This window comes from Arachis hypogaea, chromosome 10 (assembly GCF_003086295.3).
Source record: "Arachis hypogaea cultivar Tifrunner chromosome 10, arahy.Tifrunner.gnm2.J5K5, whole genome shotgun sequence".
NCBI lineage: Eukaryota > Viridiplantae > Streptophyta > Magnoliopsida > Fabales > Fabaceae > Arachis > Arachis hypogaea.
Genome location: NC_092045.1, coordinates 109,714,217 through 109,786,305, shown reverse-complemented (window position 1 = coordinate 109,786,305; position 72,089 = coordinate 109,714,217). Strand labels below are relative to the sequence as shown.

At 31.4% G+C, this 72,089-nt stretch overlaps 3 protein-coding genes across 3 annotated transcripts; 1 reads left to right on the top strand and 2 right to left on the bottom strand.

Annotated features, from left to right (window-relative positions):
• The first annotated feature begins 18,897 nt into the window (after positions 1 to 18,897).
• Positions 18,898 to 34,094, top strand: LOC112716479 (sister chromatid cohesion protein SCC2). The gene is made up of 28 exons (XM_025768400.3): positions 18,898 to 19,562; positions 20,196 to 20,305; positions 20,813 to 20,949; positions 21,021 to 21,111; positions 21,229 to 21,485; positions 23,616 to 23,723; positions 24,418 to 24,529; positions 24,807 to 24,906; positions 25,053 to 25,239; positions 25,344 to 25,775; positions 25,879 to 26,393; positions 26,472 to 26,682; positions 26,770 to 26,820; positions 26,932 to 27,090; positions 27,254 to 27,421; positions 28,202 to 28,501; positions 28,584 to 28,736; positions 29,532 to 29,701; positions 29,974 to 30,067; positions 30,443 to 30,604; positions 30,680 to 30,784; positions 30,849 to 31,082; positions 31,391 to 31,524; positions 31,691 to 31,981; positions 32,057 to 32,483; positions 33,004 to 33,096; positions 33,229 to 33,354; positions 33,467 to 34,094. Exons 1-28 carry the CDS (start codon positions 19,303 to 19,305, stop codon positions 33,692 to 33,694), a joined length of 5,415 nt encoding a protein of 1,804 aa, XP_025624185.1. The 5' UTR covers positions 18,898 to 19,302; the 3' UTR covers positions 33,695 to 34,094.
• Positions 34,095 to 34,976: 882 nt separating this feature from the next.
• LOC112716481 (biotin carboxyl carrier protein of acetyl-CoA carboxylase 2, chloroplastic) lies at positions 34,977 to 38,480 on the bottom strand. The gene is made up of 7 exons (XM_025768402.3): positions 38,078 to 38,480; positions 37,047 to 37,100; positions 36,776 to 36,933; positions 36,132 to 36,459; positions 35,789 to 35,860; positions 35,468 to 35,533; positions 34,977 to 35,317 (listed from the first exon to the last, which is right to left on the bottom strand). The coding sequence occupies exons 1-7, from the start codon at positions 38,204 to 38,206 to the stop codon at positions 35,294 to 35,296; spliced, it is 831 nt and encodes a 276-aa protein (XP_025624187.1). The 5' UTR covers positions 38,207 to 38,480; the 3' UTR covers positions 34,977 to 35,293.
• A 9,035-nt stretch (positions 38,481 to 47,515) lies between these two features.
• LOC112716478 (methylsterol monooxygenase 1-1) lies at positions 47,516 to 52,017 on the bottom strand. Its single transcript, XM_025768399.3, has 6 exons — positions 51,710 to 52,017; positions 50,481 to 50,879; positions 49,877 to 50,202; positions 48,424 to 48,571; positions 48,289 to 48,321; positions 47,516 to 48,084 (listed from the first exon to the last, which is right to left on the bottom strand). Exons 2-6 carry the CDS (start codon positions 50,808 to 50,810, stop codon positions 48,022 to 48,024), a joined length of 900 nt encoding a protein of 299 aa, XP_025624184.1. The 5' UTR covers positions 50,811 to 50,879; positions 51,710 to 52,017; the 3' UTR covers positions 47,516 to 48,021.
• Positions 52,018 to 72,089: the final 20,072 nt, after the last annotated feature.

Sequence of the window (72,089 nt, the reverse complement as noted above, 5' to 3'; positions counted from 1 at the left end):
GAGAACCAGCCGAAGCGCTGTGGGCTATGCCGTCAGGCTAGGCATACGCGGAGAAACTATGACCAGCGAAGACATACTACCGGGGGGAATGCGTAGATCTCATTACCTTGTTGTTTTAGTTGTTTTATTAACTGTTCAGTTGAGTTATGTATGGTTGGTTAAGTCTATGAATGTCACCATGTTGATTTTCTGCATTAATTTCATATGAATAAAATTCGTTTATTTTAGATGTTTGATTGCATCAATGTGGTATCATTTAGACTGCGCATGATAACTGTGACGGAAATAATGTATATCATAGAATCTCAAACCGCTTAAACTATCAAATACATAGTAGATAACATATCATTTAAACTATCAAATTTTCTCCTTCATAAACCGTGGGAGCTTGCCATGGTTTATGCTTCGCATTCTCCCTTCATAAACCGTGGGAGCTTGCCACGGTTTACACACAAACCACACAATTCATAATTCGTGGTAGGTTGCCACGGTTTATGTTAAAATTATAAACCGTGGTAGCTTCCCACGGTTTACATAGAAGTGTCAAATTGCACAATCAGGTAAGGAATATCTGTTTTGTGTATTTGAGTAAAGCTTTCACCTATTTTATTTATTTAGGTAAATTACCCTAAAATAAATTTACTATTTTTTTAGTATTACTATTTATAGATATAATTGTTAAGAAATTATTAATTTTTAAACTATTTATAGGCAATACATATATTAATTATAATCACAAATTAATTATTTCACATTATATGACTTATATAACAGTAATTTTAATTATTGTAATAAAATAAGTTATTATTATTTTTATTTGAAATTAAATAAAAATAAAACTAGAGATATTATGGAAACCAAAAATTAAAAATTAAAAATACTATTTTATTTGGATTTTAGAATTTAATAAATATCACACTCAAATATAAATAATAATTTTAGAATTTTAGTTTCTAACATATCAAAATCACCTCCGTAATTTTTTTCTCTTCAGAAGAGTTGTGATTCAACTCTACTAAGAATACAAAAAAAATTAAATTTAAAAAAAATCAAAAAATCAAACTCTTTTAATCATACTCATAAATTTAAGTGTATTTTTATATTTAAGTATTTTTTTAATGATTTAATATAAATAATTTTAGGATTAATAAATTCTAAGAATTTTTAACGATAATATCACCGTACCAAGTCGTTTGTAGATAGTATATATAATTTTGTCGGCATGTTATGTTTTATATTATACATATTACTTTATAAGTTTTTTAATAAAATAAAATATTAAAAAATCAAACTTTTTATTAAAGAATAATTTTATGTTTCATAGCATAATAAATAAAATATTTTTTAAAAAATAAAAATTAACTATCAAATCGATTATTATGTATCAAAATATATATTATTTAACTTATTTTTAATATGTTATATTTTAACATATATTTTATATAAATTATTAATTTAATAATTAATTTTTTATATATACCTAATATGATTGAATATTTTCATGTCATATTCAAACTTTATAGGAACACAAATAATTATCGCTATATTTTTATACTTTTTATTCATATTTTTATTATAAATTTAAATATCAATTATATACTGTGTACATAAAAAATTCGATTACTAAACTAGTTATTTGTATAGAATATATATTAAAAAATAAAATATATATTAAAAATATGTAAAATAACATAATATTTATACATAAATATATAATGATTGATTTTTTGTGTATATAATATTTTTGTTTAAATATAATTCGACTTCATACGTATAAAGTTTGATTATAAATATAAATATATGTGATTTTGTATTTTTTTCTTGGTCATGTGTTATTTTATATTTTAAAACATATTTTATAAGAATGAATAATTGGAGACTAGTTTTTTTTTGTGTCGTTTATTATACCTGAAAACAAGGCAAAAAGCGCTAGCATTCTTGGTATATATATATTTTTTTTATTTGAAATATCAAAACAAAGTTTAGACAAAAGCAAGAAGCTAAGAGAATAGAGAGGAATTATAGTGTCAAAAAACGATTTGGAAGATTCCAAATAACGACCAAACAAGGTATTGATTAGATTCTTTGTTAGACCAGGAGTCATCTTGGAGTGTCCATTATTCACTTACACAAAAATAAGAATAAAAATAAAAATAAAAGTAAAAGATCAGGTCAACATTCACTGCTTATGCATCTCAAATGCATGCAAGTAGTGCACTAGTGGGAACTTATTAACAATTTATGTAAACATGGATTGTGTTGTGCATCAAGCATGCATAAGCACTTTTGCACTAATTCGGAGCATAAGTCATTTTCTAAGCAGTACAAAGAACAGAGTGGGTTTTGTATGAATGTGAGTGATTTATTTTGAAATTTTTACTAACTCGAATCATGTCATAGATTTCACTCAAGTCTGGTTTGGTAAATTTTTTTTTTAAATTATAATATTTATGTTTAATATATTAAATAAAAAATAATTTTTAATAAATATAAATAATAATAAATACGTTTAGTGAATAAATTTTAAATTTAAAAATATTATAATAAATATTAATACAAAAATTAAATTTAAATATTAATTAATAAATATTTTAGTTTGATAAGTATAAGTTATTTTTAAAAAAAGTTATCTTAAGTGCTTTTAAAAATATTTGTATCTTTTAAAAATTATAAGTATAAAATAATCTTTTTTATTTACCAAATATAAAATAAAAAGTTTGTGTTTTTAAAAAGTACAAATACTTTTTTAAAAAATTTCACCAAATTCAGTTTAAACGAAAAATTTAATATGGATTAAAGGAGCAAGAACTAGAAGAACAACAACACCATTCACAAATAAATGACAAGAGCAATAGCACACTAATAACAGCAAAAAAAATGCACAAAAAAGTATCAAAAACAGAGATAAGAACACACAAAAATTTTTAACATAGAAAATCTCCTCAATACGAGAAATAAAAAATACGGGTCACTAATACCAGAAAAATAGCTTCATTATGATAAAAATAGGGTATAAAAGATTCACAAATTACTGCACAAAATATACATACAACAAGTCAAACAAGTCAAACATCAAAACTTACAAAACAAGAACAAAAAAGATGAAAATATCACAAAACAGAGTTGCTGCTACGTGGTCAATATCATCAACCACAAATCTTATATTAAAGATTCGAATGGTAAAAAATAAGAACCAAATGTTCAGAACACATTGTCAAAATTTCAGCTCGATCCAATGATTAACAAAATCTATAGTGACCAATTTACAATGATAACTTTGTGTATGTGCAAAAATGGTTGTCTCTCTTCTCTTCTCTTCTCTAGTATTTTCTGTTCTCTCTCAAAATGTGACATCTCTATCAACCCTAACTCAACCTCAGCCACTTCACACTCTGCCAAGAAAAATTATGGGATTGGATTCTAACATTTGATCTTTTTCTCCACATAGGAAGGGAGCCCCAAAATCCAACAAATCCCTCTCTCTCATGACTATGTGGATGTAATCGACAATCTGACGATTAAACAACAAGTTTTAAATTTGTAGCTCAGTAATGCCTTGATCATCATACTATAATCATTCTCATCACCATACTATAATCATTCTCATCACTGTGAACATTTTCAAATTCCAACAACTCAGCATCCAAAACATCATGTATCCATTGATATCTCACATCAATATGTTTGGATTGAGAATAACAAGTTGAATTTTTATCAAAATGTATAACACTTTAACTATCACAAAAAAAAGTAATAAAGTAATAGCTCTATTAAAAGACTGTATCTTCAAAGAACAAAAAATATCAAAGTGCACGAATTTTAAAAAGTCTAATTTTTTTAAAGGTTGATGCCTCTTGAAAAATAATATTCTTTGTTTGCCAGCCATGCAACGAGAACATTTTTCAAACTCTGCATTCTTCAAACAGGAAAGAACAATCTTTCCAACTAAACAATTAAGCCGTTTTTTTTTACTAATATGACCAAGTATTTTATTCTATAAGTTAATTTTTTTTACTTTCAACCGTATTCACACTACCTTTTGTAATCATGGTATACGCTACATATAAACTTAAAGTATCTTTTTCTCGAGCCACCACCAGTTGTCTTTATTGAGCTTATATTATCCAAAATTATTTACAAAGCTTTCATTATCAAGTCTTTTAAGTGAAACCAAATTTAAGCGAACATTTGGAGCATATCTAACATCTTTGAGTAGTAACTTCATTCCCATATTTGTCTTAAGACAAACATCTTCTACACCAATTATCTTAGTCAAGCATCATTATTCATCTTAAGAATTCTAAAATTGCCTAGATTATAAGAAGTGAAGAGCTCCTTCTTCGGTGTTACATATATTGAGGCACCACTATCAACTGTCTAACTAAATTCATCATAAAAAATAAGATTGAACTTGTACTTATAGTCAATAATATCAACAATGAAAAGATCATCTGAAATAGAATATACAAGATCATTACCATCATCTTCCTTATTTTCTTGCTTATCTTTGTTCTTCAATTTTCAATATATATATATACATGATCCATTTTATGACAATAATGATATTCAATATTTTTGTATCTTGACTTGGATTTACTCTTGTTTTTATTTCTATCCTTTTGATCTTTTCTCTTATTTCTCTCATATTTTCAGTGACTAACATTTCAGATTGTAATGAAAAACGTTGCATCTTTCTTCTATCCCTTCGTTTAAAATGCCACATTTGACAAATTGCATGGCCACTTTACCATTCGGAGTAGAATTAGTAGAAGATATATGAAATATTTCTCAAAAATCTGGTAGAGTATTTACTAACCACAATCCTTAGACTACATCTTCAAACTTGATTCTCATGCTTGACAATTGATCAAGAATCTCTTAAAATTCATTTAAGTAATATACTACTAGTGACCTTTTCTTGTATCCTAAATTCGTCAATATATTCAACAAGTACAATTTGATTTTACAAATTCCTAACATGAGTCTCATTAGTAATGTGATTGTAAATATTATCATCCACCTATTATCTAACAAAGCCACAAAATGGTTGAAATTCAAATTCTCATTCTTCATCTATTTTAGATTATGATTTATGTGTAGTAAATACGAATAAATGTAAATTTTTTACAAATAACAAATCTTTCATTTTTTCTTTCATGGATGGTAACTAATGTCATTTAATATTTTTATTTTAGTAGAACTATTTGTCTTTATCTTCTAAGTAAGTTATAACTAAATGCACAAAACTAAGCTTTGGTGTCAAACGATAGGAGTAAAATACACAATTTTTTACTTATAAGAATTAGAGGAATAATAACACCCACTCACAAATAAGGGACAGCAGCAATGACACCTCAATAGGAGCATAAAAATGTATTAAAAAAAATTAGAAATAGAGAGAAGAATATACAAAAAAATTTAACATAAAAAATCTCCTCAATGTGAGAAATAAAAACCACGAATCACCATAATCAGAAAAATAATTTCACTATGATCAAAATATAGTATAAAAGAGTCACAGATTATTACAGAAAATGTGCATAAACAACTCAGGAATCAAAACTTACAAAATAAAAATCAAGAAGATGAAAATACGACAAATTAGAACTGCTGCTACGATGACCAATATCTCCAACCATAAAATTCGTATTGAAGGTTAGAATAATAATAAAAAAAAAGAACCAAGTTTTTAGAACACGTTGTCCAAATTTTAGCTCAATCCAATGATTAACAAATCTGTAGTGACTAATTTATAGTAATAATTTTGTATATGTGCAAAAGTGATTTTTTCTCTTTTTGTTTCGTAGTTTTTTTGTTCTCTCTTAAAATGTGACTCTTCTCTATCAATCATAATTCAATTTCAGCTATTTTATTCTCAAACAAAAAAGTAATAATAAACTTAAATACGATTTTTTTTTCTTTATATAAGAAGGGAGTCCAAAATGAAAACCTAATAAAAAGATGATTAGATAAATGAGATGTGATTTTTATTTTTACACCTAATATACGCTTCGGATTAGTTTAAAAGAAAGTAATTAAAAACAATTCATTTTTTTTGTCAAAGTAAAAATAATTCATCTTTATTAAATTAAAAAATTATAATGATATACGATAAAATAAGAAAACGGTTCAATAGAATGTGGTTATTGAGACGTTAACAACTTAACATTACATTATTTGTTACTTTATCCAAAGTTAATCAATATGAGTTAGTCATTTACAACTCATTCGAAATACTGTGAATGCATGATGGTTGATGAAGGGAGCATTGCCCTGAAATGCTAAAGGGATGTGATGTATGATGTAACATTTTTTTTTTTTGGGGCCTTCCGCAGCATCTTTAACGGTAGTCATGTGCATGGTTTCCTCTAGCCTTTTGCTTTATTTTGTTTTTGCATAAGGCATATTATGAGCTGAAGGATTGGTACCTTCCATGGTATTTGGTTCCATTTTTGGAAGGCCTATGTGACCCATACACGCCAACATGTTTTGTCCATAGCAAATACATTTTTGCTTTTTCGGCTTCCCTTTGCTCCATTAGGATTATCCCATTATGATTCCGAGGTTCACAAATTAATTTTGTTACAAAAAGCAAAAGTGGTGTAATGCAAAGATATTGAATAATGAAATTATTATATTATTAAATTAAAATTAATTTTTAATTATTATATTATCTCTATTTTTATTTGAAATTACTAATCTATTCTTATTCCTTTTTTTTTTTCAAATTAAAACTCTAACTCTAATCCTAATACAACTCACACTCACACTCACTGCACCTCCTAAATCTAGCTGCCACCATGTTCCCAAAAGAATGAAAGAAAGAAAGGGAAGAGGGAAGAGAGAGCACCGAGAACAGAGGAAAGAGAGAGAGAGGGAGGAGCCACGCTGCTACTGCCGTCCAACCCACCTCGCCACAGTTGTCGTCGTGGGAGGAAGCCCGTCTCACTATCGTCTCCAAACTACACGCAACCGTCGCTGACAAAGGGAGAGAGGGATGAGAGAGAGTTCCCAAGGTAGGAGGAGAAGGAGAAGCCATCGTTACGCGTTGTTGACGCCGTTTTCATCGCGCCATCTCACCGTTCGGGACTACTACCCCATCGCTTTGGTTGTCGAAGTCAACCGTTAGAGTTGCGGCTATTCAGTTCTTAGTTCTTTATTGGTACATTAAGTTGTTTTCCTCCGAAAATTCCTTTTTGTCACTATTTTGTTATATATTACTAAGGATTTTACGAGGTTAATGTCTTAGAGTTGAGTTACCGTGGTTGTATGCTACTTTCGTTGCTGTTGCAGCATTACAGCGGAGTTTCTGTGGATGTTATGGTTGCTGTAGTTGAGTCATGATTGAGGTAAGGGTATTTTTTTAAATACATTTTACTTTAAAAAATTGTTACAAGTCGATATTAATATGAATTTATTTTTTTATGATTACGTGAGTCTTATGGATTGAACTGAACTGTTTTGGATGGATGTAAATATTTATCTAATTGATTTATTGAATTATTGAAAAGACTGATTATTCTGATTTGTTGATTTAGTTTGTGGAGTTGGTCGTTGTTGGACTGATTTCTTGAAATTTGTTTCTGAATTATGATAGAATGATTTGAGATATTGGAATTGGTTTTGTTTGATTTATCGGATATGATTTTGAGAGTTGGAAATGACTTGAGATATTGGGATTGGTTTGATTTTGAAAATGATTTGAAAAGAGTTTAAGAAGTGATTTAGTTGGGACCCGATAAGGGTGGTAAAGTTCAGGTTTTAGGAAAAGTGTTGCCGAAATTTTTATAAAAATTTTGGAAGTTTTATTTTGGTTGATTTGGTTGAAAAATTATTTTATTTGATTTTGATTTAACTAAAGAAAAAAGTTATGATTTAAAAATTTTAATGAATTTAAAGGAAAATGAGTTTGATTTGATTAATTTTAATAAAAAAGATATGTCTTGAGTACTTATAAAAATTTTAGAGCAATTAAAATAATGAATTTGAAGATAAATTCTTTTGGAGTTTTTAATTAGGATTTTCAATTTTAACTGGTATGGCTAAGCTTGAAGTAGTTTGAAGTTAGTTTATAATTTAACTCATTTAATTTTGAGACGACGGTTAGAGACTTGAAGATACTTTAAATTGAGATTTTGATTCTTGAAAAAGTTTTATAAATTGGTTTAAAAAGATGAGATTGGTTGTCGCTCCCCTAAAGTCTAGAGGCCTTGTTAAGGGATTTAACTAATAAGTTTTTTTTGTCTTTTTGAAAAAGATTTGAAATTGAAGTGGTTTAAAGTAGTTTGGGAAGTTTCAATTAAAGCTTAATTTGGTAAAGCTTTTACTTTTCAAAAGTAGCTTATAAAAGATGACTTTTTTAAAAAAGTTGTAGTATTTATGTTTGGTAAATCAAATCAAAATAGCTTTTAATAAACATAAGTAACATCAATTGTATTTGGTAAAATATCTTTTAAAATTTAAAAATACTATAATAAACATAAATGCAAGCATTAAATTTGAAAATTAGTTAACATATGAGGTTATATTAGACTTTTAAATTTTAAAAAGCACAAGCCAACTTTGAAAAGTTCTATCCTAGATGTTTTCAAAAGTACCCCGATCTTTTAAAAGCTGCAAGCACAAGCACATGATTTTTTTGATTTACCAAACACAAAATAAAGAGCTTGAGCTTTTAAAAAGTACAAGCACCTCTTCAAAAAGCTTTACCAAACCAAGCCTAAGTGAGAATTGAGTTTTGAAAGAAGAATTGATTATTGAAGTTGATTTGAGATTTTTGGATTTTGGTGAAACTGAGTTTTATGAAAAAGGAAATGGATATAACTTATTTTTAAAAGAGATGTTGATATTTGAGCTTTTGGGGTAAATGCAAGGATTGTGGTTTTATTCCACTTGCTCCATGTTGGTATTTGTTGACCCTCCGTCGTAAGATGTGGCTGGACACTTAGACTTTTCCGAATGAATCCCCTAATGTTATTGATAAATGAATATGTGTATGAGATTTGGGGATGCATGCACGGAAGGATTGTCCAAGATTTGCTACCAGTCAAGTCGGATTTGGCTGTATAACCGACGGATGAGCTTATTGGCCATAGGGCAGACATGCATTGTGACATTGTTTAGATGTGTATATTGTATTTGGTTTGTCTATATGAATATTTCTCTTTAGCTACTAATTGTTATACTTGTTGTAATTATTCTTGATTGTGTTTGAACTTTATTACTTGTGATTGTGACTGGTTGGTTCAGAACGGGGTGGTTTGAGTGGTGATTTGATTTTGTGTTGGGTTGGAGGTCGTAATTTGATTATGTTTGGACTGAAGGCTGTAATTGGATAAATTGATGGTAAATTTGGTCCTTTGGTCTGTATTAAAACCCTTTGGATATTATGTTTGATTAGTTTTTATAAATTTAAAATATAAATTTGAAGTTTTTCGGATAATTAACCGTTGGTTTTTAAAAGGAATTCTAAGACGAGCGATGATCGATAACTGCGTTTGAAAAACAGTTTTCTTTTAAATATTTTCTTATGACAATTCTTAAATCTTATACTGAGAACCTACGATGACGATGTTCTTATCTCTTACAGATTTTTCTTTTCAGGACTGACGAAGAGTTTAAGAAGTTCCTTCTTCTCATTTGGTTGTGTTGTATATTCTATATTGTATACATACTATATAATTTTTTCGCCTTTATTCTAATTTTTTTTAAGAGAGATACGAGTCATGATATGTAATATTTGTAAGTTATTTGTAATTTTGTATAAAAGACTCTTATTATTATGTATATAAATATATGTATGAAGTGTTGTGATTGATTTGTATGTATTTATGTACGTTATTAAGAAAAAATATTTCAGTTTTTTGAAGAAAAATTTATACAGTTTCGAGTTAAAGACGCCTATCTTATTATTAAATTTATGAGAATCGTCATAATATTCATGCTATTAGAATGACATAGCCAAAAGCGTGACATTCTAGTAGTAAGGGTGTTATAGCATTCTCTTCTTTTTTTTATTCTTTTTTTTTGTTAATTGTTTTGTTGTTAGATCTGTTAGACGATTTGATTTAAATTTAAAATTTCTAAATTTTATCAGACTCTAACAACAAAACAAACTAAACATAAATCTAATAAATTTGAAAATAAATATTAAATATGTGTCTGAACTTGAAAAATACTGTTGGGTTTTTTACTGTTCTGACTTAGCATCCAATGGACTTTTAAGAGTGTCGTCATTTCAACACCACTGTTTTTGAGACGAACTCTTAGTGTCTATGATCTCCATGACCGATATAGTATAATTCTTTTAATATTCAGATATTTAAATGTCATAAGATTATCATTCTATTTTTTAACTCTAAAATACTAAAAATATTCTCTTGGATACATATCATTTAAGATCGATTCTGAATTTAATTAAACTTGATCCATTAATACTCTTAATATGTAATAATATAATCTCAACATTATAATATACTCACAAATTTATAATATCTTCCATTGTTTCTAAAAACCTCAATTTCACTCTCGAATGTTTTTCCACTGCTAATGCTTAATAAAAACTCACAATGGTGCAAAATGAATAGAGAATAATATTTATAGATAATCGTCTTGGACTTTAAAATTTCGAATAATCAAAATGCAACCTGTGTTTTTCATAAACCAACCAATTAGAGATAAATTTGGTTAAAATCACAACTTGAGTTTTGTCCACAAAACCCCCCTCCCCTCAAATTTCAACTTGTTGCTTTAAAAAAATAAAAGTAAAACTTAATCTACAATTTTTAGGAGTCAAAAAAATAAAAAATAGAAAAAAAGAAAACAAAACTTAACCTGCGATTTGCAGGAATAAAAAAGATAAAAAATAAACAAAAGCAAAACTCAACATGTCCTGACATCTATATACATATTAATACTCAAAATCGTCCCTGAAAGATACCTCGATCTCCATATTAGTCCCCTAAAGACAAAGTTAATCAAAAGAGTCCCCGAAATTTACACGAGTGAATCAGGTTCGTCCTTCCGTCAGTTTGCTTGATGACATGGCTAACGTATGCTCACGTGGGACGTTAACTGCCATGCTGGCAAAGAAGAAAAACGACGCCGTTTTAAGTGAATGTCCAGATAGACATGATTCGGCATCGTTTTGTGGGCAGCATGGATTCAAAACTTTTCAGAGTGGATTCACCCTCTTCCATAACAATTATCTCCATGTTTGGCTCCAATATGAGTTGTCTCCCTCAAGCCATGCCCTAACCCCTTCACCTTGCATTCGAACGTCGCCATCCACGTTTCTTGTTGTTGGTTGAGGATCAAAGCCGAGTAGGTGTTGTTACTGAGAACAGAGGTCGTCGGCTCTGTTAGCAACATTGATTATGGAAGAAGCAATCGTGACGGTTGGAGGTAAGCATTAAAGCATTAAAATTTTTTCCTTTTTTTGAAGTTAGTTTGTAGCGTGATGACTTAGGGGTGGCGTTGTGTATGTCTCTGTCTAATTACGGATAGGGGTATGAGGAGGCTAAGGGTTTGTGTGACTATTGTTGAAATGTCAGAATGCATTGCTTTGACTGCCGTTGTGATGATATTGAGTTATGGGTCTTTCATTTCAATGAGGGTTTGTTTTCATTGTTGCATGTTTGTGTTGGGGTTAGGGTTTGTTATGTTATGATTGAGAATAGGCAGTTGCAATCTGTGTGGGCTAAGGAAGTTTTCTTTTTTCTGATTGTAGATGGAAGGTCCTCCGATGACCTTTGTGTTTCACCGTGGTGGATTGTTTAAGAAGAATACGGAAGGAGATATGGTATATGAACCCGATAATACGAAGGTGTTGATGGGGGTTGAAGGAGACACGCTTGACGTCTTCTACGTAAAGGGTTATTATAGGGAGTTGGGTTATATTGAAGCTGGCAACTGTTGGTGGAAAGATCCTGGAGTTTTTCTCTCATCAGGGTTGAGAAGGTTAGTCACAGACACAGACTTGGTTGCCATGTGCAAGGATTGCAGGAGAAACCACAATCTAATCAACATATACCTGAGAATTGTATTTCTTAACCTTGTATAGTAGAGGACATTGCGGAGGAAGTAGTGAATGTGGAAGCAGAAAGGCTGAAACAGGGGAAGTATTTCGAAGCTAAGAAGTGCAGTTCCCAACCTGTGAAGAAACTCACAATAATGGATGTTGATTCCAACAAGCAAATCTCTCACCCCAACAGAGCAACCTCACAGCCCAAGTCACAACCTAATCCAACAATGAAGCCCATATCTGAGCCCAACCAACCAAAGGTGAAGCCCATGTCTCAGTCCAATAAACCAACCCACCAGCCCACGAAGACAATATCTCAGTCCAAAAAGACAACAGTTCAGCCCATGAAGCTTGTTCCTCAGGCCAAGAAGACCAGTTATCAGGCCAAATCAGTCCCACCTCAATCAAATTCATTATCAGAGGCAGCCAATAACTCACAAGGGGCAAAGGAGAAACAAAGTAGCAGTGGTTGCAGAGTCACAAGATCTGGAAGACAAGTGAAGGAAGCTCCCCTCCAGGAAGATGACACTGATTCTCATGACTCTTATGAGAGTACTGAAGATGAACTGTATTAGGGTTACTTGTTTTTTGAACTATTTTGCAAATGTTAAGGTAGCTTATGTTTTCAACTTTTTGCTACCAGATTTAGATGATAGTGATGGTGCCTCAGATGCTGACTCTTGGCATTCAGAGGATTCTGATAAGGTGTTGGAGTCTGATGAAGAATCACCAGCTGTATACCCTCAGTTCAATGAGAAAACAAAGTTTGGGCAGTTAAATTTGAGGTCAGTATGGTATTTAAATCCAAGTCTGAATTTATGCAAGCAACTAGGGATTATACAATCCAGTGGGGTAGAAATATTTTGTTTTCAAAAAATGATAAGGTTAGAGTTAGGGCTGTCTGTAAGTCTGAAGATTGTCCATGGGTAGTTTACTGTGCATGTAATAAACAAGATGGATCTTGGCAAATTAAGACACTAGTAGATAGTCACACTTGTCCAAGAAGGAGGAAAAACAGAGCTCCAACCCAAACCTGGACCCTGAGTAAACTAGTACCTAAGCTTAGAAAACACCCCACCATGAAGCATCGAGAGGTTTACGACTGGTTTGTTAGAAAGTGCAACGTCTATCTGAATAGCACATGTATTACAAGAGCTTTGAAAGCCGCTAGGAAAATAGTGGAAGGTGATGAGATAGCTCAATATGGGATGGTGTGGGACTATGCCAATGAGTTGCTGACTAGTAACCCAGGCTCGACAATTCAAGTATCTGTTATCCCCATGCCTGACAGTCCTCCCTTGATTGATCGCTTCTATGTTTGTCTTGATGCCTGCAAGAGGGGGTTTAAGGCAAGTTGCAGACCCTTTATTGGTCTTGATGGAGCGTTTCTGAAGACACTGCATGGGGGACAAATTTTAACAGCTTGTGGACAGGATGCTAACAATCACATGTTTGTGATTGCTTATGCCATAGTTAGTGTTGAAAATAAAGACAATTGGAAGTGGTTCCTTGAGTTATTGCATAATGACCTGGGAGACTACAGAGAGAACAAATGGTGCTTCATTTCAGACATGCAGAAGGTGAGCATTTTATTGACTTACGACTAGGAATTCGTAGGACTATTTTGATTTAATGAAGTTACATTGAGGGATGAATTTGATTTAATGAAGTTATTGTAGGGACGAATTTGATTTGACATCTTGTCGTGTCTGTTTTAACTTGCAGGGTTTAATACCAGCTATTCAGGAAGTGTTTCCCAGGGTACACCATCGATTCTGCATCTAGCATTTATGGCGCAATTTCTCGAAACAATGGTCAAGCACTGAACTGAAAGATACGGTTTGGGAATGTGCTCGGTCTAGGACAACAGTTGAATTCAATCGAAACATGAACATAGTGAAGGTAATTAACCAAAAGGCCTGGGAATATCTCGACAAATGGCCTAAAGATGCATGGACAAAGGCCCACTTTAGTGAACTGCCAAAGGTGGATAACATCTGCAACAATGCTTGAGAGTCTTTCAACGCAAAAATCAAGCATGACAGGGGCAAGCCAATTCTGACATTAGCTGAGGAAGTTAGAAGAATCATCATGAAAAGTTTTGTTGACAATCGAAAGAAGCTAGAGAACTATCAAGGGATTCTCCCCCCTGTTCAGCAGAGTAGACTTGAAGCAATGACAACGTTGTCTAGCCATTGGGCTCCTCAGTGGTCTGGTGATGAAAAAGAAGAACTGTATGAAGTTCATGGCTGGCCAACGAATATGGTGGTTGACCTGGGAAAGCACACATGCAGCTGTCGCTTTTGGAAACTCACAGGTAACAAATTCAACATTTACTTATTGTCATCTAATTTTATGCACGATCTTCAATTAATGATTGATTTGTCTTTGTAAGGGATGTCGTGTATGCACGCAATCTCGGCTATACAGGATAAGAATGACAAACGTGCTGAAGACTATTGTCACGACTGGTTGAAGATGGAAGCATACAGGAAGATTTATTGCTTCAATGTGAATCCAGTGAAAGGTCAGGATCTGTGGGAAAAAACTCCACACCCAGCTCCCGTCCCACCACCATTTAAGGCAAAGCCTGGAAGGCCAACGAAGAAAAGGAGAAGGGACAAAGAGGAACAACCTATTGGGTCAAAAACAAAGATGAAGAGGAAGTATAACCCTATCAGATGCATGTATTGCAGTGAGATAGGACACAACAAGCGAAGCTGTGCAAAGAAGAAAGCCACTGAAGCTGAGGAGCATGCTAGGCAGCTGCAGCTGCAACTAGCTGTGGTTGCCCCTGCTGTAGAAGGGGCTGACCCTGAAGCAAGCACTCTCCCAGCTGAACCTAATCCAGCTCTAGCAGATATAGCTCTATCACCAACACAGACTCCAACAGTAATTGATATTAGCCAGTCTGAAAGCATACCACCAACCCAAGAAACACAACAGGTAATCTGCCATATATGATTTATTTTAAACATTTGTTATTTCTTTTAAACCTATCTCATTTCTTTTATAAGCTAAATCTAAATCTAGATCTACCATTAAATTATGTAGGAACAAGTCACAGCTAGGCCATCCAAGTTAAAGGTCATTAAAAGGAAAGCCAGACTTCAGTCCTCTCCTAAACCTACTGTAGCCGCACAAGTCGCTATCTCTGCTGACACAATCAAGGGGACTAGTTCAGCCACTGCTAAAAAACTGGCCGAATTTATGACCTTCATTCCTACTCCAGGCTTCAAGCCCCCAAGAAAGACTGATAAATGACTTTGATTGGTGTTGAAATGTATTCTGGTTGAATTTATTTTTGTGTCAGGATAATTTATGTTATTTTGCACAGGGCAATTGAAGTTTCATTATCTACATTTTGGTCTTCTATGTAACTGAAAGTTCTACTATGCCCTTTTATTTTGGTCTAGGATACTCATGTAAAAGCTTATGACTTTGATGTGGTTTGTATCCTCATGTTAAACCTTTTTATTTTGGTCCTTAAGACAATGTGACATGTAGCCTTCTATGGCAACTCAATGTTTAAGAGTACTTTGACTACTCAATGTTTAAGAGTTCCTTGACTACTGATTATGTCCATTCCTTACTACATCTTACTTTAATAGTGATCAGAATTGGTTTGGAACCTTTGAATTGGATTGTGTTGTCTTCATCTAAAAAAACCAAATGCAACATCTATTCTCATTCAATAGATTCATCTCATTATACCATTACATATCAACAGAATTTGCTTTACTTGGAACGAGATAACAAACTACAAACGATCACATTAGTACAACTACCACAAATAGAAAAACTATTAACATTTTCAATGCTTTTACTTCAGCTTCCAAGCTGCCTAGTCTCCATGCCACCTTCAACCTCCATTCATCACAGTCACTATCAACCTGCAGCTCAGCCCCATAATCTTTCTTTCTTCCACCTTCGCCCACCCCTTCATACTCATCATCCTTAACCCACTTAAAGTAGTTGTAGTGACTGCCCTTCTGCAAATTCAAAAATCAAAATAAAAAATTAAACAAAACCCCAAAACACAAAACAACATGGAAAACCCTTAACTTCTTACACAACACTCACCCGGTACCTTAGACATGCAAGGAATAGTCTATCTGGGTTTTCTGCTGTCCCAGATTTTCTTATCGCAGCCTTCAACCCACAGAAACATGATTCCTCATGGGTTTTCCTCCTGGTTCGGATTGAGGCCCTCGAACCATTACTGCCGTTCGACAAAAACGACACACCACCACCATGGCCTCCATTTTCTGCCTCCATCGTCGCCCCAAACCAGCAATTTCAACACGATCCCACGCATATGGTCCTCTGATTGCTGAAGGCGACCTATTTATCGTGGAAATTAGGATTAGGTTTCAAACACTTAGGGACTTATTTGAACTGTTTTGCCAAACTTACCTTGTCAGCAATAGGTTATGACAGCTTGGCCTCTTCCACGTGGGAAGCTAACGACACACGTCAGCAGACGTTATCCAGATCACCAAGGGAGTTAATGGAAGGACAAACGTGATTCACTCGTGTAACTTTCGAAGACTCTTTTGATTAACTTTATCTTTCAGGGACTAATATGGAGATCGATGTATCTTTCAGGGACAAATTTGATATTTAACTCATACTATTATCTTATATCTTATACAGATCATTTTAACATGTATAACTAATTTATTTTCCATATGTAAAAGAAAAAGCTTCAGAGGTGCAATTAATTCAATCGAGTTTAATTAGAATAGCATATTTTTAATAAAATAGTATATTTAATTTTTATATTTATACAAAATTTATGATATTATATGTAGTAAGTTATAAAACAATAAAAAATAATTATAAAAAATTAAATAATAACTATATAAAACCAATGCCATGAAGACATGTTCCTAAGATTATGTTTAATCTGAAAATAGAACAAGACAATATATTGAAAAAAAAATAAAACATATAGAAACACAAATTATAAAAGTTTAATTTATTTTTATTTTTGGTTAACAAATTTAAAATAAAAATATAATTATAAAAAATAACAAAATAAAAAAATAAAATAAAAAATAAGTTGTGCTTCACTGTATTTTTTTTGTCAAGATGAACGCAAAATATATTAATTCATTATTTTTGGATATAATATCTCTATCCACATCGTATCTATCAAATACAGTTTTATATCTCTGTGTCTTACTCTTAGTGTTCCGTAAACAAACACAGCCTAAGTAAGTTGTTCGGTCTTCTAATTTGAAAATAATGTTGAAAGAAAATTTTATTGTGATCATTTTAGAAACTCAATTAGAAATAATTTAGTTATTAAAGAATAATATCTTAAAGTTTATATAGTTGAGAAAAATAATTTTTAAAGATATAATGGACAAATAAATCTTTCAAAGATTTTAAAACATAGCAAAAATAACAACAAATTATTTTTTATAAATAATAAATAATTTTTGTATTTGACAAATGACTTGTTAATTTGATCATAATTTTTAAAAAATATTTAAATAACTATTTAAAAAAATACATACAATAAATAAAAGTAAAATATGATCTTTAAATACCTTTTTCAGTTTTTAAAAGTTCTCGGTCATTTACCAAAAAAAAATTCCAAAGTTTTCACCTAGGTTTAAAAAGCAACAAATTCTATAGATAAAAATGTCCTAAACCCTAACTTTCTAATAGTATTTGTAAAAAATTGGATCAAAATTTTATCTCTTTTTTTTTTTTCGATGAATTGGGTAATCTTTAATGTTAGGTTACACACTCACACACACTAACCTAGTCACCAACCAATGTTAGGATTCAAACTTGTGTGGCTTTGGTTTGAGACTTTGAGGCAAATACTTTTGCCACTGAATCACATGCCTCAGCCAAAATTTTATCTCTTAACTTCTTATAGTTTTGTTTTTCGGACTTGTGATTTGTTTTGTTAATAATATGAAGCTTTTTTGGGTCGAGGAATATAAAATTTTATACCGTATTTTACGAAGAAAACTTAAAAGTACAAAGCCCACACTATTAGGCGCAAGCAATAATAAACACTATCTTATTGACAAAAACAAAACGGGAATCTCACACCCGAAGGATATTGCAAAGACAATAACACTTATTAAAAAGCCCAATTTGTTTTGAACATCAATTAATTGAAATTATCTATGACCTTTTGAAAAAAAAAAATTATCTATGACCAAAAAAAAATATTGAAATTATCTATGTTACATATGCAGTAACAATTAACCATAAAATTAGTATCTTATAATATATAATATATAATATATATTAAAAATATAAAATACATATTAAAAATAAATTAAAAATATATATTAATATATAAATAAATAATAACTGATTTAGTAACTAATGTTTTGTGTACATATATTATTTTTCTAAAATTTGAAAATAAAAGAAATTATAAGGTGACACAAGCAAAATAAATTGTCAAAATTAAAATGAGAAGAAAAGAAGATTAAGAATAAATAGTAAATAATTTGAATTTAAAATTCAAAAGCTATGACACAAGTGTTTGAATTTAAAAAAATTACTTAAGATTCTCAAATTCAATTTTTTTTAGTATGATTGAGAAAAAAGTTACATAATTAACTGTTCTAATGATCATTTATTCTTTTTAAAAAGAAAAAAACTTACATAAAAATCATAAAAAATTTTCCACAAAAATGAAAATTTAAAAAGCGATGCATATCATTTTATAGTTCAACAAAATTAATCAATTTTTATTTTACAAAATAAAATATATTTTTTATCCTTTAAATTTAATAAAAATTTTAAAAATATTTTTAAATTTTTTTATTTGCATCATATTTATTATTGGCAACTAAATTTTAAAAAAATTTAAATATTCACCCCTTGAAAGAAAAAGCAAACAATTTTGTAGCTACAGTTAACCCACCGGCGTGTGTTCCCGTCGCTTCGTCAGGTTAGCTTGCACCGCAATCTTGACAAAACCACCCACAACAAGGAGAATTCCGTAACTTCACCGTTAGCTCTGTTCTCACCCGCATATAAACCAAATCCACTTAGCTAGATACTCCAAAATCATTTTCCCAAACCGGCTCAATTTCCCCGCCAATCGCTTCCCGAATTCTCTTCCCAATCTAACCCTCTCAAGTCTCAAGGCTCACCACTTAGGGTTCACACACTCTTAAGCTTCTACTTCTCTTCACTCTTCACTCAAACCCTAATTCCTTTCAATTTTCCCCAAATTCTACCATTCACCAACCGTATTCGTCACTCCATGCCCTCCCAGAGCTGAGCTGTACCATTTCATGAGTTTTCCAGACACTTCCGGCGCCGCCACCGCCGTGGTGGCGGTCGCATCGTCCGGCCGCCGCGGCATCGGACTTTCGAACACTATCCACTCCGAGGTCGCTCCCTGCCTGCCGCTGCCTTCTCTTCCGGTGTTCTGCGGCTCCTCCGATCGGGACCTCCGCCTAGTTGACTCGCCAGCGATGCTGAACCGTGTCGACGTGCTCGCACAGGCTGGAAAGATCGCTGAGCTGCTCCAGCACACCGATGTGTCGTACTTGTAAGCATTCTTTATTCAGTTTTTGTTCTGCATTATATGCTATCGCTGAGATTGATATTTGAGCTTTGAAGTGGTAGGGAAATGCTATATTAGGTACTGATTTCACGGGGAATATTCGGTGCTTTTGTTTTTTGAATTTGGAATTTGCGAGATGAAGTTAGACGCGCGTGAATTTCCATGCGATTTACTGTAGCCTATGCGATGAATTGTGACTTTTGGTGCTGTACGAGTTTGGCACCTATGTAGTTGAAGTTGTTTAGTTTAAGGCATTCTTGCTGAAGTTTGCAGGTTTATATCACAGGAATATTAGTATTGGACTTAGATTTTGATTGATGCTATTGTTGTTGGTTTGAGTAGAGTTTAATGCTTTACAACTGTTGATTGGTTATTATTATTGTTGTTATTATTTAAACTTCATGGATAGAATATTAGTGAAGAGATAACTGCTTTATGAGCAGTGTGTATTAGTTTATCGTGTTGATTTATGATTAGGCAAATAACTGATATTTAGTTCAGTTATTTTCATGTGTTCATATTAATGTTGTTTTGTTGCTGTTGTGGTCAATTTTGGTTCTGTTACTATTTTTGATGAATTTAATCTAATTTTTATCTATTGTGTTGTGTTTTATATAGAAACTTAAGAGATGATAACGGCAGTGGTTCATATATGTACATTGAGCCATTGGAACTCCATGATGAGGTTCTCAGGTGCAATCCTGAAGCATTTGAATACAGTACCACAGGTAAACACAGTACATGGTTTTCCTTGTGAATGTTACCTTTCCGGATCTATTCCAATCTCATAGGCTTGTTGCTGCTCATTATACTACAATGATTTAAGAGGCTGAGATTTAGGACAGAGTGAAACTGTCCTACATTAAAGACGTTTTTATTTAATGCTCATGAGTCATGAGTTACTGTCAGTTATAACTTTCAAGAGGTTCAACATCACTTGCTAGTTGGTATAGACGTTTATTTTTTTTTGGACATAGCATTGTACTCTGGTCTGTGTAGATGTACAGCATCTTGACTTGGTCTCAATCCCAGTTCAATGGCAGCTTAGCTTCGTGTGTGAAAATGCAATGTACATAAGCAATGTTATTCTTTGGTAAAACTAGAGCTTCGGTTTTTCAAACTAGTCTTGTAATCATGTATCCAGCCAGAGCTTATCTTTGCCTGTGGTTATAATTTTCATTACAAAATTTGATGGTGCTCTGCTTATTGTTTATTGTATTGTTCAAGTTTCTCAGGTCCTGTCAAGGAGCAGATCTCTGGTCGTGCGGTGGGTGAGAAGAAGCTCCGTGAGTCGAGTCTTCCTGGCATAAATCAAACTAAAGAAGACTACAATGCAACCCCTAATCGTCAACATGACCATTTTTCTTCAAATGTATGGATGCAGTTGCTTTGTGCATTTGTTTAGATTTCTATGGTTTGCTGATTCTCAAAATGTTTTGGCAGGACATTTCAACGTTATCTTCCAAAAAATCAAAAGTAAGGAAGAAAGGAGGCGATGGAATTTCTGTAGGGCCCAGTTCTGCCGAGCTTCAAGGTGCTATGGATGATTCCTACGTGTTAATGTTATTTGTGCTCTGTATGTGTATATATGTATGAGTTTTGTATGATCATTTTTATGCGTCTAAACGACTGGTAACTTGTATCATTTTAGATGCAACCATTGGAAGGTTTTGTGAGTTTTTGGAAGACTTATGCAGCAAAGCTGAAGTTCAGACTGATGATCGAGATGAAGCAGAATGGCTGCCATTGTCACTTTCAGATCTTAGATTGCTTGTTAATGAAATAATGTCTATACATGAGAAGAAACTAATGCATATTGTTCCTGTTGAAGTCCTTGTGAGGATACTGAATGTTCTAGATCATCAAATACATAGGGCAGAAGGCCTGTCAATTGAGGATTGTGATAATGTAAGTTACTTATCAACTACTTCATATGCTGAATTTTCATCTTGGAAGTAGCTGACTTAAGAGCTCAATTTTTCTCGGTAAAAATTATTCAAAATCTGACTTGTACACAGTATTGTACTTGGTACTTATCAGAAGTTTGTAACGAAGTAGCTTCTTAAGTATATAGATCAAGCTTCTAAGGTTATGAGCTACAGAGATATGTGGCAAAAGCAGATTGATTAAACAAAGCGTGATACAATAGTTTGGCTTAATCTTAAAAGGGATTGGCAATAATAATACAATGGTAAAATACTAGAGACATGAAACATGCCTGAAGACAACAGTAGTGAGATAATATGTTATCCATAATGAGATTCCTCAAGCAGCAAGACTTCTGATTATTAGGTTTAGGCTTAATCTTAAAGGGATTGGCAATAATAATACAATGGTAAAACACTAAGATGCATGAAACATTTGCCAAAGACAGCCGTACTGAGATAATATGTTATCCATAGTGAGATTCCTCAAGCATCAAGACTTCAGATTATTAGGTCGCTATCACTTCGTTGTTTTTAGATTTTTCCAGTCTAGTAAAATGTAGTTATATATAGTCTCATAGGCTGTAAGGATCGAGGTTGTTTTTATATCACTGCCTAATATGATTATTCATGCAGAACTTTTGCTCTTGAAACATGGTCATCTCATTTTTAAATTTTCTCTGAAATTGAACTTTATTTTTAAAGAATCTGGCAACATGGATTGAATCCTCGAGTCTTGACCTGGTAGAATTGTCTCTAATGCTATGTCAAAGACCAAAATGACATGAAAAATTCGTAGATTTCGGTTCTCGTGTTTCCTCTAATTTCTACATACATTTGACTTTGGTTGGTGAAGTCTAATATTTTTAAGACTCATGGTCATTTGACTGAGGTTTTCTTTATTGTGGAATAAGTCATTTATATAAAATTGTTTTAATTTCTCTAGTGATTCCATTACTGTCTTTTCCAATTGATGTTTGATGGTACCATTCATATTTGCTACATTACATATGCTTCAAGATTTTATGACCCCCCCCCCCCTCCTTCTTCAATTTCCTTTGCTCTTTTAATCTGCTGCTTCCTGCATGCTTTTTAATCAATGGAGAACTCAGATGAATGTTTACTGTGGCTTATTTCCTCATGTTTTTATCAATTCTTGTAGAATAATTTGAAATGCATCATTACCTGTTATGGAACTTGTTCGATTGTTAGGATTTTGTGAGTGTGAAAGGACATGTTATTGGAGAGGAAAAAAGAACAAGTAGAAAGTAGGACTAGACGTTAGGAAGGAAAATATCAGCAACAATAACACTTAACTTTTTTTTTTTGAAAGAAGAATTTCATTAAGACAAAGGGACGAATAATACAAGATAGGGAATAAGAGTTCCTCTATGCAAGAGTAAAACAGAACCAAAAGGGTTATATGTAAAGCAGTTTTTCAATTTCTAAACATGTATGAGGGAAAGTTCTCTATGTTGTACTAATGGGAGTCTGCTTTGAGGAGCTATAGTCAGAGCATGCTACTACACCCATGGATGTAATAACCTAATGCTGAGCTGGCATGGAGAACTTGGGAGAAGGGGAATTCCATTGTGCCATTTTGGGAAATGAGAGATGCTAATGATTGAACAAGTTTTTATCAATTATTGTGTTTGGAATGTTTGAAAAATGCTATTTATATTACCTGGAAATTTTGTATTTAACTCCAACTAACCTGTGCTATTGCTAGACAACGTTTTATCCTCCATGCATCCTCCAAATCTCTGGAGTTTGTTTACAAGAATAGCTTAGAATTGGTTATCTAGAAAAGGGAAAAAGGAAAAAGAATGTCTCCCAACTTGCAGGACACATAAATTGGTCAATTGAAAGAAAAATAAATAAAATGAAGATATTAGGGGAAAAGATAACAAAATTTAATTAGCAACTTTCAGGAAAGAATGTGGATTAGCTAATTGGAAGTTTGATTTTTGATTGAGTTCAATGATGTTGTTTTGATCCATTTGTTCCTGACCTTAATTATTGGGATCCATTTTAAGTAATGTACAGTGATCTCATATTCTTGATTGTCTTATGTTAATCATTGTTGTCACAACCATGTTGTTCTGTGTTTCAGTCAGACTCGGAACTAATTTCATCTATTTTGATCGCATTGGAGTCCATTCATGCTGCACTAGCTGTGATGGCTCACACTGAGATGCCGAAGCAAATTTATAAAGAAGAGGTGTGTTGATTTAGCAAGTTTCAAACAATTGTTATTTTTGATAACTAGAATTTTATAAGAACCCTCCTTAGGTTGAAGCTAGTATATACAGAACGGGCCCCCAGCAGGATAAAAGTGTTGTTATATATTATGGAATCTGTAATTTTTCTTGTGATGATGATGTGCGAAATGTTAGTTCCTTCTGATTATTGATTCTTAATGTGCAATATGAGTTGGTCTGAGAGCATGATTGGGAACCATGAAAAATGTTTCTTTAAAGAAAAAGTCTTTTACCTAAAAATAATCAAGTTTGCATAAAACTGAAAATAGAATATAATCAAAACTAATTTAGTTAAGCTAAACATAGCTTATAAGAAAAAGTTGATTATTTGAAAATTTTAATAATTTTTGCCTATTTGACTTCAAGTATTAAATAGTAAATAATATAAATAATCATTCCATACCCATTTTGGTAATTATACCTTATAAAAAATAATATAAACAATAATTTCATATACCATTTAGAAAATAGCTGTTTTCATACATTCCAAACACACAAGATTATCTTTAAGTCACTTTTTAACGAAGTATCTAAATATAAATTGATTGTTAGACGATCACTTTAAAAAGCGATTATACAAATAAGTGATTATTGAAATAAGTTAAGTTTTTTAATGTTCCAAAACACATCCTAAATGTAATCTATGCCTGTCAGATCATTGAGAGAATTTTGGAGTTTTCCAGGCGTCAAATAATGGATGTTATGTGTGCAAGTGATCCATCGTATCGTGCGTTACACAGACCTAGTGAAAACACTGCATGTGAAGGTTAGTCTTTTTTTCCTTTTTCTTCTGGTTTTTCTTCTTAATAAAGTATTTATTTGCTTTCATGACTGTGCATTTTGGAGAATGGAGATGCTACTGGAAATGCAAGACTTCTTATAAAATTGCATTTTTGACTGTATAGCATATCTGTAGTTAATGATGCATTATAATTCATTTGAAGAATCCTTTGACTGTTGTCCATTGGGCAAGGGAGAGATTAGAAAGAAGTTTTTCTTCTATGTGGTTTGATATTGATACAGCTAATTGTTATGTTCTCCAGTTGATGATTATTATGAAGAAAATGATGCAGAATTTGGTTCGGCAAGCAAGAAACGTCGTACCAGCAAGAGTACAAAGATGAGGAAATCAACATCAAACAGGTGCTACTATTATTATTATTATTATTATTATTATTATTATTATTATTATTATTATTATCATTTAACTTCTTCAATTGGATTGATCTCACATTAGATTTGATAATATACTTTTCTTATTATTATAACTCTGGTCTTCACTTTATTAGGGTTTCTTCTGCTGTGAATACTATCCTTCAGAAATTATGCACTGTTCTTGGATTGCTGAAGGATTTGTTGTTAATTGAGAGGTTATCAGATAGTTGCATTCTTCAACTTGTAAAAACAAGCATTACAACATTCATGGTTGAGAATATCCAGCTTTTGCAGCTGAAGGCAATTGGTTTACTTAGCGCGGTACTGATATTTGTCTTCTATCTTTAAGAGGTTTTCCAATGTTGGCTTCCATGCTTATTTCAGCAACTAATTTTAAAAATCGCTTTTACAACATGATGGCACAGATATTCTATTTATACACACAACATCGCACATATGTGATAGATGAAGTGCTTCAGCTTCTTTGGAAATTACCATATTCAAAACGAGCTATAAGAGCCTACCACATACGCGAGGAAGAGCAAAGACAGATCCAGATGGTTACCGCTTTGCTGATTCAGTTAATTCACTGTAGTGCTAACCTTCCAGATGCTTTAAGACAAGCATCAAGTGGTAATGCTGTGTTGGAAGTCTCGGTTGACCCTAATGATCCAACTAAAGGCCATGAAGCCACAACAGAAGCTTGCTGTCTATTCTGGAGCCGTGTACTTCAGCGGTTTGCAAGTGTGAAGACCCAGGATGCTTCAGAGCTGAAATCCATAATGGAGAATCTTGTTACTGATTTACTCACAACTTTAAATTTGCCCGAGTATCCTGCTTCAGCTCCCATTTTGGAGGTAGCTCTGTGTGTGTGTGTGTGTGTGTGTGTGTGTGTATCTGGATGTATTACTACTGATTTGCTAAATATATCAGATTAGTTTACATTGAGAATTGTTTCAGGTTCTCTGTGTCCTACTACTTCAGAATGCTGGGCCGAAATCTAAGGATGTCTCTGCACGTTCCATGGCTATTGATATTCTTGGTACAATTGCTGCAAGGTTGAAGCGTGATGCTTTGGTTTGTAGCCAGGAGAAGTTCTGGATACTTCAGGATTTACATGGTCAGGATAGTGCTAATCAGCAATATCCAAAAGATTCTTGTTGTGTCTGTATGGATGGCAGTACCGACAATTTATTGATATGCCATGGCTGCCAGAGACCCTTCCACACTGACTGCCTGGGTATTAAAGAACATGAAGTTTCCAACTGGAACTGGTACTGTCAGACATGCATCTGTCATAAGCAACTGCTTGTATTACAGTCATATTGCAATTCCCGGTGTAAGGATGACGTGACAAAGAAACGTAATGCGTCAAAAGATTCTGAAATTTCAAAGCATGAAATTGTTCAACAGTTGCTCTTGAATTACCTTCAAGATGTCACTTCTGCTGATGATATCCATCTGTTCGTTTGCTGGTTTGTACTTGACAGTTCTCCTAATTGACATATTTGAGTTTTATGCAAGCAATGGTAATTCATGTGCATGATGTGCAGGTTTTATCTCTGCCTGTGGTACAAAGATGATCCTAATTGTCAGCGAAAGCCTATATACCACCTTGCTAGAATGAAATCAAGAATCATTGTACGGGACTCTAGTACCATCTCATCCACGTTGACGAGGGATTCAATTAAGAAGATTACTTTAATTTTGGGTCAAAACAGTTCATTTTGTCGAGGGTTTGATAAGATTCTTCACGTGCTTCTGGTTAGTTGATATTCTCCATTTGCATGATTTTCCAAATGAACTGTAATTCATTGTGTTTAATTATTTTTTTTTCTGTTATGTATCCAGGCAAGCCTAAGGGAGAACTCTCCAGTTATCAGGGCTAAGGCTTTACGAGCTGTAAGTCTAGTCAATTTCTAAAAATATACTGCTCTTTTGTGAAAAAGAGTTTGCTTTTTATTGTTTCCTGGCATTTAATTAATTTTTTCTTTCATCTCATATAACGAGCAGGTTAGTATCATTGTAGAGGCTGATCCAGAGGTATTGGGTGATAAACGAGTACAGTCAGCTGTTGAAGGAAGGTTTTGTGACTCTGCAATTTCTGTTAGAGAAGCAGCATTGGAACTTGTCGGCAGGCACATTGCTTCACATCCAGATGTGGGTTTTAAGGTATGTGTCAATGGACTTTTCCTTAATGGTTACAGTTAAAACTGATCTTGCTTTATTATTTTGTTATGAGGACACCTGTAGCCTATATTTTTTTTCTTCCCATCATATTTGGGTTGATGAAGTGTTACAAATTTTAACCAATTTTCTTTCCTGTGTTGTGTAGTATTTTGAAAAGATCGCTGAGAGAATCAAGGATACTGGAGTTAGTGTTCGAAAACGAGCAATAAAACTTATTCGAGACATGTGCAGTTCAAATGTCAACTTCTCTGGCTATACTAGGGCTTGCACAGAAATAATTTCACGCATTAGTGATGATGAGTCAAGTATCCAGGTATTTGCAGTTGCTGCTCGAGTCTTTTTGAGACAAGGCACTAGTATTGTAATTACTTTGTACCTATTTGTCAGCATGGTAATTTATTTATTGAAGTAAGGTAATGTTAGGTTTGTAGGTTTTTCCCCAACATGTTCCTATTAAGCATAAATTTTGATCTATTTTTTAGGATAAAGTATTGTTTTAGTCTCTAACTTTTCAACGAAGTTCTAATTTTTCCTAAGGTTTAAAATGTTCTATTTTTATTCCAAACATATTATTTCATCCTATTTTGGTCTTCTGGTCAAAATTAAAATTTTTTCTTCTAAAAATACCTTTTCCTCTATTATGATTTTCTTCTAAGTAGCAACGAAAGTCATAATTGTAGTGGTTATAGTGGTAGTTGTAGTGATTTGAGAGTGAAAGTAGCAGAAGAATAAGAAAAGTAAGAAGATAATAAATAATAAGAGAAAAAGGGTATATTTAGAAGAAAACGTTTTAATTTTGACCGAAGGATAAAATAGAATGAAATGAAACATTTGGGACAAAAAAAGAACATTTTAAACATTAGGGACGAAGTTGGGACTTAACCATAGGGATTAAAATAATATTTTACCCTTTATATTATTTAAGAAGGATATTAATGGGTAGTTACCTCCTCCTGTATAAATTAGTCACTCATGTTGGAGCCTGCTCTTATTTGTTGCTGTGTCATATGATAGAGTATCTCTATTTATTGTCAATGACTTGAACCTCTTCTGCTGTTTAAGATCTTCCCTTTATCATGCTTTTCATTTGCAGGACCTTGTTTGCAAAACGTTTCATGAGTTCTGGTTTGAGGAGCCTTATGGTTCACAAACTCAGGTCTTTGGAGATGGTAGTACTGTTCCACTCGAGGTGGCTAAGAAAACAGAGCAAATTGTTGAAATGCTCAGGAGAATGCCCAACAATCAACTTCTTGTAACTGTAATAAAGCGCAACTTATCACTTGATTTTTTGCCCCAAGCTGCAAAAGCTGTTGGTGTCAACCCTGTGTCCCTTGCTACAGTGCGTAAGCGCTGTGAGTTAATGTGCAAATGCTTGCTGGAGAAGATATTGCAGGTATGTCGGTGTCTTGATGGTGCGTCTAACATATGTTGGCCTATGTTGATATGGAAGTAATGGAATTTATGTTGACGATCAGGTTGAGGAAATTAATAGCAATGAAGTGGAGGTGCATGCTCTACCATATGTGCTGGCCTTGCATGCATTTTGTCTTGTGGACCCAACTCTCTGTGCACCTGCTTCAAACCCATCCCAGTTTGTTGTTACTTTGCAGCCATATCTTAAAACGCAGGTTAGTACTATCTTCTTCACTTTACTTATTGGTGGAGTCAAGTGTTACTTGGATTCATTTCTCTTGGATTGGGTCAATTACTATTGTGTATATATTGGATAGCAATTTAACTAAACCACCCAGCATTATCATGTCTGTTATTGGGGTAGCTGTTTCAGAATTTGCAGGGCTTATGTACTTATTCGTAATACTCCTCCGTGATCCATAGTAGTCACTGCTAAATTGCGATGTGTCTCAGGAATCCACTATTTGACCATGATTTCAACTGATCTTTAAACTAGGGCCCCTTGTTTCAAGTTTACTGCTGTTCCTTCATTTTCCTAAAATAGAGAAACTGATCACAACTGTTTTGTGAATCCATCCCACTTGTTTCACAAAGGTATCTCAGGATTCTCTGTTCACAATAGCTATTTTGTTTGGCAGCAGTTTTTGAGCTTTGAGTCCTCACAAAAATGCTGTACTTCAGTGTTCTGTCTGAGGTTGTTCAAGCTTTTCTAGCCAAGTTCATCCATGTTTCCTGGCTTCTCCAGCCTTTAAGATCATCATGTATTCCAGCCAGTAACTATGTCATCATCACTATTGTCAACTTATTGTTGATGTTGTATTTATATGATGGTGCTATAAGTGCTAGAACTTCAAAGTATTAGGTGGCGCCAATTGGGATGCTGTATGTGGTTAACAGCTGTGATGTACAGACACTATTTGTATATGTATCTTATATTTGTTTTCAAAATATTAAAAATCTATGGGCCAGGTTGTTTATTGGATCCATTTCTTTATCTTTCTGGTCTTCAGGTTGACAATCGCATGGTTGCACAGCTAGTTGAGAGTATAATCTTTGTAATTGATGCTGTGTTGCCCTTACTTCGGAAGTTACCTCCAAATATTGTTGAGGAGCTAGAGCAAGATTTGAAACATATGATTGTCCGGCATTCTTTCTTGACAGTAGTCCATGCTTGTATCAAGTACGTTTGATGGACTCTGAAACTTATAAATGTGAAACATAGTTTCAAAATATTTTGATTTTGATGTATTAAATTGGTATATTTGAGTAGCTTTCTTATGCAGTAATACCTGTGCATACATGTAACTCTGGTGAAAAAAAATTAGTGCATGACATTTTTTGGGAATGATCGTACTGTTTATGTAGCTAAAACATCTAATGAGAAAAGGCTTTCTGGTTTTTTTGTTTAAAGAAGAGTTTGCTGCAAAGATCTTATTTCAGTTTGCTTAACAGGTGCCTCTGCTCTGTAAGCAACATAGGCAGTAAAGGGGCTGCTGTGGTGGAGCATCTTATTCAGGTCTTCTACAAATGTTTGGACAATAAGCAGGTTTGTTGCAGAATCATGTTGACATATCATCTTTTAGTTAATTGGGTTTATGGGCATGCAAGTTCATGAAGGCTAGTTTCACGAGCTTCAAGTGTACAATTTCTGTTGGACACATATGCTCTTCATTTGAGATACCTTCTCTGCAGGTGTAATGTTAAGTTGATCCTATTCCTATTTCCTCCTGGCCTGAATGGGTATATGATAATCACTAAAGTTGGTGTGTTTTTGTGCCATGGCTTGTTCGCACTATATACTTATCATTGTTTTATTAATTGATTATTATCTTAATCTTTATTAAATTAGTCCCTAAAGGTTGTTAGATTTAATTTTATATAGCATGTGTTATAAAAGTTAACTGTCTCCAATCATTTGCAGCAAGTTGGGCGATCACTCTTTTGTCTTGGATCACTCATTCGATATGGCAATTCTTTGTTGGTAAGCTCAAGCAATAAAGTTATTGATGTCAGAAGGAGTCTTACCTTGTGTATAAAGTTTCTCTCTGAGGAGGATTTTGTTGTTAAGGCTAGATCATTGCAGGTAAGAACTATGCCTTTATCTGGGTTTTTATGTTGGTTCAATCATGAAGTTTGAGATTTTTTGCATCTCTTGTAGGCACTAGGGTTTATTTTAATTGCCAGGCCTGAATACATGTTGGAAAAGGATATTGGAAAGATACTGGAGGGAACATTATCTTCAAATGCTGACATTCGTCTTAAGGTAATATATTTCAACTTGATATATATAGTGCCTCTCTTTGGATACTAAATCAGCCTGATATCAGATTCAAGCATTGCAAAACATGTTGGAGTATCTCCTTGATGCTGAAAGCAAAATGGGAACAGATAAACCTGATGATAACGTAACTGGTTACACAGTTGGAGCTGTGCAGAGTGTACCCGTTGCTGCTGGAGCTGGGGACACAAACATATGCGGGGGTATAATTCAGTTATATTGGGATAATATTTTAGGCAGATGTTTGGATTCCAATGAACAAGTCCGCCAATCAGCTCTGAAGGTCAGTACCTTATAATCCAAATGCTAAGAAAACAAGTAAAATAAGTTGTCTTGAACTAAATGCAGTTAAAAAGGAAATTTTATTGTTTGATGGCTGTTTGGTGCATTATTCCTCCAAGACTGAACATGTGAGAAACTTGGTAGATACTTAGTGAAGGAGTCTAAAGGCAAAGTGTTCGGTTTTGAACCTTCAGTCTCGAGTGTGGATTAGATATCTCATTCCAACTCAATACATGCATTACAGTAAAAGCAGTTGGGTTTTCTTTTGCTTCAATGTACTTAGAACAAAATAATTTGCTAATAATGCAGATAGTTGAAGTTGTGTTGCGCCAAGGTCTTGTTCACCCAATCACTTGTGTTCCATATCTAATAGCACTTGAAACTGATCCTCTGGAGTCAAATGCAAAGCTGGCTCATCATCTCCTAATGAATATGAATGAGAAGTAATCTTCTATATACAATTCTGAATGACAGTAAAGGTCAATGTTAGATATAAAAACCATTCATGAAGTAATCCCTACAAGTTTTAGCTGTTATTGGGAGACACATGCATAGTTTTTATATCTAACAGTCAATGTGGTTGTATTAATAAATAAAAAATCTCTGTAGGTACCCTGCATTTTTTGAAAGTCGTTTGGGTGATGGACTTCAAATGTCATTTATTTTCATGCAATCAATTAGCACTGCTTCTGAAAATGGCAATCAGAAAATCCCATCTAAAATCCCTGTATCTGGAAAAGGGAAACCCGAAACTGTCTCACTAGCTCAAGCAAGACTTGGTGTTTCTAGAATATACAAGCTCATCCGGGGGAACAGGAATTCAAGGAATAAATTTATGTCATCAATTGTGCGAAAATTTGACAATCCAAAGTGGAGCCATTCAGTAATAGCTTTCTTATCGTAAGTATTATTTGTTGCTGTTCTTTCTTTGTATGTAAGTTCTTATTAACCTTTTACCTGGCTTCTTTTTAACAGATACTGCACAGAGGTCCTTGGATTGCTGCCTTTCATTTCCCCTGATGAGCCCCTTTATCTAATATATGCCATCAATCGAATAGTTCAAATTAGGGCTGGGCCACTAGAAGCGAATTTTAAAGCCTGGAGTTCAAGGTTATCAAGAAATGAGAATCAAAGTACACCGAATGGGAATGGAATGTATCAACAGGAGACAGACAAGTCCACTATTATAACCCAAGGAACATCAATGGATTTGAATGGAACATTTCAGCAAAATCTAGATGCTCGTCCAGATTTGAATGACATGAGATCAGTGGATTTAAATGGAACATTCTACCAACAGCCAGATGATACTTTATCGAATAATGGCAGCTCCGAACCAAAGCCGCATGCTGTGGGTTCTGATTATTTTGCCTTCTCAAAAGATGATCTGGAGAGAGTTCAGGTACATCCTGCAGTGATTATTTTATTTATGTCAACAATGTCATGCTGTTTGAGGAAGATTGTTCCTGATGCTAGGCTATGTTTGCCTCTAGAGATATGAGGGGAGTAATTTTGCTCTACTTTAACCTTTAGGGTGGTAAAATTTGCCTTGGAATTTTTTAGTGTAGACTTCCCCGCTTTCTGCAACACCATATTGAGTGTGAATCAACCATCTTTCTGATCACCCGAAAGTAGATGCGAGTTCTTTGGACCCCATTTAGCTGAACTTCTTGTTTCCAGATTTCATAATCATACCAACCCAGAGCATCAGGATTTTAATCCATTAGAGTTTATTCCAAAGGTTTCTTCAGCTGTCATTCTTGTGTTTTAATTTGCATACTGAACTCGCACCGCATGACGGCATGAGTAGGAAATATCCTCCTATTACTGACCTGAACATGAATGCGGATATCTGGGTGATTCATTGTTTATTATTCTGGTCATGTGCTCACCCTCGTATTTTGTTCCTGATCCTTATCCAGGCAGACTGCTTATCAGCAATTGCACTGCAATTTCTCCTAAAATTGAAGAGACATCTGAAAATCATGTATAGTCTCAATGATGCTAGATGTCAGGTATGATTATTTGATGCATCTTGTCATCACTTAGCTACTTTCAAACGTTGCCCATCTTTCAACTAGGATGGGGGGATTAGATAGGAAGCTAACTGTCCTCTTGACCATTATGGTGCTTTTTATTTTGTTCAGGCATATTCACCAACTGAACAGCCAAAACCTGGAGAAGTTATCTCCAGACAGAATATCCCATTCAATATTAGTGAAACTCAGTTCAGCGTGCCTTCAAATCCACAAGAATTAATACAGAGATACCAGGTATTGTTGCTTGAGCCAAATGTTTTTCTTTCATGTGCTTGTGAGCTTGTTGCACCTGATTAGTTTTGAGTGTTTCTTAAGCCATTATTTCTCATACATATGTTGCCCCCAGGAATTTAAGTATGCATTGAGGGAAGATACGGTGGATTATTCACTGTACACTGCAAATATAAAACGGAAGCGACCTACACCCAGAAAAGTTCGGAGATCTGCACCCATGGCTAGTGGGGACTTAGAGGATGATGATGATGATGATGATGATTGGGGTGGTGGAATGCGCAAGATAACAAGTAGTGGTGGCCGTAGAGCTAACCTTAGAAGCAGCAGTAGGCAATATTGATAGATGTAAGTACATGATAGATAGGCTAACTTGTACATTGAATAGGAAGGGAGAAAAGAAAAATAGAGTAGGATGAGTGTCAACAGAATAGAGTTGAGGAAACAGAGTAGGAAAGCTGGGCCTGGAGTACTCCTCGCCTTTTTACAAGACTCTCATTTTTTGTCTGTTTCCTTTATATTTGCTTCATATTATAGTATAGTGGCTGCATTCTTTTATTGGTAAAAATTCAACTTGGTCGTTCACCCTTTCCTTGTGATTTTGTTCTGCTGTTAGTAAGTTGGAAGATTCGAGTCAAACTAGCAGTTGATTTTCCAGACAAGTAACAATTTGATCATCAGTTACTAACTAAGAAAGAAAACAAAGATGCTTCAGTACAATCACACAACGTATTTCCTCACAATTTTCATTGATTGCTTTCAATTTTTTGGTTGGGTTTAATATTCTTTAATGTTTGCTTTGATACCTCGGTGAGGATCGCGTTTATTAGATCGCGTCTATTATCAATTTCACGCAGTAGCTTAATCTTTAATTGAATCCTTAAATTTCGCTGGATAATATTTGATGGTATTTATGCTCAGTTTCCTTTTACCATAATGCCGAGCTCTATGGATACAAATTGTACATACCACAAAATGAATTGCCCCATAGCGTATTTAGTGAGTAGCCTGGAAAATAGGAATCTTTACAATCGTTCATTCTTTGTTTTATATTTAACTTATAAAAAGAAATGCGTGGTTGTAAAGTTTCTCGAAATATGGATTAAATATATTCTTAACATCCAATAACTCCAATTATACAGTGCTCGGGTCATTCTTGATGGAATTTAAAGTAACATTCGTTTTCAGTGAACATACTCATCCGTCAATGCAAAGAGAGAGAATAATGATCGTTATGTGCAAAGTTTGTAGGAAAAGACTACTGGCATCCTTTTAGAAATAGAAAGACTACTTTTGATATAATATTCAAGTATTCACGTTAGAAATTTTACACAATTAGTAGTCAAAGCTCAGCTTGCTTTCTCTTTTTTTTTTTTTTTGTCGTCTTTACAACACAACACACCCTCTCACACTACATCGGATGTAGTTGTTCGGGAGGGCATATGATATGCCACTTGAACCAAGCTTCCAACCAAATCTCAGCTTTTAAAATCTCGACATGGTATTAAGACCAAGTAAAATATAAAATCGTGCTACAGAAGTACAGATGGATGGGCTACGGATTTGTTGCATGTTGAGTATTTGATATAGAAAGATGCTATATAACAAACATAACAGCCAACAGATACATAGAAAGAACCCATCAATAATCAAATGCATAAAAGCTTCAACACTACAAATATCAAAACTGCTTATAACTACATATTCGAATATTCCATTCTGATATATTATGCGGTGCTTTTATGTCTAAAATATCTCTAAAAATATGAAGAGGTGTGCGGGCGAAAGGGACTAAGAAGCTAAAGTTTTCTCAAGAAGTGACAAAATAGTATGATTCAAGTTCAACAAATTTCTCACCAACAGAAAACCTCAAAACATCAAATCCTATGCTATCCAACAGGAAACATCCCCATCACCTTGGAACTAACATCCGTTCCGATACTCACGGAGCTATTACAAGGAGAGGCTGCATAGATGACAAGAATTTTAATTAGAAAATTCAAGAATAGAGCTTGTAGATGTGCTGCCATATGAGAGAGAGAGAGAGAGAGAGAGAGAGAGAGAGAGAGAGAGAGAGAGAGAGAGAGAGAGAGAGAGAGAGAGAGAGAGAGAGTACCGTGTCTACACTGACTGGTTTCCCATCTTCAACTAGTATCTCAGTTATTGTTCCTGTTTGATCAGCCTGCCATCAAAACAAGCAAAGAATTAGAGTGCTATAATTTGGCTACACGAGATGGAATTCAAAACACTTTACCAAGTAAATGCTATAATTAGAGTGCCTTGTATTATAGATTTCAGTATATTACTATATGGAAGTGGTTAACTAAAACAATAATGAGATACAAGTAGTACAAAATAAATGGGGAAGCAAACAAGAAATCAAAAAAGGGAATGATTCGTGGGAATAAACAAGAAAACAAACAAATAATATGCGTACCTCGATTTCATTCATCAGTTTCATGGCCTCAATAATGCATATAACCTGTCCTTTTTGTACTTTATCTCCCACCTAAAGCAGAAGCGAAAATTATTAATGCAGAACTAATGTCCTTGATACCATGTATTGCTTTGTAGATGGCATGTGACATCTATTTGACATCACTTTGATCCTCAAAAAATGCATGCGACAGCTATTTGAGATTTTCTTTTTTATGAATTTATTTGATATCACATGTATCTTTCAAGAACTAAAACGATGTCACATGGATCTTTCAGGAAAAGCTATTGTCACATGTAACTTTGAGGGACCAAATTGATATTGAAGTGTGGTGCTGCTGTACCTTGACAAATGGAGGTTCACCAGGAGCTGGACTCCTATAAAAGGTTCCCGCCATTGGACATTTCAGCGGTGGGTGACCTGATGTGCTTGTTTTTCCAGGGGAAGGTAAGGCAGGTGCTGCTTTTGCAGGTGGAGAGCTTGCAGGAGTGGAAGATGCTGCCGCTGGTGGCGGTGGAGGTGGCAGAGAAGGATATGCAGCATAATGCATTGGTGCTGATGCCGGGGCTATAACCTGGGAAGGAGGCTCCAAAGCTTCCTTTTTCCTTATCATGAGCTCACAATCTGACTGTTTAAGTTGCAATTCCACAATATCTCTGGAATCTACAAGCCTACCAATGAAAATAACATCATATAAGAACAATTGAAACAATTCATGTCCTAAATTAGATAGGACTTAATTTTTTTGTATTGTAACTATGTAAGTATAACAAGTTTTATATAGGCATCCGAACATATATTGCCACATAATCAAAAGTAACTACCTTGATACCTTATTACTTAAATGGTCATCTAAACGAATGAATTTGATTAGGTGACAGGGTAAAACTTTTTGAACTATTAGCACATCATAATTAAACTCAAATAGATATGCAGATAGAGAAAGGGTCACGCAATTTCATGCAGGGTGTGGCGACTTAGTCTTACTTTACAAGGTCAGCCACTTGAGCCATGAATGCAGAAACCAAAGATGGATCTGTGGTAGTGCCACCGGGTTTCCCATTCTGGTCTTCTTTCTCATTTGGTGCGGCGACTTTAGGTCCACTGACCAATACAGGTGCAGAGTTTTCAATAGTAGTAACAGCCTATGTTGCACAAATCATGGTAATTAATGTGAAATGAACTTGATCTCAAGTCATCAAGAACATAATTTAACAATAGGATGACAATTTTCGTCCGAATTAAAAGTGAAACTAACCTCACGGCGTTGTGCTTGAAGCTTCTGGACAGAAAATTGCTTCCCATTAAGGCACTGCAGGAAATAATAGTAAATCGAAAAAAAGGATTAACAAGAAAAATTGAAAAATAAATAAATAAAAGTAATTGCAAAGCATTTGACACATTGATTATTATTAATCAGTGGATAAGTACCATACCACTTTTACGAAAATGAAATTTTATCAATGGATGAACTCTGAATTTCTCAGCACATAGGAAATTAGTGGCATCCAATAAAATGAATATAATGAATTTCTATCTAAAAGGGAAAAAATGCTGAAAATCTTCAATTGTAGTCTCCCATTAAGGGAAATTAACTATATATGAAAGCATTAACATGCACATAATAAAAACTTATACACATTCTAAAATATACTCATGCATTGATGCATATTTGACTATTAGAAATATTATTCATATGTCACCTCCTATCAGCTTAAGTTTTTTGGACAAGTGATTTCAAGGCATTGCCAATTTTTATGATAGAAATGCTTGAATATTGCTGCAGCTATTGTCCGAAAAACATTAGTCACCTTAGCAGAATTGCCTCTAAGATCTAACATATTGCTATTTTTTCTATATCTATAACTTGGTATTAAAGTAGGCCTTTTTATGCTCAGAACTAATTCTGTCATGAAAACAGAGAAAATGAAAAGAAAATCAATCAATTATTAAGGTGCTTGCCCTTTCTTCAGTACTAAAATAAACCAGATGATCAAAACACCTGAAAATATAATCCAAGAAAAGCTATGGAATCTGTATATAACAATACATATCGTATGTAAAATGTTAGATGCTGGGGGAAAAAATAGCAACAGGAAGTTAAGGGGAAAAAAAAAGAAAGGAAAAGATGAAGCAATATCATTTTAGCTTTTAAAGGACCAGCACCACAGAAACTACATTGGAATTCGCTGAGTATATTTTTTGCTGAAAATAATAATATAATAAGGGTGTTAACAATTCAAAACGAGATCCGTTTTACATTCTACACAAATAAGAAATCAACCATACCCGAATCCCAGATGAAGCTGACTCAGCAGCCAAAGATCCAAACGAGAGAGATGGCTTGAAGAGCTTCTGGGAATTCAATCCCAAAGAAGGAGAAGGGCACTTGGGACATGGGACCGTGAAAGAAGCCATTTTTTGGAACCAACCCCCACAAAAATAAAAAACCAAGCTTTCTTATTGTTTGCCAAAAGGGGTGCTTGATCTGCAAGGAATGGCGCAAATGGCGATGTGGGTCGGTAGAGAATATAAGCTTGGAGGCGTTAAGATCCAAGAAGGGTGAATATTGGAACCTGGGAAGAGAAGAAGAAGGCAAATTGTGAAATGTGAAATGTGAAATGCGGAGTGGATGGAGAATACAAAGATGTGTGTTTTAGAGAGACAAGTGGATTTTGTTTACGAGAGAAATAAAATTTGAACTTAGATATATTTTTATAATATAAAAAAATTTTATTCTTAATTTTTTACAATCACTTTAAATATTAAAAATAAAAATAGAGAAATATTAGAAACTAATAATTTTTATCAATATTGGTCAATATTTTAAACTAGTACTTTATTTTTATATTATTAAAATTTAAAATTTAAAATTTAAATTTAAGTATAAAAATACTTTAATATTTTTATTGGCTAAATATTGATAGAAAATAATAAATTGTGTTGGTCATATAATATTATTCTAAAAATTATAAAAAAAATATACATAAAAATAGTATATATAATACTTTTTATTATACGTATGAATTTAATTTTTATAAATATGTTATAAAATATGTATTATTATATTAATAAAAATAATTAATTTTCAAATTTATTATTTAGTAGATCATATAAATATATTTTATTTCCTTTTTGGTTAGGGTACTTACTGAGTTACTTTGGCCTTCGATGATTACGATGCAACCATCAATGTCATGCAGTTTAAAGTTAACAAACATGGTACAAAGAATAAAATCATGTGTCATGGTCTCAAGTCATTGCTTTTGCATCAGCATTTGTATCAGAGACATGTTTTGGTGTTTCCCTCCAACGAATCCATGTGTAACAGCCAACAACATCAGCATTGGATTGTTCGTCTTCCTGATCCAAAGGTCATGGCTACTTCTACGTTGAAACAATCAAGGGCTGTAACTGTAAGTGGCCGATTTGTTTGGTCTAACATTTTGGAGAAATATCTTTTAAAATAAGTTAAAACTTACGTAAAATTAATATTTAAAATTATTTAATAAATTTAATTAAATTATTATTTAATATTTTTTTATTATTAATTTCATATAAAAATAATTATATGTGAATCTTTATCTTTAAAATAATAAAAATTATAAAATAACAATTTAAATAGTCATGATTAAATTTATAATTTTTGTTATGTATAAATCTTATATCTTAATTTTAAAATTAATTATATTTTCACTTTTTTTTATTTCACTAACTTTGTTCTTAATCCCACATTTTAAGTGTTTCCTTATTTGGACATAAGTTGAGTTAGTTCAATAAAATTATTTAAATTTATAATTCTTTGAATAGTTTTGTCAAAAATTTTAAATAATCTGTCCAACTAATTCAATCTTTTATGAATATTATGATAATTTTAATTTTTTATAGTTAAAATAGTTAATATTCAATTTTTTATATTTAAAATAGTAGTTTATTTTAAATTATATAAAAATTTGCAAGCCAACTCAAACTTATAAATCCGCTCGAATAACATAATCATATTCAATATATATAATCTAATTATCTATCAATTATAGTTTATGTGCTCCAACAAAATCATATACAAACATATTACTGTGAAATTTTATATAAAAAGTATTAATATATAGATATGTTGTTCTCTTCTATCATAAATAATTTAATTGGATGTATCACATTCTAGTTTAACCCATTAAATTTTGTATTTTTTGGCTATAACTCAGCTCAAGTAAACTTATAAATTGAAATCTGATTAAAACTAAATAAACACATTTTATATTAAGAGTATGTAGAATATGTATTTTGCTCTCTTAACTGACTTATCCAATAAAATCAAATAATCACGTGTCAACTCAAATTGGCACAGAAATTTTTTCACAAATTTCTCTACACAAATCCCAAACGAATTACTAAAACACAGTTACCGCATGATCAGCCATAACACTTCAAAACAGTTACAAAAATGCTGATAATCGTTTCAAGGCTCAGGATTCGGTGGTCCCAGAACCTTTGGACCACTTAATGGTCCCATTAGAAAACATGTTTTTAGAGTGTTTTTAACAATTGCTACATAGTCCTTGAACTAATTTTAATTACAAACTAACCCCATATATTTTATTTAATTATAAAACTGTTTTTTATTTTATAAATTATTATTTTATTAATTATCTATTATATTTATTAATAATCAAATACACAAAAACAACCAATTATATCTTCCATTGATCCTAATAAAGCTTTTGGCAATTCCAATCGATTAAAATATTAAATTTGATCTCGTGACGTTCGTCCATGGCTTCTAAATCGTGTTTCCTTGAAATTCAATCGATTGGTTTATCAAAACAATCCATTGAATTGTAACTCAATCGATTGAATTACAGTGTATCACAAAACAATCGATTGAAAGTTGTAAGGTAGAATGGTTTTCGCTTAAACCAATCGATTGTTTATACTTTCCAATCGAATGAATGCCCAAAAACAATCGATTGAATTTATGAAAACAACATGAATTTGCCAAATACAATCGATTGGAAAGTGATGACATTGAAGTTTTAGTCAAATTCAATCGATTGGTAATGTAATCCAATCGATTGAAAGGTGATGAAGTTGAATTTTTTGCCAACTTCAATCGATTGGTAATGCTACCCAATCGATTGAAATGTGTCCTGTGCCTATTTCAATCTTATTATCTTTTTAGAAATTATCTTATTATTCATCTATCTTATCTTTAAAATTCTATCTTCAATTTTTGCTGTTTTATTTTGATGTAGATAAACTAATATTATCTTTTCTTTAACCCATGACAGAATGTAATCACCGTTAAGATATGGTAATGTAATCGATTGGTTTATTATTATTATTATTATTATTATTATTATTATTATTATTGAGTGAATATATATATATATATATATATATATATATATATCTAATGAATAAATTTATTATTATTTTTATCTAGAAAATACAAAAAATCATGGTATAATATTATTATGTAATTAATAATAATAATAAATAAAATTATTAGAGATTATTTTACAAAAAATTCAAGGTTAAAACTATTTGATATTTTTATATTTAATATAATCAAAAGATGTACTATTTTTAAAAAAAATATTTGTATTAAAAAAATATGTATTTAATATAAATTCAAATTAAAATATTTTTTTAATACATATTTTTTAATACAAACATATATATTTTTTTACATATGACATCTTTTGATTATATTAAATACAAAAATATCAAATGGTTTTAATTTTAAATTTCTTATAAAATAATCTCTAATAATTTTATTATTATTATTATTATTATTATTATTATTGAGTGAGTATATATATATATATATATATATATATTTAATGGATAAATTTATCATTATTTTTGTCCAAAAAATACAAAAAATGTAGTATAATATTATTGTGTAATTAATAATAATAATAATAATAATAATTTTATTTTATTTTTGGACGGGAGACTATTATGTCTAACAAAGAAAAACGTTGGGGATTGATTTGTATATTAGTTTTTCTTGGGACTAAAATGTCCGTTTTTAAAATCTTTGGGGACTGATCTGGGTAATTACACTGCCGGAAAATGAACTGTGGACTAATTTGTCTGCCGGAGTAAAACCTTGGGGATTAATCTGTGTATTAATTTTCCTTGGGGACTAAAATGTCCGATTCTAAAATCCTCAGGGACTGATTTGGGTAATTACTCTAAATTAAATTATTGAAAAACTTACTTATTATAAAAGAAGTTAAGCATATTTCTTGATTATAAGAATACATATAATTCACTTTTGAATGTAATCAAAATAAATATAAATTTATTTAATTTTTTTAAAATTTACATTAATATTAAGGAAAAGATAAGATTAGTTTATCTATATCAAAATAAAACAGCAAAAATTGAAGATAGAATTTTAAAGATAAGATAGATGAATAATAAGATAATTTCTAAAAAGATAACAAGATTGAAATAGGCGCAGAACACATTTCAATCGATTAGGTAGCATTACCAATCGATTGAAGTTGGCAAAAAATTTAACTTCATCACCTTCCAATCGATTGGATTACATTACCAATCGATTGAATTTGGCTAAAACTCCAATGTCATCACTTTCCAATTGATTGTATTTGGTAAATCCATGTTGTTTTCGTGAATTCAATCAATTGAGTAACAAAAACAATCGATTGTTTTTGGGCATTCATTCGATTGGAAAGTATAAACAATCGATTGGTTTAAGCGAAAACCATTCTACCTTACAACTTTCAATCGATTGTTTTGTGATACACTGTAATTCAATCGATTGAGTTACAATTCAATCGATTGTTTTGATAAACCAATCGATTGAATTTCAAGGAAACACAATTTAGAAGCCATGGACGAACGTCACAAGATCAAATTTAATATTTTAATGGATTGGAATGGCCAAAAGCTTTATTAGAATCAATGGTGGATATAATTGGTTGTTGTTTTTGTATTTGATTGTTAATAAATATAATATATAATTAATAAAATAATAATTTATAAAATAAAAAATAGTTTTTATAATTAAATAAAATATATGGGGTTAATTTGTAATTAAAATTAGTTCAAGGACTATGTAACAATTGTTAAAAACACTCTAAAAACATGTTTTCTAATGGGACCATTAAGTGGTCCAAAGGTTCTGGGACCACCGAATCCTGAGCCTCGTTTCAAATACAACAACTTTATAAATATAAGTGATTCACTAGATCATAGGTACGTTATTCACTCTGAATATCATTCTTATTATTCATACTCTTACTGACTTGTGCCTTTGCAGGTGTTCATCGTCGCGCTTTTTAGAGGAAGCCGACACATAACCCACTTGGTCTGAGAAGAGACAACTTTGAACTTGTAACTCAATTAGCTCTACCTTAAAATCGACTATCCACGGAAGAACATTTTTAATAAAATAAAAGATATTATAATTTAAAAATGTCAAAAATAAAAATGAATGCATTATCATATATTTAGCAAACATGAATTTTATAATTATATGTGTGTAAGATTATAATTTTTATTGTAAATTAAAAATATGAAATACATGATCTATGTATTAATATAAATAATTATAATATATAATATATATGAATTAATTCGCATGTCAATGAATTAAGTTTACTTAAGTTCAAATTCGACTCATTTAATACATGAGTTTAAACTTTTGTTTAAACTCGATTCACAAGCTCACCTTATCGAGCTCTTAACGAGTCAAGTTCGAGTTGACTCAGAAACTAATTTGATTTATTTTCAACCCTAATTATAATATAAAATGAATTTGGATCTTCTAAAGTTTGAATTTCACTTTAAAGAGTAAAGTGTGATCTTCTACCCTTGAATAATTTCTCTTTCATATTTATTTTTGGCCCCATCTATGAAATCAATGGTGAGAGATCATACCTTACTCTCTAAAGTGAAATTTAAACTTTAGAGGATCCAAATCCATATAAAATCTATATTATTATTATTATTATTATTATTATTATTATTATTATTATTATTATTATTATTATTATTATTATTAATGGTATATATGGTATTACTATTTTGGAGATAAATATCAAATCAGTATTCAAAAAATTGTTGCGGTGACAAAATGATACTTGATTTTTGTTATTAACAAAATAATTTTCAAAAGATTTTAAAATTTGACAAAAACATCCAAATATAAAAAGCATTACATCACGTTGAATAAAAACACTGATTTGGAGATCGAAAGAACTTCAGTGATGGTGGCAGAGAGCTCCAATGGTATTCCCGATGAGGAGGAGAGCTTGCAGTTGCGACGATGGCGTTTCCAAATCTCGCCCATTCCTCAGAACCCGACTCAGAATTTGATCACATCCATAGAACCTCTCCATTTGCTCCCCTCTCTTCCTTCCACTTTGCAAGAACTCCAATAACCTCAACAACTGAGTAAGATCATAGAGGGTCGTCGCAGTTTTCTTCTTCTCTCTCCCCTTTCCGTCCCTTAAAAGGGCGCGATAGTCTGGAGATAACAGTGACGACAGGGACAACGACTCTCTCAGCAACGAGTCCAATCTTGTTGTGGTTATCGAGGCTGAGATTGAGAAACCAAGAGAGAGTGTTCTCGTGGAGGAAATCATGGGCATGGGACTTGACACAGAAGAGTAATGGTGGGAAAATTTTTGAGTCGGTAAGATGGCAGTGGAACTCTTGGAGAGTCGAGTGAGTTGGTGGAGCGAATCAAGCTTGGAGGAAGAAGAGGAAGCGAAGGAGGTGAGGAAAGAGATTAGGGTTTTAGGTTAGGGGTGAGGAGGCGAGGGAGAGTTGGAGTGAGAGGGATAAAGTTGGTTATTGTCGCAACTACAAGCTCCTTTCCTCGTCGAAAATGTCATTGGAGCTCTCTGCCACTATTACTAAAGTTTTTCCAATTATCAGAGCAGCGCTTTTGTGTTTAATGTGACATTGTTTTTAAGTTTGGATATTTTTATTAAATTTTAAAATTTTTTAGAGATCATTTTATTAATAATAAAGATTAGGTATCATTTTATCAAGGTCAAAATTTTTGGATATCAATTTGGTATTATCTCTAATATTTTGAGAATACAAATTGAATACATGAGTTACACGTAAAAATATTGAACCAAATTGATAAATACATGATCTTCTGTGCAGTTTATTGGTAGTAAAAATATTTTGTATACAAATGAAATTTGCAGGAGAACTTTAGATGGTGGTGCTCAAATGAAAACATTTGGGTAGAAATGAAAAAAAAATGTGTATTATGATGTTTAAAAGATATTGTCTAATTACTAAGATAAGTTAAATAATTAATTTTAAATTTAAAAGTACAAAAATTAAAAAATTTTAAATATTTCAAAGTTACTATAAAAGATAATTTAAGCAAAAATTAAATACCAAACAAAAGGCACCATAAAATTAACAAAAAAAATCATTAAGACGATATCTGGATAAATTATCTGTCACGAAAATAAAATTAGAGATCTGTCAAATTCTACATGAATGTAGATTCACTCTCCAAAAATAAATGAGAACAAGCAGGGAAAGAAGTTTTATCCCACAGAGACCAGCTAAATAGGGGTGGTAAGCAACGAGGCGAGTAGAGGCGGGTTTTTGTTCTATCCGACCCGCTCCGTCGTACAATAACTCGTATAGAATCTGCTTCACTTCTACTCACGGGTAGTAAAACATTGAACCCTAACCCGCCTCGTTCCTACCCGTCCCTATAATTATTAAAATCCAATAAATAAAATTAAATTTCAAAATTTATATAACCTTCATCATATACATAACATAAATTAAAGTAAAAATTTAAATATGATACAATATTATTAATCATTTACTAATTATTTTACATATATTATACATAGTATATATTAAAATTATATATATATATATATATATATATATATATATATATATATATATATATATATATATATATTCCGGAGCAGGTAGGAGACGGATATTATCTAAACCCGACCCGTCCGGCCCCTCCTAAGGTCCCGCCCTGCTAAAAACTCGCTCCGGTGCATGCGGGTGATTATCCGCCCCGAGCGAGTAGGGGTCTGGTGGATATCTGCGAATTCGGGTGGTATTGCCATCCCTACCGCTAAATTTCAGTGACATAAAATCACAATATAATCTTCAGTTTTATACTTTTATTTATATAAAAATCTAAAATTAAAATTTTATTCATTATTAGTTTTGTTAACACTGAAATAATATTGATAGATTTTTATATTATATTTAAATTTTGTTTTGTGCTTTTAATGAATAAATTATTAATTTTTGTTTTTTAAATTATAAATATGTTAAATTATATATATTATATTTTTTAGAAAATAGCAAATGAAAGAGATTTGTGTTCTTTGAAAAAAAAAGGGGCAAAAACTCACTTGTAGTTAACTTTATATCAAGTTAATAGTAGAGAGTCATTAAATAATTTAATAGGTTTGATTAAATTGTCATTTAATGACTCTCAACTATTAAACTTCACGTGAAATTAATTACACATAAATTTTCAAAAAAAAAAAACACCTACTAGCTAGGCTACCTGTTAGTAAAAGTTGTCCATATTATAATCAAAAGTGAAGTACCAACTCGGCCCCTATTCATTTTTAAGAATGACAACGCAACCCCTCAAAATAAAATTGATCCACTTCGGTCCCTGTTTCCTGATTCCGTCATACAACGCAGTCTCTGTGGGTATTTTTCCGTCAACTCTAAACGGAAGATGTTGACGTGTCAGGTTCAGAAATGGACAATGGTCTAATTATCTCTAAATTTAAATTGGTTAGGGGTTTATTTGTCCTTATAATTTTTTAAACAATATTTTTTTAGATTTTTTTTATTATATTAATATTCTTTTTCCAATAAATTATTAAATATATGGTATAATGAGTACAAACTAATTAATAAATTATTCAAATTTAAAAATATCATTTATTATGAAACTAAATAAATAATTCTCAAATATAATTTTTAAATACATTTAATTATGAAACTAGATTATATATTGATTATATATTAATTATGTATTTAAAAATTATATTTGAGAATTATTTATTTAGTTTCATAATAAATGATATTTTTAAATTTAAATAATTTATTAATTAGTTTGTACTTATTATACCATATATTTAATAATTTATTGAAAAAAGAATATTAATATAATAAATAAAAAATAATCTAAATAAATATTGTTTAAAAAATTAGAAGGACAAATAAACCCAACCAATTTAAATTTAGAGACAATTAAACCCCTGTCCATTTCTGAACCTGACACGTCAGCATTTTTTGTTCAAAATTGACGAAAAAATAAGGGACCACATTGTGTGATGGAATCTGGGGACAGAAGTTGATCGATTTTATTTTGAGGGGTCGCGTTGTCATTCTTGAAAATGGACAAGGCCAGGTTTCAAATTGGTGAAATAATCTCCGGTTAGGAGATAATACCACGAAAAAAAAACCTAACCAAAACAAAACAAAAACTATCCATAGTATTCTGTAACACGGTGACAAAGATTGGTTCTGAGTTTTGAGTATTAAGTATTAACCCATGGGTTCCTGTCAAAGTAAATAAATTTATGAAAAAAAGTACTAACCGATAGTTCTCATTTCCACGATTAAATGATATTTTATTCGTTGTACTTGTTGTTGCCAACCACTCGTTAACTCTCAATTATTTCTTCATTTATGCCTTTATGGTATGAAAATGGGAGAGAGTAATACTCTGAAATTGTCCCATCTTTCCATTTATGATGGGCAAATGGGCAAGGATAAACCCTCTTGTACTAATTAATGTCATAACTCATAAGTTTTTCACATCAATTCCTGATGGAATAACAAAACCCACCCCTATTCAACATGACAACATATACAATCAACAAAGTCCACAAAACTGAGCTTACAATTCTTACTTGTAATCTGAATCACATTCCAGAGGAGGCTCTTTTTCATGTTTCAGCATTTTCCAATCCGAGCCCATAGGGGGAATGAGCATTCTTACATAACAAACAAAAAGAAAAGATGACAACAGTAGAAATTCCTTCCCCCAACCCTCTCTTCTAACACAAAATTACAATATATAAAGGGCCACTCTACTAACCTGCACCATTAACCTAACCAAATGACATCTATTTTACCACCACCGGAATTATATGTCCAAGTGAAATCGTAGTTTGAAACAGTCAAAACTTGTTACACTCCGACCCATAGGATGATGTTTTCACCGTTTAGTCAGATTTCTTGTATGATCCTCCGTTCTGCTCGACGACATTAGCCAAGTCTTCCTTCAACTGAATCAATTCACAAAGCAGCAGTTAGGGGAGAAAAAAAATTGCCAATTGCTGCAGATTGTATACCTAAATATAGTACAAAACAGGGAACATAGAGTGCCTAAAGAATTTGAGTGGAAAAAAATGTTCTATGGCTAACTGAAGCTACAACATGCAATCACTGAATCACGCTTCTCAAATATCATCCAAGCTTTAAAAATATACCTTCTTTAGTATTTTCTTCTGATAACGATAGCCCTGTAGCATAAAAAAACAGAATTATTGCAAATCAATTGCCCATGTGGAAAAAGACAACCAGGTATTTATGTCACAGAGAGAAATCCAGAATCATGATATAACCTTGTCAGTGCCATAGACATAATCACAGTATGTGAAAACTGAAGCGAAATTGCTATGGCTTTGTCCTCCAACATAATGATGGTAATCATGATGATCAGCGCCACCATAAAATGGAATGAGTTTTGTGATAGCCCAGGGAAACTCATACCTGCAAAGCAATAAGGTTGGTAACAGCACATTTAGGCCACATGTCAATATTGCAATGAAGAAACTAAAGAAGAAAGATGAACAAATGTCTCAAAAGAATGGGGGTGTTGGATTATGTGGCTGCTTATTAATGACCAAAAAAGGGCCAATAACTAAATTTCTACAGGAAATATGAACAATTATATAAATATTCAATTTGCATGTACCATGAGGATATTGTGTCTCGCCAATACTAGAAAGCATACTGATAGTTACATATACAACAACATCTTCAGCCAGCCATGGCTTTTCTATGGACAAAACCCTTTACATCATACTTGTTGCGTGTATACCAATTAACTGCAGACAGAAATCTATTTTGACTCTCAATTACATTTGCATAGATTCTGTATCGTTGAGACAGCACTCACTAGATAGCTATATTTCCAGGCATAGTTAAGAACATTAAATATAATGATGCAGAGAATAGTAAAAGTTTGTCCTGGATAATTTACAGTTGGACTTATGTTGTACAGATGCTCACAATATAAAAATTGTTTCCTTAAACCTCCAAGAAAAGACTAATTGATAAACTCTAGAGGCCTCACAATCATAATCCAAAGGCAAGTTTCTCTTTCAGTACCAAACTTTCAACAATACATTATATCATTTTCGACCAGATTATTCTCTGAAATAAAAACTTAAAAAAGCAAATTACAGTCTAAACCATATTATCATCACAAATATTTAATTATACCTCATCTCACCAACCATAATCAACTTGTGATGATCTTTTTTTCTGTCAACTACTTGTAAAGATCATTATCAACAGTTCCTTAGCACAATGCAGGAGGGAAAAATAAAGAATAAAAAAAATAGAGGTGAAAATGAACAAAACAAAAGTATGAGTGAACAAAGTAATCTGTCAAAAAGAAGCAAATCATACTCAGACTTCCACTTTATCCCTGAATGGTCTACATCATCATCAGCTCAAAGATTTCAAGTCCTTGTCATCAATAATTGCCAACCATTTTTCCAGCCAAAAAATAACACCATCTTCCCACTTAGGAGGAAAAAACAAAAAACTAAATGATTTTCATCATCATACTGATGAAACACAAAAGACAACCAAGGTAATTAAATATTAAAAAATCCCCCCAAAAAAAGGTGTGAAATTGATTCTAGGAGGAGGCCCATCAGCCTCCCCCATAAAGTAAAAGCAAGGCACTGTTAAAGATCCTTCAAATCCAAAAATCACTTTACAGAGGGAAAAAGCAACAAAGAAAGATAACGAGGAAAAGGACAAGAGAGAGGGGGTTATGTTTACCCTTTGTGTGTGTCAATGGCTTCAATCTGGCGCAACGCTATCCACAACCAGAAGGTGATCACGTGACCAGGGACAATTGCTGGACCAAGGAACGACGGAATCCCAAGGAGAAGGATCTCTGCCCAATGCGCATACGGCGCGGCAAAACCAATTGGAGCCTCATACTCATGGTGCACCTTGTGAATGTTCTCATACCCCCACCTGTTCATGTGCAGGAACCTATGAAGCCAGTAGTTTGTGTAGTCCTCTATCAAGAAATACACCACGAGCTGTGCCACCACCTCCCACACTGATGGCAATGGAAGCCCCATCCTGATCCCAATCATCTTAACAAAAACCAAAACCACAGTAATTAGAAATGTGTCAATGGTTTTAAAACTGTGGTCGCAGTTGCAGTCACAGGAGAATGCAGCCAATGTGACCTACAGAAACTACTATATAGCCTGTACTCTATACCACATCAGCAATAATAAAACCAAGCCACCAAGACCTTGAACAATGCTCAGCTTATTATCGTGAATTCAGGAAAATGCAGCTGATGTGACTGAAAAACTACTGTACAAAATATTGCATTTACAATTGTGGTTATGGGGCAATTTGGTACCTGAATGGAAGGATAGGAAACGAGTTGGAGGGGACCGACAACAAGCAAGAACATGCGCATGACGTCCTTGTAGCAATTAAGCATTTCTTGGAGGGAGAGGCGGACCTTGGGCTGGATCTTGTAGGAGTCGAAGGGATAGAGGTGCATGATCTCAATGAAGACATAAGGGAGTGGGGCTAGGCTGAAGATTAGGAACAGAAACAGGATGTTGTGGCAGTACAGAAAGTAGTCCGACTTGGTCGCTGAGTAGTTGAACCACAAAGTCTCTGCCACGGTGAGGTTACGGCCCATGGCGATCTCTGCCTCCGAGAGGGACCCATACGGAAGCATAGTAGCAGTGAGTGAGTATGTGCTCGGATGAAGGTGTTTTAGACAAGGTAGTGAACTCGTAGATTTCACCTGAACTCGAAAGGAAAATACAAAACATTCATTAATTCGTAGAATCATAACATGGATCATAAATTCTGACTTAGAATTGACTTAAAAAATGACATTATTGCCAAAATATATACAAAAGCCACAAAGACAACATAAAACATACAAAGCTACTAATAATCTTTCTCCACAAGCTTCAGTTGCTACTGCTAAGAAGCACAGACCCACAACTTCATATTATTTCCTTCTGAACTCCTCATTTTGGCACCCAACACCACCATTATGGCATAGTTCCCCCCTTGATAAGATTCTTCTAATACGTTGCTCAAGCTCCATCCACAATATCACAATTGATGACCCTTCTTTCATCTGAGAGCAGCTGCTATAGCTCCCCCTTTTTCTCTCGATTTGAATTCCTTAATTTAAATAATTAAACCAACTCCTTTAGTTTCTAACAGCATTCCTCTTAAACGTCAAATCTCAGCTCCCATTTCCACTTTGCCATCCCTCTGCAGCAACTATTAGATAAGGTATGCATAATCTATTCCAATTCATGATCATCATCATAACCTAAGAACATAAGGATTCCTATACCTCTCCATCAACATGCTTCCAGCATAGCTAAGTCACGCAGCAGTTGCTCATATTTCTCATATTGATCATTCAATCAATCATAAATCTCAAATTCTCACACCTAATTTCTAGAATCCATACACAACTCAAGCATGCACTATACTCAGATTACATTTCAATAATCATGACCATTAATGGAGCTGGAAAATAACAAAAAAAACAGAAGAATAACATAAAGGAAGAATCTAGAAAGGATCCAAAGAATGAAAGAAAATATGTACCAGCGAATGTGCGACAAGTGGCAGAATGCGGCGTTGGTGTGACGCATGAGGCAGGAGAAGACGGCGGCGCACGCGCACAGATCTGGCGGAAGGCGGGAAAGCAGAGCGAATGCGGGAAGGTGGCTGAGTGAAGATTTCAGTCCAATAGTGGCATGGTTTCTCAAGATAGAGAGAATCTGGAAGGGGGAGTGACGAGTGTTTTTATACTTTTATAACTTCTTAAATCACATCAGGGACCACTCAACTACTCACTACATGTGGAATTTGGATCCTCTCCGATACAAAAATTTTCTAAAATGATAAGGTAAATAGTTAATCATTATTCATTATCTAATATTTATTAAGTATGTGTTTTATTATCTTAATTTAAAAGTAACTAATTTTTATTTTAGTATTTTATTATTTTTTATTTTAAAAGATCTTGATTTATATACGTAGATACAATATTTAAGTAGTGTTTGGAAGAGAAATAAAAATGGAGAAACTAAGACAGAGAGACAGAGATTAAAATAAATTTTAGTATTATATTTGGTGTAAAGTGAAAAATAGAATGAACTTTTAATTTAATTTGCATAAAAGATAAAATTAAAATTAATTAATTAAAATTAGGATATTTTAAGTATAAAATATTATTAAAATCTCAATCTTTTTTCTTAAAAATTTTAGTCTCCTATATCTTTATTTTTTAGATATACTAAAATACTGAAATTTAGTATCAATTTCTGCCCTCAACAAATATGATAATGAGTCTTAAATTTATAAAACGTATTTAGAAGAAAAACCTAGAATGAGAGAAAGATTTTTAAGTCTTGGTAATCGTATTTGAAATAAAATGTGCTGAATTAAGTTGTATTTTAATATTATATTTAATTTAAAATAAATATAAAAATTAAAAAATATATTTAAAATTAAAAAGTTAAATAATAATATTTTTAAAAAAAATATATTATATAAATTTTAATCTTTGTTTCTAAAATCTTTAGTTCACATATATTTTTATTTTCTAAAAGTACTAAAGAATCTCAAATTTTGTGAACTAAAATTTAGTTTCAGTTTTTTATTATCAAATACAATATTCAGCCTTAATCCTCCGGTCTAAGAAAACAAATTCAGCCTTAATATTTTAGGTGTTGCTTGTCTACTACTAATTAATATGTAATATAATAAAAAAAGTAATTTTTAAGTTCGAGCAGAATTTATTATTTTTTATTAATAATTTTAGCTATTAATCCAATATTTTTAATCTAATAATTTAACAATATATTTTTAATTTATATTTTTAAATATTATTAATTAATTATTAACTAAAAACAAAAATTTTTGCTGACCTTTCGACATTGTTTATAAACAAATTAATACAAAAAATATTATATGGATTCTATTTAAGTGAATTTTAGTATACTTTATGCTAGGATGGTTATAATAGTTATGCAAGTATTACTAAAATTAAAATTATATTTATTTATATTTTGCTAACACATTTTTATAGTAATATTTTTTTAAATATTATTTTAATTTTAATAATTTTTTTAAAATAATAATATAGTCACTATAGATAATCATATTAGAATAACCCTGCTATTATTTCCATCATTATTTAATATTTTTTATGAAGTATTTCGCTTAAAAAATAAGTAATGTTTTGTCTAATCCAATATAAAAAATATGTGTTATGCCACTCAGGAGAGATGTGTAACTTGACAAAAGAGAGATGAAGATCAATATGATGCAATTTTTTTAATTTTAAAATCTTTATGGTACAATTAAAATTTTAAAAATTATTTCAGTGTAAGTAATCAATTTTAAAGATTACTTTAAAATTTTATTCATCTATACTCACTTTATTTAATTTAATATTTAAAATTTTATGTATTTAATATTTATAATTTTATATTTGTTACATTTTATTATTTAATTATTTCAATGAATAGAAAATACAAAATAAAGTAAAAGTAATTAAAAATATAAAATAAATTATTTAAGACTATTTTAATCTAATATTCTATTATCTGTCGAACAAAATAAAGGAAACAAAATTTATTATAAATTAATTAAATTTTAAATATACTATTATAAAATAAAATAAATAAATAAAAATACACACGAAAGAATATATAAAAAACAAAAGTATATTCGAAAAGATTTTAAAATAGACAAATCCACTTCAAAGATTATTTTGACAAGTCAAAAATGTCTTTTCTTTATTTAACATCTACTGCTATGATATAAAATTGTAATAACTATACACTTTATAATTGTAAAATAATGTTTATTTATTTTTGTCATTGCACCTTATTTTAAAAGTATTATCCTTTATTCTTAACAAAAAGATTGGATTTAAATTTATTTTGCTTTACTACAAATATTAAAATTAAACTAGCTATTACTCCTACCTAGATGTATTATTTTACAAAATAAAAAAGTTGATTCGAAAAGAATACTTAAAATTTAAATATAAAAATACAAAAGACAATTACATTTACCAATTAGTAATTTGTTTTTAATAAAAAATTATTAATATATTGTAATTGGGAATTTACACATTAAATTATAGGAAAAATTCCACTCCCCTCCCCTGTGAGATGTTAAAATGACACTCCCCTCCCCTCTATTTTATAAATGTACATTCTCCTCCCTTCTAATTTTTAAAAAACCTTTTCTTTAATCCATTTTAAACTTTTTGTGTTAACTTTATCCATTTTTTAAGAAAAAATAAATTATTTTTTGAAAAATATCCATTAACAAAAATTTTATTTTTTATCATTAAATTTTACTTACCAAAATACCCTTTAATAAATTATTTTTTATTGATTGAATTGTATTTTTATTAAAATACTTTTAAAAAAATTAATAATTAAATTATCTTTTTATAAGATATCTATCCTTTAATAATTTTTTAATTATTAAATTGTGATTTTACCAAAATTTTTATGAACAATTATTTTTATATTTTACTATTAATTTTTGATATCAATATATATTATTTTAACATTAAATAAAAAAATTTTACCACTGTTAATATATATAACAATTAATATATATTGATATTGAAAAATAATCTTACTAAAATTTTTTATTTAATGTTAAAATAATATATATAGATATCGAAAAATTAATAGTAAAATATAAAAAAATCGTTAACGAAAATTTTGGTAAAATTATAATTTAATAATTAAAAAATTATTGAAGAATATTTTAGAAAAAAAATATAATTATTAAATTTTTAAAAAAATACAATTGAATCAATAAAAAATAATTTATTAAAAAATATTTTAATAAAAAAAATAATAATAAAAAATAAAATTTTTGTTAATGGATATTTTTTTAAAAAATAATTTATTTTTTCTTAAAAAATGATAAAGTTAACATTAGTTAACACAAAAAGTTTAAAATGGATTAAAGAAGAAGTTTTTTAAAAGTTAAAAGGGAGGGGAATGTACATTTATAAAATAGAGGAGAGGAGAGTGTCATTTTAACATCTCGCAGGGGAGGAAAGTGGAATTTTCCCTAAATTATAATTACAATTTATAGACCACAGGTTTAGTTATATTACTAATTTATTTTCTTAATTAATATTATAATTACTAAACAAACTTAATTTATAATGAATTTGAATCTTTTAAATTTTAAATTTTTATATTAAAAAATAAAGTATAATTTTTTATTTTTAAATAATTTTTTTTATTTTTTTATTTCACTTATAAAATAAATAATAAAATACCATATTTTTTTTTTTAAAGTAAAATTCAAAATTTAAAATATCAAAATCCATTTGGAATTATCATGTCGTTAGAGCACACGGTATGTGCCTTCAACTCCGAAGATGCTCATATAAGGGCAAGGGCCTCTATCATTAACGTGTTTATTAATTTTCTATGTAATAATATGATATTATTTATAAATTATAATGTTATTATTTATATGAACGTGGTTGGTATTGGACTATTGGCTGTTGCCTTGCTGGTCATATATGAGTTTTTTTTTTTATTATTTTTTTGCGATGCCTCTAGATGATACATGATAGATGGATTTTTTTATTTAAATATAATATTTACAAAAATGTGTAATTTGCAGCATATTTACGTATTTATATTTACCTTATGCATAGCAATTAAAATCAACAAAAACACAACTTATATACTCTATACTCAAAATACAAGCAATTTAAAAAATCGTTCACAAGCCAGGTGCACTACTACTACTGTATTCCGAGATACAATCGTAAGTAATAATTTCCTGACACCGTATATGGAATACGTGCTTAAATAAATAAAAATTTCTGCACTCTAAATACATAATAAAAAACATCTATATAAAATCATTCTTGACTCAACTATTCTACATCCATTTTAATATTATCTATTTTTCTTTTTTTTTTTCTAAAAAATGTTAGTAATCAGTTTTTTTTGAAGTAATAGTAATTTATCTTAATGGGATCATTAGAAATAGTAATGATGAAGTAATATTTGAGTGCAATTCAATTATGATAGTGCATAATTTTTATGTTAATTCTCTAAATACGTTTATGAATGTCATTTTGAACAATATGGGATAATCGGTTCAAAAGAGATTGGATGAGTAGCATATAAATTCCTATCAGCGCTACCTAATAAAGATTTTACTAATAGGACGTTTTGGGTTGAAGCCAATAAGCACGTCAGTATAATGTTTGATGTGCATACTAGACTAATACCACAACATGTGATGAAGTTATATGCAGAGGTTTGTGACGTATTTGGTGGTTTTGGGTCATCTTCAATATTCCATGCAGTCCCGATCCTGGCAAGACCAATTTACTTCGCCGATCCGCAGAATAGTATTGACGTAGAGTTGAGTAGGTTTGATTCAAATAATGTTGTTAACATCCTCAATGGTGACCATCCTATGCTGGTGGTCACGCTCCCTCCACATATCATACCAAGTATGGTGTCGATCAGGCCACCACACATCGTCATCCCGGGTCGTCATGAACAAGAACTTATCTACATTGACCGGTTCTCTAGCCGATCCGGTTAGTTACCAAGCTGTCTCTTTATCCTGTCCACGTGATGGAACTCCACAAAATGAATCACACTAATGGCACCACAAACATTCATATATGAATCTCGTCATGATCACTCCTAATCCAGTCAGGTGTCATCTATTGTAGCTGGAGATCATCGTACGGTATCCACTGAAACTGGAAACACACATAATACTATATTTAGTACTAGAAGAATAATTTGTGTATAATATAAGAAGGTTCCAGACGTCATACTTCATCAAACCTGAACACATCCAGCTTGCGCCGCAATCTATGGCCTCTAACATGATGGTGGTTCCGAGTTTGCTGTCTAAGTCCCGCCAACCTAATAATAAAAAAATTACAGTTAGTTTTTAATATTGCACATTCTTATTATTACAACAAAAATATTAAAGAATTACCTCGGAGCAAGAGAAAATATGAGAATATCGTATCTGGCAGGACAGAAAGTCAAGAACCTGTATGGTAGATCCACGATATGACTAACAACACGCACCCGGCAATGTCCGGCATATCACGCCGAATAGCGTTGCACAACGAATGATAGGTGTGCGATTGCAGCGCAGAACCCCATGACAACTGTCTGCAATTATCATAATCCTTCAGAAGCGGTAGCCATCTGAGGTGGACAAGGTTGACTGACTTTTCTGTAAATAAGTATCTCCCGATCAACATAAGTAAGTAACATCTGGCACACTGGCGGAGAGTACCTGCATCAACCCCCTGGCGTGGAATGTGGGCTATCCTATTCCTGAACCAAGTCATCTTCAATCTAAAATTCTGCTTCTTGTCTTCGGGTTGGGTGGAGGCCTATCACCAAGCAAATCCGCTAAACCATTGTCATGTGGGGTGCTTATTAAACTACTGAAAATCTCTAGTGCAGCCACCTATTGGATCACTATCTGTGCGCAATCCAAGATAGTATGTCACATCCTAGAGTGTGATGATGACCTTACCTCAGGAAAGGTGGAAAGTATAAGTCTCTAATCTCCACCGCTCCACAAATGCAGAGAGTAAGATATTATCGAAGATGAAATTTTTTATCTCTACTTCATGTCCGAACCCAGCCTCCCTATTATAAGGTAGCAGCACTTCAAGTGGAGAGAGCTCCAAAGTTACACACATGCCAAGAGCAACCAAAGTGACTATACAATTATTATTTATTAGTTTTCTAAAATTTATTGTCTATTGCATTTAATATTGCTTTACAATAATTATGAGTATAACTTAATTACATTTAAGCATGACTCATTAAATAATTTAATATATATAAATATTATTGTACATAAGAGAATGCATTATTTACTTAAGGGTTAAGTATGGTTTTGGTCCCAAAGATTTTCAGCCAGAATCGAAATCGTCTCTCATCTAATTTTTTATTTAGAATCATCCTTAACATTTTTTTTCATATTAAAATTATCCTTTTTATTTTTTTTAGACAAAAATACCCTCACCACTACCAACACAATTACCTCCTCTACCCCCACCACTACCAACACCAATACCATCGCCACAACCTCCACCAACAGCACCACCAACACCACCACCAGCACCACGACCACCGCCAACACCACCACCAACGCCGCCGCCATCTCCCTCCCCCTCCCACTCCTCGTCTCCCCTTCCCCCCACCCCCACCTCTACCTCCACATAGAGAAGCAGAAATAGAAAATCAACAAATTCAAGCACAAAGTCAAATCAATAGAGAAGCACAAAGCCAAATCAGAAATTCAAAGCACAAAGACGCAGATGCAGAAGGCAGAGACAGCGGCGGACGGTGGTTCCTCAGGTACTGGAAGAAGATGTTCCAATCAGAAATTTGAAGTTCCGATTTGTTGAAGGCGGCCTCTTCTCCCTTCGCGTTCCTTTCCCCCTTTCCCCGAGGAGCAGAGTGGCGGCGGTAATGAAGACCGGTGGTGGCGGCAAAGAAAGTAGTAGAAGAAGAAGAAGGTGGTGGTGGTGCGGTGGTGCAGTGCGGTGCCGGAGGGCGGCAAGGCGGCCGGCGGCGGTGCGGTCCCCCTTCCCTCCCCTCCCCCTCCCCCCTCCCCCCTTTTTCTCGCGCCCCCTGCTTTCTTTCTCTCCTCACCCCCTTCTAGTATCCCTTTCTTTCTTTTTTTTATTTATTTTATATTTATTTTATTTTATTTTATTAAAATAGGAGTAGTTTAGGAATTAAATTAAAAATTTTATTAAAAAGAACGATTTTAATAAGAAAAAAACGTTAAGGATGATTCTAAATCGAAAATTAGATGATGGACAGTTTCGATTCTGGCTAAAAACCTTTAGAACCAAAACCATACTTAACCCTTTACTTAATATAATTTAATTAAATTTAAGCATGGGTTATTAACTAATTTAATGCATAAGAGAATATATTATTGAATTAAGAATAACAAATAAAAAATATAATTTATAATAAACTAACACGGTAGATAAAAATGATTTCATATATACCTAATCAAATTTTAATATTTTATTCTTTCAACAAATTTCATCCAAGTAAATACTAATAAATATCTAATTTACATATAAGGTGGTATCAACTAAAAACTAAATAAATTAAAAATATATTAACTAATTAACTATTAAAAATAATAGATACACAAATTGGCTTCAAAATCTGATGCTCCAACCACATGCCAAGTTGCATTCAATTTGTTAATGTTTTATGATTGGACGTAATTCTCATATGGGAAAAGCTCCGCATACAAGTCATTAGGGCTTGTATGCTTTACAAGTTCATTAAACAATAAAATCAAATTACGCGCTGCTCCACGTACGTCGCGCTACATCCCTTCTTCTTCTCCTTCTTTTTCGATCGTTCTTTTCTCCTCCTTTCTCACTGGTTTGTTCTTCGTCGTTGACGTTAGTTCCTCCACATACTGTTACGGCACGTTTTCATTGCACCTTCTTCTTCTTCTTGCTGCACGTTCTTCTTCCTCTTCCTCTCCTTCTTCTTCTTTTCTTTTGTTTCTTGCCTTCTCTTTCTCCTTCTTCATTTACGTGCTTTTCTCTCTGTTTTCTTTCTTCGTTATTCTCGATTTCTATTGTTTTTTGACATCAAGCTCTGAAATCGTTTTTGAAGAAGAAGAAGTAGCAGAAGATGAGGAGGAGAAAGAGAAAGAGTTCTGAATTATGCATAATTTTGGGTGTATTTCTTTAAATCCTTTGGGTGTATTTTCTGTAATCTTTTGGGTGTATTTCTATAATCGTTTGGGTGAATTCCTGTAACCGTTTGGGTGTATTTCTGTAATCTCTTTGGGTGTATTTTATGTATTCGTTTGGGTGTATTTCTGTAATCTCTTGGGTGTATTTTATGTAATCGTTTGGGTGTATTTCTGTAATGCTTGCCATTTTTTCTGAAATGAAAAATACACCCATAGATATCAGTAAGATACACCCATAGATATGAGTCAGATACACCCGTAGATATCATTCAGATATCACTCAAATACACCCAAAGGGTTACAGAAAATACACCCAAAGGATTTAAGAAAATACACCCAAGTAAGTACATCTTATACATAATTCAGAACTCTTTCTCTTTCTCCTCCTCATCTTCTGCTGCTTCTTCTTCTTCAAAAACGATTTTACCATGAAAAATCGAAAAAAAACGAGAAAACAGAGAGAAAAGACGTAAATGAAGAAGAAGAAGAAAAAGAGGAAAACGAGGAAGAAGAACGTGCAGAAACAAAAAAAAAGGAGAAGAAGAAGAGGAAGAGGAAGAAGAACGTGCAGCAAGAAGAATAAGAAAATTTTCAGAAACCATGAAAATCGAAAAAAAAAAACGAAGAAGAGGAAGAGGAAGAGGAAGAGGAAGACGAAGACGAAGAAGAAGACGAAGACGAAGAAGAAGAAGAAGAGAAGAAGAAGAAGAAGACGGAGAGAACCGTTTGAGTGGGGCGCGTGTAGTTACGCTCCATTCAAAATGAGTTAATGCGCGTGTTAATGAAGTTTGGGTTGATAACTTGTAAAACTTGTACGGCCTTTTTACTTGTATGTGTAGCAGGCCCCTTCTCATATTTAACTATTTATGCTTTTAAAATTATCCAAAACCCAAAAAATTTAGAATGAAGCCAAAGATCTCGGGTAAACACTTTTACGCTTTATATAACATTTCACAAGCATTTCAAGTACTATATCCGCTTTTCTGATATACACGTATCTCGAATAGATTTGGATCCTCTAAATTTTGAATTTTTATTTTAAAAGGTAAAGTGTGATCTTCTACCCTTAAATGGTTTCTCTCTCATATTTACTCTTGGCCCTACCTATAAAATAAATGGTGAGAGATCACACTTTATTCTCTAAAATAAAATTCAAACTTTAGAGGATCCAAATCCATCTCGAATACACAATATTTAATTACCACATTTTGATCGTATTCTGATAGCACCCGAGTTGTGATTTAACGCGTTGTTTCATATTCGGTATAGTATTCTCACTTACAAATGTGTGTTTAACTTGATTTAGGGTACTATATCAGATATACAAGCTGTTTTGGATAAACTATATACACCTCATATTACACATTTTTGTTAATATTATATTTAAATAATTTAAATAAAAAAATCTATGATAGATCATATATTTTTATCTTGTGATTTTTAAGATACAATAAGTACCAAAATTGATTGAAGCAGAAATCCTTGCTCTTGAAAGCATTGTATATCATGTTGGAAACTGGAAACAATCACCTTAATCAATTTGAAGGATTCACTTCCAAGTTCCAACGCTTTATCGGTGTCATTAAAACAAGAGTAAAAAACTCATGAATTGTGATCTGGCCATATGGGAGCTAAAGTGTACTTAAATCATGTACCTTAACCTTGTGAAAATTTTTCGATATTTTAAATTTAACTGTAACAAAGTAAGGAGTTTATAGTATTAGATCTTCTTCATTTTTTTAATTATTTTGTAAGTGTGCTTTTTTATTATTCAATATTTTTTTATATATTTTTTAAAAAAATTATTTTAAAAATATATAATGAGAGATTATATTTTACAACAATAATTTAAAAAAAAAATAAGAGTATCAATTTCCATTTGAATGTGGCCAGAGTTTGCAAAAATTTTACACTATTTGGCTTGACTATTATGAAGAGAGTGGATAATAATCTTGTTGAAAAAGTTTTTTTAAGAGTAAAATTGGCTAAAAATGAAAAAAAAAAATCACTAAATTTATAGAACATATGACATTTTTTTGTAATTTTTTTATTATAAAAAATTATTTTTCATTGAAAAGTATAATACACCACAGTCTAGGGGATATTTGGAGAGATCTTTGATTGTAATATTTTTGTATATAAACCATATTTATCTTTTTTTTACTGCTCATTAATAACCCTAGTTACATATAAACTGCAGTACATACATCTTTCTATTTGAATAAAATAATGAAATCTGTCTTTGAAATATTATGGGATATAGCCCGACTTGGAATCATGATTATTAACATTGACACATTGGTTTTAACATTCAGACTCTCTTTTAAATTTTAATAATTTGACTCATTCACGCTTATTACTTATTAGTTATCATCATTTTTGGTCAGCTTAATTCACATAGCATTGCAATCTATGTTATCTTTAATTTGATTAATTGTTTTTTCATTTGATAATGTCTTTCTCACACACACTATATATATTATTTATTTTAATAATGTCATTTTTAATAATTTAGCTAAAAAGGGCATGTTCTAATGGTATATATATATATATATATATATATATATATATATATATATATATATATATATATATATATATATATATATATATGAGAAAATTAGAACTATATATGAAAAGTATATATTAATCAAAAGAGTAAATTATCATTTTTTTTACTATAAACTCTTAGAACAGATCGATAATTCTAATCATGAAAAATACAAATTAATTTGATAGTCATCAAGGATGGGATAATTAGTTTGATAAAATAATTCAAATAGTTCGAAAAGATCAGATTACCGAACAAATTACTCATGCATTATGGGTAATTTTGTTGAACTGACCAAATCTGGGATGAATATTGAGTTAGTCTATATTTTTATGTTGAGAATAAATAATATTCTCACAATTTAATTTATTATGTGTTAAATAATTATTATTCAAAAGATTAATATAATAAGATTTTTGATATTTAGAGATTTATTATTATTATAGTAATTATAATAATAAAAGATAAATATTTTATAATTTAATATAAAATATTTTTTATTATGAAATTAGTAAAAGAGACATTAATAATCTGAATAGATTAATATATATATATATTAATAATATGGATAGATTTTATTTATTAAATTATATATATAAATAATTCATATAGAAATATGATATGAGAATTTTTAATGATTATAATTATTCTATGAAGTACGTATATTTCGTTGAATTGCCGTGTTCGCGTGTCAGACACATTTTAGACACGACACTCGTTTGACACGACGCGTGTCTGCGGTGTCCAACCGTGTTTTAATAAAAAAATAAAAAATTCTTCTCCGAACACACTTGGACACACCTAAATACCATCACGTGTCCGCATGTCCAGCCTTATTCTTAACATATATCGTTCAAATGAGTTTAGAAATAATATATATTATTATTTATTAAAAACAAAAAATATTTTAGATACTTTTATATAGTTAAAAAAGACATTAAAAACAGTTAAAAAATATTTTATATTTTAACAGCAATAAAATATAAAAAATTCATTGTAATTTATCTAAAAGATACTTTATATTCTATATATATGCCGTGTCTCCCTGTCTTATAAAATTTTAAAATTCGTGTGTCTGCGTGTCTCGTGTCGTGTCCCGTATCCATGTCAGTGTTCGTGCATCATAGTAATTATCACATATTTGTCAATAGGATATTCTTAAGAAGAATATGAACATAGAATTTTTTTTGACTTGCGACTATTATAGTAATTAATAATAATGTATTTTATACTTTAATTTTAGACACCTAATACCTTAAGGTGCTAATTAAATGAATATTTAATACGATTTAAATACTCGTAGAATTAATTATTAATCAATAAAAAATTGTCAATTTTCGATAAAAAATTTGAGTTCTATAATTATAATGTCTGAAATAAATAAAATTTTGATAAAAGAATTTAAATGAATAAAGAAATAAGGCATTTACTATTAGAGCATTGTTAATATAAATATACTCCTCGTATAAATATACAGAATATAAGTGTTATTAAAAAAATGAAAGATAGACATTTATTATTTTAAAAAATCAATTTTTTTATAATTCATATATGTAAAACATTTACATAATAAATAAATACTTTTAAAAATAAAATAGACTGTAGATAGATTGCCCTTTATTATTGATGACATGTGCGCATGCTACAATACATGCATACTTTGAAGCAGTTGTTGATATAGACAAGGCCTCATCTTGTATGATATATGAGAGGTGGGTCACTTTGAGGCTGAGATGATTATATATAATGATTAATTCTATCAAATCAGTCTTCAGTGGTCTTTGCGGTGAAGATGATGTGAAGGTTGTAAATAAATCATCATGCTTGGGTTGACTAAAATGACCCATGCATAATAGGGGAGGATCCAACTAAAATTTTTGTTAATAAAGTGTTGTAAAGCTAAAATTTTTGGTTAATAAAGTGTAAAGCTAATAAAAAATAAAATATTTAAAATTTATTAAATATTATTTATTTACTTTTTTATTAAGTTATGCACAACATTAAAATTTACTAAGACTAGAAATAGGACAAGACACTGAGAATATGATAGAACAAAATATTGATGGATAGAGATATAAAATTTTGTATTCTTGTATTTTGTTTGACGATAAACTATAACAAATTATGAAAATTTAATTTATTCTGTTTTTTATTCAAAAAATTTGAGATGAAAAATATAATTATGAAAAATTAACTAGAATAATAAAAGAAAAAATAAAAAATAAGTTGTATCTCTTGTTAGTGTCTCTGTGTCCTTCCTATTAAGATAGACACAAAATACACTAATTTAGTATCTCTAAACACATTGTCTCTGTCTATATATCCTCTACTAAATATGATTTTCTGTCTCTGTCTCCTATCTCTGTACAGCCTAACAAAATTTTATGGAACTGTACTAACGCAATTTAGATACACTAGTAACACAATATCATATAATAAACACTTCTAATAGTTGATATTTGTATAAAAATATAGTTATTATTAATAACTAAGTATATTTTAAATTAACAAAATAAAAAATACATCGTATTTCTTATTAAAACTATTAATATTAAAATAATATCTATTATAAAAATGTAAATGTAACAAAATTGAAATATATTTAAATAGGTCATCAAATTAAATCGGTATACTATTGTGAATTAGTACCAAAAGATATTTTGTTAAATTAATGATTGATATATATTATTTTAAGTATATAACAATAACATTATAATTATTAGCTAGCAATATAATATTGCCATTCCTTCATAATATACTTTGAAATAAGGACAATGACGAGATATACAAATATATTAATTATAATAATTTTTTATATTTTTTATATTAAAAAACAAATTAATGTTATTAAATATTTTAATGTCTTTTTCAATTGTATTAAGTATTTAAAATAATATTTTGTTTTAATAAACAATAATATATTTTATTTTAAAATTTATTTTAAAAATATATATTAAGAATAGATCGAACATATTGATATGTGATTAGAGATGGACATACGAAAATGAGGGAAGATTTCAGTCTCTTTAATTTTTTTAATAATAATAATAATAATGTATTAAGTATGATTTAATTTTTTAAAAAATATATTTAATATTTAGTCTAGTAAAAATAACATCCATTATGTAAGGTAACAAAATATATATATATATATATATATATATATATATATATATATATATATATATATATATATATATATATATATATATATATATATATATATATATATATATATATATATGAGTAAAATAATCATAAGATACCAACCACAGAGTTTGAAAAGTAAACAGTTTATACAGAATATCACTCTTAAAGTAAGCCTCTAAAGCAAAAGTAAATACAAAAGTGAGAGTACTAATCAAAATAACCAAAATGACAATAAAATAGAATAAGATCCTCCGCTCTGCTACCATCAAGCAACTCACTGAGGTGGGTTGCGACCTGCATTTGAAAAATAACAGCAACGTATGGAATGAGAATCGGGGGTTTTCAATATGGTAACAGTACCCAGTAATGTAAGATATAAGACCCCGGGACGCCAGAGGCAATCCTAGAGCTTTATACTACACAAATAGTCAAGCTTAACGAAAATAAATAACTTAAATCGTAAATAATAAACAAGGTATCTAATCTTAGGAGATTTCTAACTACAACTAGTCACCGCTGTCCCACAGCCTTCACCAACTTATCTTCCGTGCGATCCTATCGCCACTGCCTACCTAACCTCCTCAGCACCAGACAAACACAGATAATGCAAGTAAGGAAAACACAAGTAGTATTCATATATATAACAAGTAATTCAAGAAGCAAGTTGGCATATTATACAATTAGACAAACTCAAGTAATAAAAGCAAGCAAGCATATAGAAGATGCATATGATGAATGTCTGTCCTATTGGCTGTGATATCACATGTCGGTTATAGTGCCAAACCCGACTCAAAATTCGATCGGCAACTCCCGAATTAGTCTCTCTGTTGCGCATACTCAGGAGAAAAAATTCCGAGGGATGAGTGCCCTACCACCTTCCTCTAGATGCCGAATGATTCCGAGGGATAGTGCCCTACCACCTTGCAACTAGAGAGAAAACGCATGCTCAGGAGGAATAATTCCAAGGGATGAGTGCCCAACCACCTTCTCCTTTCAGAGGAAAATATTCCGAGGGAGAGTGCCTTACCACCTTCCTCTTAAGCAACAAATATGAGTGAGAAGCCCAACTTTCAGCCTCACATCCGAACGTAGGTGGGAGACTGCCACAACCCCTACGACGGAGAACAATGCATATCATAATCACAATCTCACTCTCAGAGATTACTGCTCATAGCATAAGTATGTTTATGTCCATCTCATAATCCACAGTCATTCATCCTCAATGTTTTAAGTTCATCGTCAAATCCTCAACGCCACAATTTTATGATACCAATCGTCTTTACAGCACTCTACCACTTCACTCATCTAAATCATACTCAGTACTTCAGAAACCTAAGTCTCCATCTTCTAAACTTTTGCAAGAAATATCTAGTTAAACTCACTTATAGTATTCTCTACATTTAACGTCCAAAAACAAGCCAAAAAATCTTAAATAGGTGTCACAGAAGTTTACAAACATGTTGGAAAGGTGAAGTCATTAAATGATTTTAGTTGAAAAATAGGGTATGTGTGTACGCACAAGTGTGTGTGTGTGCACGCCCAGAAAAGTTTTCAAATGTGTACGTACGCATAGAGGTGTGCATACGCACAGGTAGTAAAAATTTAAACTCTGTTCATCCGCACAAAACGTGTGGACACCCTCAATAGAGTACACCTTCCAACGTGTGTGTGCGCACAGGTTGCAAAATTTCGTTGGTTGTGTGTGCGTACAGGTCGTGCTAGCGCTCTCATCAGCAAGCCTTCCCCTGTGTGTGCGTGCGTACACAAACCAGAAATCACAAATTCTGCAGTATGCATAGAATTCAGATTTTGACACCAAACTTTGAAAGATCATAATTTCCTCTACAAAAATCCATTTCTTGCAAACTTTATATCCATCTAAAGATTTTTCCATGAATTTTAATTTAAAATGAATTTCAACAAATTTTGAAAATTGAGACTAAAGTTATAATCCGTCAAAGTTCACCAGAAATCTGTTTTTACCAAAAATACTAAAAACTCAATTTTAACTAACCCTTAATTCAAAACCAAGTCAAAACCGGCTCAATCATCATAAAACACTACCACACACAACATCTTACCATTTCATATCATTCTCCTCAATTTCACACCTAAATTACTCAACCATTACACCATATATCACTACTAATCCATAATTTCTAATTCAATCCTAAATCCACACTCATAATCATAATCAACCAACAATAACCTCAACAATAAAAATCAATCCTCATCAATCCCAGTAATCATCACCAAACAATATCTTACATTAACCAAATCTATCATAAAACTCATCAACAATAATTCTCAACAATCATCATCAACCACAATAACCAACAATCAAAATCATCATCAACATCCATATTCAAATCTCAATACCCACCAACATAACTCATCAATAATCATCATCTAACAATATATATATATATATATATATATATATATATATATATATATATATATATATATATATATATATATATATATCATCACATTCAAACTCATTCATCCTACATCCAAACCATCATCAAGCATACATTTACATACAATTAATCATACAATTACATCCTTCAACCTATCTTAAGGTCAACTAGTCTAAATATCCAGTGATATTACATATTACATAGAGGAGACCAAAATCATATCTTGCCCGCTCCCCAAAATGTACACCGCACTAAGATGTGAGTCCAACCAGCTTTCAACTCACCAACAAGCCACCAAAACTCAAACTAACATCATATATATATCAAAATCAAAACCTAAGATACAGAAAACAACTAAACACAAGGATTTAGTAAAATCTTACCTTACCCAATAAAATTAGTGGTAAATTTCAACAATTATCCACTACTATAGATCACCTAAACAAGTAAAACCACAAAATCTACTCAAAACTATAACTCCAAAAATGTAGAATTTTAGGGCTAGAAACTGGAGCTTGGGACACAATTTTTTACCAAATCTTATTAGATAAAAATGAAGAGCTTGACAAGAGTTTCGCGTGGCTATAAATGGCTCGTCAATCGGATTTCTGTAACTCAAGTTATGGCTCCCGGAAAGTAAATGTAAATAGTAACATCACATCTTCTCCTCTCTTCTCTCAAACCGCGCCTCTCACTCTCTATGCATCAAATGTGCTGGAATGCTCATTAAATGAGCATATATATGTTGGGCCTTGGACTCGATTTGGGTCCGATCCAATCCATTAGTGTTTTTGGTCCGTTTGGCCACTTTGGGCTAAAACCTTTAAGATTAGTGTCCGATTTTCAATTCTAAATTATTTTTGTCCTTTCAAAACAACAAATCAATTTTCAAAATCTTATTTTTTAAAATAAGCGGTACTGGACAGATTAGAACCGGTATTGCCGGCTTAAGCGCCAGTACACATTTTTTATAGAAACTTTTCGAAAAATATACATTTTCCAACTCAGAAAAATTCATTGAAATCAAATTTCACCTTTATATTTTCAAATTAAAATTTCTAAATTTTGAATCTATTCTGGACACTAAAATTATTCTATTAAAACAGTTTTACGTGAAAAACTCCGGTTCTTACAGTAATAATATATTAAAAATTTTTGAAAAAGATATTATTATTAATTTTTTTAGTTAAATAAATTTTTTATATCCCATGTAAAGTGAATTCTTTTTCTTCTTATCGTTTTTCTTGATTCGTTTGGTATTAATTCTCTCTGTTTTAAATCTACAATTTAGAGATTTTTTTTCAATTATGAATATTATGAAGAATAATTCAGAAATAAAATGGAAGATGAATTTCTTGTTAATTGTCTTTTAATTATATTGAGAAAAAATTGTTAAAAAATTTGACACAGATTCTATTATTGATAAATTTTATGATACAAAGAATTGACTACTTCTTTAGTAAAAAATATACTTATATTTGTTATACTTTAAAATATATTTTTTATCAGTATATTTTTGTAATATGTTACATTATATAATTTTTTACATATTCTTTTTAATATTATATATGTTATTGACTTTCTATAATAATATTTTTATATTTGTTTCTACATGTAATAGTATTTAAGTGTGTCAAAATGTATTCAAAAAACTTTTTTTTATTAATTTGTTAAACATAATTAGACACAAATGATACGCATATCAAACTATAAACTACGTAATAAAAGATTTGATGACGAATTTTCACTGTTTACCTAACTTTTAATTGCAATGTTCTTTTGAGGGGCTAATAAGATCATTGATACGTTATAATTAAGGAGAAATTAATCCCTCTAGATATGATTACAGTTCGGAGACTCTAGGCATGCATGAAAGATAGCTGGCATGTAACAAAGTGAAACCATTATTATTGACCAAGTTAAAAGAGTAATAATGAGTAGTGATAATAATAATCTAGTGGGTATACGCACAACAATATGGTCAAAAAAGAGTTTTTGATCTTTCAAGTTGAAAGTGACGGTGAAAAAAAAAAAATCTATTAGCAAATTCAAAAGGAGAAGAGGATATATATGAGATTCAAATAACCTAGAAGGCCCACAAATTGATTATGATGAATGAATGGATTCTCGCCTTCGCTTAAAGCTCCTTTTCAATGGCGATCGAAAGTCAGCGTGACCATATAACAGTGACAATTATTACACAGCACTGGATTATATATATTGCTAACATCCACACCTTCACGTAGAGGCCAGCATGCAACACATTTTAATTTCTTTTGGATCAAGCTCCTTTCTTTAACCAAATATAATATTAGATAAATAATATTATAATTTTATTCTTTAAACATTTATTGCGATTTTAACCTTTTTATAATAATAATAATAATAATTAAAAATTTCAGAAGACTTAGAGAAATGGAAGTTAAATTTATGGCATTTTTTAACTTTGATTAAATTAAACTTAAACCCAGAACTTTAAGTTTGCTTTTGGTTTGGTTTTCGCAGCGGATAATTTATGAGACAATTTAGTTTTATCTCATAAAAACCAGAAAATATAACTAAAACATAGAGAAAAAAAATGATACAGCTATGTATTCTGATTCAGTTGCCTAGTGCAATGCAGCCTACATCAGTCTCCATCACAATATTGGTGAAATTTTCACTATAATCTAAGTATTACATACACTAATTCTCTAAGACTCAACGCAATCCTATCTGGACACACAAGTTTCAACATAAACTTAACTTGGCTATGCTAATACCTAGACTAACTACACTAAGTGCTTATCCAACTTAACAAGAGATACCACTCAGGTATATGACACAAGACAGAAAATACAACAAAAAAAAAATCTGAAAATCACTCTTGACTTTTCTCTCAAATATTTCACTCAACCTTTTTCACTCTATGACTTTTATCAATGGCCCATTTTCTTACCTTTTACCTCTCAAAGAAAACTAAAAAAGATATACATTAAAACTGAAATACAAACAGTAAAACATGAAGGAGATGATGAATATGCAGCTTTGACTCTATAAACTGAATCCAGCATCTAAACTCATAACCTTGTTCTTCATCTTGGTGGAGTGCTCTCTTTAGTGTAGGTGCAATGCTTCTAAGACTTTAAACTCATTAGTAATGATTCACTCTTTTTTCTTGGGTTCTCTCTTTTTTTTTTGCAAAACATATTCCTTTTTTTTTCCTTTTTATACCTTATTTTGAGCCAAAATTAAAGTTTCTCCCAAGTCAACTTTTTGGATTTTAAGCTTTCAAAATTCATCCTTCTCTTTTTTCAATCAATCTCCTAAATCAGGAATTTTAAGTCTGATTCATTTATTTAACCGAGGACAATAGAATAGCAAAAATAAACTTACTTAATGATAATTCTAAATCCAAATCCTTAAAGATGTGCTTTGACTCCAAGTAACAACTTTAACCATTGATTTAGAGTAGAGATAATCAATCACTATTTTATTTATTTTTTTTAAATAGAGTTGCAGAAAATAAAAGAATAAGTGAAAAAATAATTTGTATGTAAAAAAAAAATAAATCAACTTAGTTAACATATTTTTTATTAGCGTGATTAGATTTACTTTTTTTCAATTGACTTTCTCTTTCTTTTTTCTCTAGTAAATGAGTTTGAAAATGAAATTTTTTCTCTTTCTTTATCTTGTGTTTGTTCAAAGTGAACATCTGAAATTTTGTTTAAGTTTGTTTCTCTATTGCTTGGATATGATTGGGCTTGGGTGTAGTAAATCGATTTTCTTTCATCACTTTTGAGCGCATTTGTTTTATTAGATTGGGTTACTACATAATTATTTAGGTCTACATTACTAAGTAACACAATCAAATTCAATTGTGTTAAATTTAATAATTTAATATTTATCATAATTATTAAATTAATTATATTTCTAACTCAACAACAGCAATAATAATAATAATAATAATAATAATAATAATAATAATAATAATAATAATAATAATAATAGATATTGTCACTACGGTAGTTGCATATATTTATATTATATTATACTTTTTAGTAGAAATTCCGCCTATGTTACACTT

Excerpts from the sequence above, each read along its gene's own strand:
- LOC112716481 (XM_025768402.3), bottom strand. The coding sequence starts at position 38,206 with ATGGCTTCTTTCACGGTCCCATGTCCCAAGTGCCCTTCTCCTTCTTTG. Across the intron at positions 36,460-36,775 it reads CAAGTGGCTGACCTTGTAAA|GCTTGTAGATTCCAGAGATA; the intron begins GTAAGACTAAGT and ends TTTCATTGGTAG. Across the intron at positions 35,318-35,467 it reads AACCAGTCAGTGTAGACACG|CCTCTCCTTGTAATAGCTCC; the intron begins GTACTCTCTCTC and ends TCATCTATGCAG.
- LOC112716478 (XM_025768399.3), bottom strand. The coding sequence starts at position 50,810 with ATGCTTCCGTATGGGTCCCTCTCGGAGGCAGAGATCGCCATGGGCCGT. Across the intron at positions 50,203-50,480 it reads TTTCCTATCCTTCCATTCAG|ATGATTGGGATCAGGATGGG; the intron begins GTACCAAATTGC and ends GTTTTTGTTAAG. Across the intron at positions 48,572-49,876 it reads GCCATTGACACACACAAAGG|GTATGAGTTTCCCTGGGCTA; the intron begins GTAAACATAACC and ends ATTGCTTTGCAG.
- LOC112716479 (XM_025768400.3), top strand. The coding sequence starts at position 19,303 with ATGAGTTTTCCAGACACTTCCGGCGCCGCCACCGCCGTGGTGGCGGTC. Across the intron at positions 23,724-24,417 it reads AGCAAATTTATAAAGAAGAG|ATCATTGAGAGAATTTTGGA; the intron begins GTGTGTTGATTT and ends TATGCCTGTCAG. Across the intron at positions 30,605-30,679 it reads TTAAGGCTAGATCATTGCAG|GCACTAGGGTTTATTTTAAT; the intron begins GTAAGAACTATG and ends CATCTCTTGTAG.